General features: G+C 45.7%; 2 protein-coding genes across 4 annotated transcripts; both read right to left on the bottom strand.

Moving 5' to 3' along the window:
* Positions 1-1,956: 1,956 nt before the first annotated feature.
* Positions 1,957-13,079, bottom strand: yars1 (tyrosyl-tRNA synthetase 1). Of its 3 annotated transcripts, none has more exons than XM_071369028.1 (14): positions 12,466-13,079; positions 11,783-11,851; positions 11,354-11,500; positions 10,803-10,978; positions 10,332-10,461; positions 9,264-9,344; positions 8,574-8,666; positions 8,170-8,305; positions 7,576-7,661; positions 7,362-7,497; positions 7,061-7,158; positions 6,607-6,800; positions 5,678-5,819; positions 1,957-2,712 (listed from the first exon to the last, which is right to left on the bottom strand). In XM_071369028.1, exons 2-14 carry the CDS (start codon positions 11,837-11,839, stop codon positions 2,602-2,604), a joined length of 1,587 nt encoding a protein of 528 aa, XP_071225129.1. In that variant the 5' UTR covers positions 11,840-11,851; positions 12,466-13,079; the 3' UTR covers positions 1,957-2,601. The 3 variants fall into 3 exon arrangements, with proteins under 3 accessions (XP_071225129.1, XP_071225131.1, XP_071225130.1); XM_071369030.1 differs by lacking the exon at positions 1,957-2,712 and adding an exon at positions 5,070-5,111 and having other exon boundaries at positions 12,466-12,586; XM_071369029.1 differs by lacking the exon at positions 1,957-2,712 and adding an exon at positions 5,330-5,440 and having other exon boundaries at positions 12,466-12,586.
* A 4,567-nt stretch (positions 13,080-17,646) lies between these two features.
* Positions 17,647-63,497, bottom strand: mfsd2ab (MFSD2 lysolipid transporter A, lysophospholipid b). Its single transcript, XM_071369027.1, has 14 exons — positions 63,292-63,497; positions 58,586-58,711; positions 55,061-55,185; positions 44,079-44,202; positions 43,836-43,914; positions 41,236-41,423; positions 38,982-39,072; positions 37,117-37,235; positions 36,321-36,404; positions 32,379-32,462; positions 27,029-27,141; positions 25,746-25,889; positions 25,288-25,464; positions 17,647-23,277 (listed from the first exon to the last, which is right to left on the bottom strand). Exons 1-14 carry the CDS (start codon positions 63,382-63,384, stop codon positions 23,223-23,225), a joined length of 1,602 nt encoding a protein of 533 aa, XP_071225128.1. The 5' UTR covers positions 63,385-63,497; the 3' UTR covers positions 17,647-23,222.
* Between the last annotated feature and the right edge of the window lie 8,592 nt (positions 63,498-72,089).

The following is a 72,089-nucleotide window of genomic DNA, read 5'->3' as shown; positions in this document are numbered from 1 at the left end:
AAACGTGAATCCCACTGGAACTCATATTCAACGAAATTAAACTGCTTTCAAATTCTAGCATTACAAATGGCAACCTATTGCCTGCATAGTGCACTCCTATTGACCAGAGAATAATGGTTCCGTTTGGGAGGAATCCCCGGGAAGAGAGCACACTATGTCCATTCCTTATAGTTACTCACACTAGACACCATTCCCATGCATTCAAAGACTATATGTATGGGTTTTCTGACTGTTACCATGTATTTATGGTTGTTTTTTTTGTTTTTGTTTTTTAAATGTGTGTCTTTAAGTTGCTTTAAACAATGTTCCTTATTAATACTGTATCAGCATCATTAACATCGACACGTTACCAACCAAATATTCAACCTTGGTTTGAGTTCAACTGTTTCGTGAAAATGGTTTGTTTATATGAACGGTCTATTTTTAATAAGACTTTACAGAGTCACTTTTATTCAATCAAATCCACAAGCCTGTACTAAATATGTCTCCTGATAGTACTACAGATACAGGGCACCTTATTCCCTACATAGTGCACTACTTTGGACCAGAGCGCCTATGGGAAGGATCTGGTCAAATGTAGCACTATATAGGTAACGGGTGCCCTATGAGACTGAGTACTACTAGAGATAAATGGCCAATAGTAACACTAAAGAGAGAGGGTTGTGTGTCTTTCGCTGACTAAGGCCTGTCTCTATCCACTCTGAAGTTCAGCGTTACAGCGGGATCTAAATGTCAAGGTAAGGTTAGCGGCATTAGTGGCGATTGCGTTCACAGTAAACGCTGCATGTTATCGGCCGTATCGGAAATGACCTTTTACATTTTTTATCACGCAATCTGTTACGCTTCGGCTTTAGACACTGAAAATAGCCTTTAGTTCACAAGTGTTTGTTTCTTCATAAAAATACATTGTATTTTAAACATTTACTGTATATTCCTACTTTCACGTTGTTTGAAGCAGCCTAAGGATCTGTCCCGAATGGAACCCTAGTCCCTATATAGTGCTATACTTTTGACCAGGGCTCATAGGGCGCAATTTGGGAGACTGCCTCAGTCTTCCCACAGTGGACAAGACATCTTGGTAATCATCGGCTCAACAAAACGCCCCTTGTCCAGCAAATGGTTTTAACATGGAACTAATTATTCTCTTTTGACTCTCTGCACATGACACGTCTTATTGTCATGGAAACGGCTAACATTTTGTTGATTCAAATAAATAAAGAAAAAAAGTGATTTACTTTGTTATGAAAAGATTATAAAATTGTATTCCAAATCACATATTAGTTTGTGTTTTTGCAGTTGGGTGACTGTGTGGAAATGCCAAACCACTTGTAGTCTGTTTTAAATTATATAGAACTGATTTAAATTATATACAACTGGTATAAATGATACAGAACTGGTTAAAATGATATAGAACTGGTTTAAATGATTTAAGTGATATAGAACTAGTGTAAATGATACAGAACTGGTTTAAATTATATAGAACTGGTGTAAATGATACAGAACTGGTTTAAATGATATAGAACTGGTGTAAATGATATAGAACTGGTTTAAATTATTTAAATTATATAGAACTGGTGTAAATGATACAGAACTGGTTTAAATTATTTAAATGATATAGAACTGGTTTAAATGATATAGAACTGGTTTAAATTATTTAAATGATATAGAACTGGTTTAAATGATATAGAACTGTTTTTTTGTGTTTATTTTAGATATACCTATCATCATTCAGGCAGGATGTAAATGACCAAGAGGTCACTCCCTATATTCATACTAAGCAACCCTCCCTTATACAGTTGGTTTAAGCCTTCACTGTCAATACAACAAACAAAAAAGGTGTTCACAGCATCAGATTTCAAACACAGCTCACGGTGACAGGCAGATCTTTCGTACGGTCTAGCCATTACCGGAGATGACGTGTCAAACCAGAGGACGCTGCAGACGGAAGACAACCACTGAATTCAACCGGTTTATTTCATTTCCAGATGATGACATGAGAGTAAATGGCAGCGTTTCCACAGGTACCTGCCGATACAACCGTTATCATTCTCATAGCAACACAAATAGATTTCTGTTTTAATGTATACGTCCCTAGGTGACTGGCGTGGATGATTTAACACATGGTAGACAGTAGAGACTGTTGATGACCAGCTAAGCTAACGTGTCTCTAGGTTAATTGGTCACGACAAAACGTCTTTTCCATATTTTCCTCAAAGGATTTCCCCAGACCACATGAAACAATGTGTTTAAAAACAAAAAACAGGGCAACCGGCGGTGTTATCGCCATTACTTCTCAAGAATTACAGAGCCGGACCATTACTTAAACATCAGGAGGGAAAAATACAGCACTGATATCGATAGTTTATTTAAACCCAGATCGCTGTGTTAGATCGATCACGGTATTATTAATATGAATGATTATTTCTCTGGTCAAGAAGAGAGAGAGAGATGTTGCCGTGGTGATGTGTGCGGAGTTCTCTGAGGAAGGTAAGCTGGACAAGTAGAGAGAGAGATGTTGCCGTGGTGATGTGTGTTTAGTTCTCTGGGGAAGGTAAGATGGACAAGTAGACAGAGCATCAAGCGATTGGCAGTGTGTCTCTCTTAGCTGATGTTGCCTCCCTTCAGTGTTTTACAGGTGATGTGTCCCAGTTTTGTCATCAGGTGTTTGTCCTGCCACTGGGCGACACACTGTCCTGACACCTTCAGGTCCACCTGGAGAGAGAGAGACAGAAACCCTCAGTATCCTGACACCTTCAGGTCCACCTGGAGAGAGAGAGACACCCTCAGTATCCTGACACCTTCAGGTCCACCTGGAGAGAGACAGAAACCCTCAGTATACTGACACCTTCAGGTCCACCTGGAGAGAGACAGAAACCCTCAGTATCCTGACACCTTCAGGTCCACCTGGAGAGAGAGACAGAAACCCTCAGTATACTGACACCTTCAGGTCCACCTGGAGAGAGACAGAAACCCTCAGTATACTGACACCTTCAGGTCCACCTGGAGAGAGAGACAGAAACCCTCAGTATCCTGACACCTTCAGGTCCACCTGGAGAGAGAGACAGACACCCTCAGTATCCTGATACCTTCAGGTCCACCTGGAGAGAGAGAGACAGAAACCCTCAGTATCCTGACACCTTCAGGTCCACCTGGAGAGAGAGACAGAAACCCTCAGTATCCTGACACCTTCAGGTCCACCTGGAGACAGAAACCCTCAGTATCCTGACACCTTCAGGTCCACCTGGAGAGAGACAGAAACCATCAGTATCCTGACACCTTCAGGTCCACCTGGAGACAGAAACCCTCAGTATCCTGACACCTTCAGGTCCACCTGGAGACAGAAACCCTCAGTATCCTGACACCTTCAGGTCCACCTGGAGAGAGACAGAAACCCTCAGTATCCTGATACCTTCAGGTCCACCTGGAGAGAGACAGAAACCCTCAGTATCCTGACACCTTCAGGTCCACCTGGAGAGAGACAGAAACCCTCAGTATCCTGATACCTTCAGGTCCACCTGGAGAGAGAGAAACCCTCAGTATCCTGACACCTTCAGGTCCACCTGGAGAGAGAGAAACCCTCAGTATCCTGACACCTTCAGGTCCACCTGGAGAGAGACAGAAACCCTCAGTATCCTGACACCTTCAGGTCCACCTGGAGAGAGACAGAAACCCTCAGTATCCTGATACCTTCAGGTCCACCTGGAGAGAGAGAGACAGAAACCCTCAGTATCCTGACACCTTCAGGTCCACCTGGAGAGAGAGAGACAGAAACCCTCAGTATCCTGACACCTTCAGGTCCACCTGGGGAGACAGACACCCTCAGTATCCTGACACCTTCAGGTCCACCTGGAGAGAGAGAAACCCTCAGTATCCTGACACCTTCAGGTCCACCTGGAGAGAGAGAGACAGAAACCCTCAGTATCCTGACACCTTCAGGTCCACCTGGGGAGACAGACACCCTCAGTATCCTGACACCTTCAGGTCCACCTGGAGAGAGAGAAACCCTCAGTATCCTGACACCTTCAGGTCCACCTGGAGAGAGAGAGACACCATCAGTATCCTGACACCTTCAGGTCCACCTGGAGAGAGAGAGACACCCTCAGTATCCTGACACCTTCAGGTCCACCTGGAGAGAGAGAGACACCCTCAGTATCCTGACACCTTCAGGTCCACCTGGAGAGAGAGAGACACCCTCAGTATCCTGACACCTTCAGGTCCACCTGGAGAGAGAGAGACAGAAGCCCTCAGTATCCTGACACCTTCAGGTCCACCTGGAGAGAGAGAGACAGAAGCCCTCAGTATCCTGACACCTTCAGGTCCACCTGGAGAGAGAGAGACAGAAACCCTCAGTATCCTGACACCTTCAGGTCCACCTGGAGAGAGAGAGACACCCTCAGTATCCTGACACCTTCAGGTCCACCTGGAGAGAGAGACACCCTCAGTATCCTGACACCTTCAGGTCCACCTGGAGAGAGAGAGACACCCTCAGTATCCTGACACCTTCAGGTCCACCTGGAGAGAGACAGAAACCCTCAGTATCCTGACACCTTCAGGTCCACCTGGAGAGACAGACAGAAACCCTCAGTATCCTGATACCTTCAGGTCCACCTGGAGAGAGACAGAAACCCTCAGTATCCTGACACCTTCAGGTCCACCTGGAGAGAGAGACACCCTCAGTATCCTGACACCTTCAGGTCCACCTGGAGAGAGAGACACCCTCAGTATCCTGACACCTTCAGGTCCACCTGGAGAGAGACAGAAACCCTCAGTATCCTGACACCTTCAGGTCCACCTGGAGAGAGACAGAAACCCTCAGTATCCTGACACCTTCAGGTCCACCTGGAGACAGAAACCCTCAGTATCCTGACACCTTCAGGTCCACCTGGAGAGAGACAGAAACCCTCAGTATCCTGACACCTTCAGGTCCACCTGGAGAGACAGACAGAAACCCTCAGTATCCTGATACCTTCAGGTTCACCTGGAGAGAGACAGAAACCCTCAGTATCCTGACACCTTCAGGTCCACCTGGAGACAGAAACCCTCAGTATCCTGACATCTTCAGGTCCACCTGGAGACAGAAACCCTCAGTATCCTGATACCTTCAGGTCCACCTGGAGAGAGAGAAACCCTCAGTATCCTGACACCTTCAGGTCCACCTGGAGAGAGAGAAACCCTCAGTATCCTGACACCTTCAGGTCCACCTGGAGAGAGACAGAAACCCTCAGTATCCTGACACCTTCAGGTCCACCTGGAGAGAGACAGAAACCCTCAGTATCCTGACACCTTCAGGTCCACCTGGAGAGAGAGAGACACCCTCAGTATCCTGACACCTTCAGGTCCACCTGGAGAGAGAGAGACAGAAACCCTCAGTATCCTGACACCTTCAGGTCCACCTGGAGAGAGAGAGACACCCTCAGTATCCTGACACCTTCAGGTCCACCTGTAGAGAGAGAGAGACACCCTCAGTATCCTGACACCTTCAGGTCAGCAGCGTGAGGCGTTGGAAACAAGTGGAACAGATCAGCGAAATGAACTGCAATTCTCTCCAACGAGCTGAAACAACAGTCACTAATTTATTGATCTCTCTAAGCTGTTCACGGCTCTTTCTCTCATCGTAAGAGAAAACAGGCTTTGTGAAACAGTTGATTAAACAGGCTAGGGGTCATTTCAAACATACCTGTAGTTTCTCCCACAGCTTTTTCTTTGGGTTTAGTTTGTCGTCTGGCTTGCCCGTCTCGTACCCCTCAACGAACACCCGTTCCCCGGGTGACGACCCCTCAGGGGGGTCAAGAGGCTCCACTCTCCTGGTCTCCCCCTCACTGAGACAACAGCCAATCAGAGAGAAGAGAGTCAGAAGTGATGGATGAGGAAATGGGTGGGTTGTGTCCGGTGACAGAGGAAAGGGATAGCGATATAGAACAAAGAGAGAGAGAGAGAGAAGCAGGGGGGGACAGGAGAAAAGACAAAGGAAGGAGTACGTAGGAAGGCAGTAAGAGAGGAGGAGGAGAAGGGGTAAGAGAGGAGGAGGAGAAGGGGTAAGAGAGGAGAGAGGAGGAGAAGGGGTAAGAGAGGAGAGAGGAGGAGGGGTAAGAGAGGAGAGAGGAGGAGGGGTAAGAGAGGAGAGAGGAGAAGGGGTAAGAGAGGAGAGAGGAGAAGGGGTAAGAGAGGAGAGAGGAGAAGGGGTAAGAGAGGAGAGAGGAGAAGGGGTAAGAGAGGAGAGAGGAGAAGGGGTAAGAGAGGAGAGAGGAGAAGGGGTAAGAGAGGAGAGAGGAGAAGGGGTAAGAGAGGAGAGAGGAGAAGGGGTAAGAGAGGAGAGAGGAGAAGGGGTAAGAGAGGAGAGAGGAGAAGGGGTAAGAGAGGAGAGAGGAGAAGGGGTAAGAGAGGAGAGAGGAGGAGGAGAAGGGGTAAGAGGAGAGAGGAGGAGGAGAAGGGGTAAGAGAGGAGAGAGGAGAAGGGGTAAGAGAGGAGAGAGGAGGAGGAGAAGGGGTAAGAGGAGAGAGGAGGAGGAGAAGGGGTAAGAGAGGAGAGAGGAGGAGGAGAAGGGGTAAGAGAGGAGAGAGGAGGAGGAGAAGGGGTAAGAGAGGAGAGGAGGAGGAGAAGACTCACATGGAGGCACAGAGCAGCATGGCTTGGGACTCCACCCCCCTCATCTTCTGGGGCTTCAGGTTGCATAGCAACACCACCAGCCGGTCCTGCAAGGCCTCCTGGGAAACGTAGGCCACCAGGCCACTCACCACCGTCCTTGGCTCCGCCTCTCCGACGTCTATCTTCTCCAGGTACAGCGAATCAGCATCCGGATGCTGAGGGAGGCGAGGACAGACAGAGAGAAAGACCAATTAGTGAAGAGAAGGAAAGGAAAATGGAGATGATTTGCTGAATCCCAAATCCACCGAGCGTTTTCTGAAAGATCAGATCTAAATCAGTTATTGCTCCTCATCTTGCTCTCTGATAGGCTGGGGGGGGGATTTCCACCATTTGGAATTCAGCATTTCTCTCAAAAAAAAAGGGTCTTCCAAGTTTAGATAAGGATAAATAAACTAATGAATGAATGAATGAGTACCTTCTCCACGCTGATGACCTTGCCCACCCTGATGTCCAGTCTGGAGGGAACCAGTTCATCCTCTTCTGCCACTTTAGGGTTCCCCTTCCCTGCTGCCTCTGACAGGGGGACACAGAGACACACAGGGTCAAGGGTCAGGAGAAACAGTCTCCTATAGGTCTACTTTAGAGTTCCCCTTCCCTGCTGCCTCTGACAGGGGGACATAGGGTCAAGGGTCAGGAGGAACAGCCTCCTACAGGTCTACTTGAGGAAGCCTTGAGGTATATGATGGTGAGAGTTGGTAACAGTAGGTTCCACTAACTGTTCTTTGACGGGTCTGGATAAGCCGTGTTGGAGAGTTTACGGAGCTCTGGAGATTCAAACTTCTTCCTGATTGGGTCGAGCAGCTTGTTAAGGGCCACCTCCACGCCCGCCTTCAGGTCACCAGGATGGATCAGCTAGACGGCAGAGGTTAGAGGTCAAACCAACGCACGATGGGCCAACAACAGTGGGTCATACAACACATACGAACGTACCTCTTCGCCAAACTCTTTCTCCACTTCCTCAAAGTCTGTGTAGGTTTTGTCTCCTCCGAACTTGGGGTCTCTTTTGATGGAGAACTCTGAAAGAGACGCAACACAGACACGCTGACTCTACAGTCCTCTAGCTGGTGGCCTGGCACAGGAAAACACGCTGACTCTACAGTCCTCCTGTGGAGGAAGAGGACAGAACAGGAGAGAGGAGGAAGAGGACAGAACAGGAGAGAGGAGGAAGAGGACAGAACAGGAGAGAGGAGGAAGAGGACAGAACAGGAGAGAGGAGGAAGAGGACAGAACAGGAAGAGGACAGAACAGGCGAGAGGACAGAACAGGAAGTGGACAGAACAGGACAGAACAGGACAGAGGACAGAACAGGAAGTGGACAGAACAGGCGAGAGGACAGAACAGGAAGTGGACAGAACAGGACAGAACAGGCGAGAGGACAGAACAGGAAGTGGACAGAACAGGCGAGAGGACAGAACAGGAAGTGGACAGAACAGGGGAGAGGACAGAACAGGAGAGAGGACAGAACAGGAAGTGGACAGAACAGGAAGAGGATAGGAGAGAACAGGAAGCAGGGTGATTACTCACCTCCTACGAGTGGGAAGAGGACATGTTTAACAAATGAGAGGACTCCGTTGTTCTCGATGTTGCCCGGCTCACAGAAAGCCTTCTTCAACTTCTTCTTTACATCCTCCTTCCTGTCCAGGAGGTCAATCTTAGACTCCTACAAAGGTCAACAGGAAACACACAGGGCCATGTTCATTAGGAACCAACCGGAAGAAAACGGACAAACGGGGAAAGCCCTACCTGAACTTGTCCAATAAGAATCGTTCATTTTCTGTTGCAAAATGCTTTGCTACTGTCTGTCGTAATGAATACAACCCACAGGCTGTGTTAGTTTGTGATTGGTCAAAACAATATATTACCTCCAAAAGAAGAGGAAGGGATGGATGAATTATAAATGATTAAAGGATTGTGACAGGGCCACTCACCTCCTCTGAAGAACTCATCTTCGCTCCAGTCAATCCTGGTACCATGGGGTTCATCAGATGGGACCGCTTAGCATAGCCCAGAGAGGGCAGGTACTGGAGAGAGAGAGAGAGAGAGAGAGAGAGAGAGAGAGAGAGAAGAGAGAGAGAGAAAGAGAGAGAGAGAAAGAGAGAGAGAAAGAGAGAGAGAAAGAGAGAGAGAAAGAGAGAAAGAGAGAGAGAGAGAGAGAGAGAGAGAGAGAGAGAGAGAGAGAGAGAGAGAGACAGAGAGAGAGAGACAGAGAGACAGAGAGAGAGAGAGAGAGACAGAGAGAGAGAGAGAGAGACAGAGAGAGAGAGAGAGAGAGAGAGAGAGAGAGAGAGAGAGAGAGAGAGAGAGAGAGAGAGAGAGAGAGAGAGAGAGAGAGAGAGAGAGAGAGAGAGAGAGAGAGAGAGAGAGAGAGAGAGAGAGAGAGAGAGAGAGAGAGAGAGAGAGAGAGAGAGAGAGAGAGAGAGAGAGAGAGAGAGAGAGAGAGAGAGAGAGGAGCGAAATAGGGAGGGATTTTCAGAACTCATACATTATACAAAACTTACTCATCACAATAGTTTTTGTAATTTCCCAGTTGACCAATGACTGAACTGAATCTAAAAACATCTCTCTCTACAAGAGGACAGTGGAGACAGTTCATGAACAGGTCAGAAGGTTCCGGGTACCTTCTCAGCCAGAGTGAAGATCTTCCTCTGATCGACTCCTCCAAACTGGGCATCTACTTTCAGATACTCCTCATCCAGAGCCTAGAAGACAGACGGTGCAAATGGGTTACAAACCGGTTGTATTATTAACCTGTTACCCGTTATCTTGCCTATGCCGTTCTGTTACCATCACTCATTCATATATCTTTATGTACATATTCTTTATCCCTTTACACTTGTGTGTGTGTGTAAGGTAGTAGTGTGGAATTGTTAGGTTAGATTACTGTTGGTTATTACTGCATTGTCGGAACTAGAAGCACAAGCATTTCGTTGAACTCGCATTAACATCTGCTAACCATGTGTATGTGACCAATAAAATTAGATTTGATTGGATTTGTTATAACCACATTGTTACCTGTAGTCCAGGGTAGAGCAGACCACTGAGTAGAGGGTGTTATAACCATGTTATTACCTGTAGTCCAGGGTAGAGCAGACCACTGAGTAGAGGGTGTTATAACCATGTTATTACCTGTAGTCCAGGGTAGAGCAGACCACTGAGTAGAGGGTGTTATAACCATGGTATTACCTGTAGTCCAGGGTAGAGCAGACCACGGAGTAGAGGGTGTTATAACCATGTTATTACCTGTAGTCCAGGGTAGAGCAGACCACTGAGTAGAGGGTGTTATAACCATGTTATTACCTGTAGTCCAGGGTAGAGCAGACCACTGAGTAGAGGGTGTTATAACCATGTTATTACCTGTAGTCCAGGGTAGAGCAGACCACTGAGTAGAGGGTGTTATAACCATGTTATTACCTGTAGAGCAGACCACTGAGTAGAGGGTGTTATAACCATGTTATTACCTGTAGTCCAGGGTAGAGCAGACCACTGAGTAGAGGGTGTTATAACCATGTTATTACCTGTAGTCCAGGGTAGAGCAGACCACTGAGTAGAGGGTGTTATAACCATGGTATTACCTGTAGTCCAGGGTAGAGCAGACCACTGAGTAGAGGGTGTTATAACCATGGTATTACCTGTAGTCCAGGGTAGAGCAGACCACTGAGTAGAGGGTGTTATAACCATGTTATTACCTGTAGTCCAGGGTAGAGCAGACCACTGAGTAGAGGGTGGTCCACCTGTTTAACCACCTCAGCTCCAGCCTTCTTAGCATCATGTTCTGTTACCATGGACGACAGACGGTACACATCCAGAGTGTATTCTCTATGGGAGAGAGAGAGGGCATACGTAGGTACATCAAACGAGCACCGACTTTGACATCTAAACACTATGGACTGGTTTCCCTGACAAAGATTTGAGTCTAGTCCTGAACTAAAATATAAAAATATATAATCATGATGACCATCATACAATTATGAAATATCACACAGGACAGTGAAAAACAGTGGAAATAGATGTTTGCATAACTTGTCAATGAAGCAGTCATACTCCATATTCTTCAAAGTACGTTCAAGACGATGACAACAGCTCCTATAAATCATAACGCTGCATCAACATAGCGGACCCTCTCAGGAAAAAGAGAACTACGGAGCCTCACCACTAACCTGCTGAGTTGGAAGTCTGTCCCCTTGATGAACTTGAGTTTGTCCAGCGGCACCCCGATACTCTCCAGCATGGCCTTGATCACCTGCTCGTAGTACTGCACCCTCAGCTCCAGCAACTCCCAGGGAGCCTTCATGTTGTCCAGGAACGCGTGCAGGTCTGCGAACAGGATGGTCACCTGGGGAGGGGTCGGCAGGAGAGTTAGACAGACACACACAGATCTACCAATAGTTTGGGCTGGGAATTGCTAGGGACCTTACGATACGATATTATCACGATACTTAGATGCTGATACAATATGTTGGCTAACTAGCTCTAGCTAACGCTAACTAGCTCTAGCTAACGCTAACTAGCTAATGCAACATATTAAAAAAAGAATCACTGTTTTATTTGAAAATGTTATATGTATTTATTTTTTACAAATCGATACTTGGAGTCAAAGTATCGATATAATATCGTCCAAAATAATAAGTAACTAGTGATTCCCTCTCCCCCATCACTACAAAATAGGCTGGACAATAGTGAAGGAATCAAACACACGCGCAGATCTCACCTCACACCCTGCCTTGAGGAAGTCTGCGATCTTGGACATGGGGACGAAGTAGGCAACATGGGGTTTTCCTGTGGTGGCGGTTCCCCAGTACACCTTCAGTTCCCTCTCTGCCAGGACCTGCTTTATCTTCTCTTCTCCAAGCACCTCCTGAAATACCACACAACAACCATTAGAGAGAGAGAGAGAGAGAGAGAGAGAGAGAGAGAGAGAGAGAGAGAGAGAGAGAGAGAAAGAAAGAGAGAGAAAGAGAGAGAGAGAGAGAGAGAGAGAGAGAGAGAGAAAGAGAGCGAGAGAGAGAGAAAAAGAGAACGAGAGAGCGAAAGAGAAAGAAAGAGCGAGAGAGCGAAAGAGAGAGAGAGAGAGAGAGAGAGAGAGAGAGAGAGAGAGAGAGAGAAAGAAAGAAAGAAAGAAAGAAAGGAGAAGACTAACCTGAAGGTTCCTAGTGATGAGGTGAAGCTTCTCATCTGGGCTCAGCTGTTCTCCCATGGTGCCTAGCTCCTACACGGAGGGGAGTTAAATAACAGGAGGTGGGTGGCACAGTTATTGAGTATATGAGTCAGGGTGTATATCCAAAATGGCGCTCCATTCCCTATATAGTGCACTCCTTCTGACCATGGCCCATAGGGAATATGGTGATGTTTGGGACGCAAACCTGTGACTGCTTATGAGCTATCTAACGTTAGCTAGACGACAAATATTTGACAGGTTGATAGCTAGCTATCAAGTTAGCAAAGTAAACAGTAATTTTGCAGGCTAGACATCTAACGTTAGCTAGGCATCCATCGTCTCTATCTAGCTAGCTAGCTAAGTATGTTTTAGAGTAGTTTTGTATCAAGCAGAATTCAGTCACTGGTAGTGCTCGCCTGGCTAAATAACTAGTTATTTAGCAACTTCAGTTACTGTTGCCAGTGACAACTGAGCTGGCTATTACTGACACGTTGAGAGTGAATGAACCACCCATGCTAAGCGCTAACTTAGCATTTGGCTAACCATTTGTACCGAACTGGCTGTCTAAAACACAATCTAGACAACACTTGAGTTGTTGAAACTTTGAAATCATACATAAACCGTCGTCTGGAAAAGCATACTAGCTATAGACAATTCAATTTTACCTTAGAGTTAATGTCTTAACACTTGAGGTCGATGTTTAGATGTAGAAACCGGGTGGACCTGTCAATGTGTTGCATCAGCGGTGAGTGGATTTCTGGGATCAACTCCACCAGACAGCAAGGAGAGCAATCGAATTCAGAGACATAGATCGACGCATCAGCGCTATTCCATCGCCACCAGATGGCGTGTGTGTCGTGTAAAATGGTGCGTAAACAGAGCTCTGTTATATGGAACTAGTACATCTTCTTAAATAACCTGTCCTTATCTCCTCTACTCTAAAAACACAAGTCATATGGAGGATGTCAGCAAATGCCATGCTCGGCTATGGAGTGATGCACCGTTACCACAGATAGGAGACAGATATTTCACTGGACGTATAAAGGCGTATTCATGCTTCCCAGCCGAAACAGTTCGTTAGAGTTTGTGCATATATTATGGTGACATCTTGTGATGTTTTTGTTCGTTTTGGACTTCGGTCGTGATTGGGAGTCCCATAAGGTGCCGCACAACTGGCCCAGCGTCGTCCGGGTTTGGCCGTTATTTTAAATAGGAATTTGTTCTTAACTGACTTGCCTAGTTAAATAAAGGTTACACATAGCTCCTACATGGCTCTGCCCCCCTCCTTGCTATTTCTGCCCTCTATGACTCATTTATTCCCATTCTGGCCACACCCCTCTCCAGAGGTGGGACCAAGTCATTGTTTTACAGGTCACAAGAAGGTCTCAAGTCTTAGCACTCAAGTCCCAAGTCAAGACAGCCCAGTTCAAGTAAGTCTCAAGTCTTAGCACTCAAGTCCCAAGTCAAGACAGCCCAGTCCAAGTAAGTCTCAAGTCTTAGCACTCAAGTCCCAAGTCAAGACAGGCAAGTCCCAAGTCAAGTCCCAAGTCAAGACAGCCCAGTCCAAGTAAGTCTCAAGTCTTAGCACTGAAGTCCCAAGTTAAGTCCCAAGTCAAGACAGGCAAGTCTCAAGTCAAGACCATCAAGTCAAGTCTCAAGTCCTAAACAAGTCATAATGTGCTCTTCACCAAATGTAATACCATTTCATATTTTTAACAAGAGTAATAGTATAATACATTTACGCAAATCATGAATGCTTTTAAAAATATCTATATATTTATTACTTTCCAAATAAACGTTATATTTCCATGTAAATACATGGGTAGCCATGAGAAAGACCCCCCCCCCAAATAGTGATCGACTATCGAGGATCGCTATGGGGCGCAATCGGGCGATGTAGGCTTGTACACAATCGCCCAACCTTAACACACACACACACACTACTGTGTGGTTACAGTAGGCTAACGTATGTCAATGGTTTTAGGAACAGCAGTAACATCAGGCAGGATTTAGGCAACCAACTGCCTAGCCAGTTGTAGCTCAATCTGGGGTGCAATGATCACGTTCACGCACTGACTGACTGTGTGGAGGCTCATTGATTTAACGTGACGTTAGCCTACGTGATACACTAGTAAAGTAATCAAATATATAGCTGTCGGCTATATTAGCCACGACTTACCGTTGTTTGTGCAGCTTCAAATGTCGAACAAAGTTGGAAATTGTTGCGCCTCCGTCTGTAATTTTCTTCCCGCATGTTTTGCAAGTTGCAATCCGTTTTTTGTTGATACAGCGTCGTCTTTATATCCGAAAATAATAATTTTGGGGTATCATCTTTCCAAGGGCTCCGTCTGAATTCGCCCGCCGACATTCCTCTGCACTGCCAGGAACAACTTTTTCTGATTCAAACTGTAAATCCATTAAATGAAGAGTTGATGCGCTGCACACTTTTTTAAACAGCATCATTTTTTAAATTTGGGCTTGGAGAGGGTATCAAGTCAGGTTGGGGAGGGTATCAAGTCAGGTCGGGGAGGGTATCAAGTCAGGTTGGGGAGGGTATCAAGTCAGGTTGGGGAGGGTATCAAGTCAGGTTGGGGAGGGTATCAAGTCAGGTTGGGGAGGGTATCAAGTCAGGTTGGGGAGGGTATCAAGTCAGGTTGGGGAGGGTATCAAGTCAGGTTGGGGAGGGTATCAAGTCAGGTCGGGGAGGGTGTCAGGTCGGGGAGGGTATCAAGTCAGGTTGGGGAGGGTATCAAGTCAGGTCGGGGAGGGTGTCAAGTCAGGTTGGGGAGGGTATCAAGTCAGGTCGGGGAGGGTATCAAGTCAGGTTGGGGAGGGTATCAAGTCAGGTTGGGGAGGGTATCAAGTCAGGTCGGGGAGGGTGTCAGGTCGGGGAGGGTATCAAGTCAGGTTGGGGAGGGTATCAAGTCAGGTCGGGGAGGGTGTCAGGTCGGGGAGGGTATCAAGTCAGGTCGGGGAGGGTATCAAGTCAGGTTGGGGAGGGTATCAAGTCAGGTTGGGGAGGGTATCAAGTCAGGTCGAGTCATAAGGCTCAAGTCCAAGTCAAGTCACGAGTCATTGGTGTTAAAGTCAAAGTCGAGTTGCAAGTCATATTTGTGACTCGAGTCACCTCTGCCCCTCTCTACTCTGACCACTCCCCTCCCTTGCCCTGTCCCTACTCTGACCACCCCCCTCTCTTGCCCTGCCCCTGTCTCTAATCTGACCACTCCCCTCCCTTGCCCTGCCCCTGTCCCTACTCTGACCACCCCCCTCTCTTGCCCTGCCCCTGTCCCTACTCTGACCACCCCCCTCCCTTGCCCTGCCCCTGTCCCTACTCTGACCACCCCCCTCCCTTGCCCTGCCCCTGTCCCTACTCTGACCACCCCCCTCTCTTGCCCTGCCCCTGTCCCTACTCTGACCACCCCCCTCCCTTGCCCTGCCCCTGCCCCTGTCCCTACTCTGACCACACCCCTCCCTTGCCCTGCCCCTGTCCCTACTCTGACCACTCCCCTCCCTTGCCCTGCCCCTGTCTACTCTGACCACTCCCCTCCCTTGCCCTGCCCCTGTCCCTACTCTGACCACCCTCCTCCCTTGCCCTGCCCCTGTCCCTACTCTGCTCATTAGCAGAGTAGGGACAGTCTTCCTTACAGTCTTCCTTATGTCTGATGGTGATTGCATGGGGTGGCTAACTTATGTTTCCTTTCCATGTTGTGCGTGACTGTCGAGTACTTTTCATGATTGTAGTAAATGTATAAAATGATAGTATTAAAATAACCATTGTATGTGCTGCTGCCATATTTAGTGCAGTATCCCGCCAGTCCAGTATGTAAGATATATCCACAGTTGGTTTTTGATTCTACATTTATTTTTTTGCATTCGTCAGTCATGCTTGTATGTTAATAACATGTTTAACTTCCTCCTTGTATTCCCCCCCCCCCTAGTAAAACACAACCTTGTTCCTGTATTTTGTGTAATAAAAAAAAAAACAACTGTGGATTTCCTGCTTCATCTCATTTCATCTGTTTTCTTATTCATGCATCATGTTGTCACTTTGAACTGTGAACCCATCAACATCCTTATGCAGTCCACTTGTTCTAATAGTTACACAGCATCGCACACTCAATTTGGCCATTTAGGCCCCTTTCAAAAATCAAATCAAATCAAATTTTATTTGTCACATACACATGGTTAGCAGATGTTAATGCGAGTGTAGCGAAATGCTTGTGCTTCTAGTTCCCGCCAATGCAGTAATAACCAACGAGTAATCTAACCAAACAATTCCACAACTACTACCTTATACACACAAGTGTAAAGGGATAAAGAATATGTACATAAAGATATATGAATGAGTGATGGTACAGAACGGCATAGGCAAGATGCAGTAGATGGTATAGAGTACAGTATATACATGTGAGATGAGTAATGTAGGGTATGTAAACATAAAGTGGCATAGTTTAAAGTGGCTAGTGATGCATGTATTACATAAAGATGGCAAGATGCAGTAGATGGTATAGAGTACAGTATATACATGTGAGATGAGTAATGTAGGGTATGTAAACATAAAGTGGCATAGTTTAAAGTGGCTAGTGATGCATGTATTACATAAAGATGTAATAAATGTAAATAAATGTTGCCCTGTATAATCTGCAATATGCCGCTGGTATGGGCTCGAGACATCCAATCTCTCCCACTGATTTGTGGAGCCTCTCATAAAGGCAGCAGTAAGTCTACAAGTACATTTCCTAGCTGGTAGTCTTTCATTACTCTAGGGATGACTGGTTAGCTGTATGGTAGTCTTTCATTACTCTAGGGATGACTGGTCAGCTGTATGGTAGTTTCATTACTCTAGGGATGACTGGTTAGCTGTATGGTAGTCTTTCATTACTCTAGGGATGACTGGTCAGCTGTATGGTAGTTTCATTACTCTAGGGATGACTGGTTAGCTGTATGGTAGTCTTTCATTAGTCTAGGGATGACTGGTCAGCTGTATGGTAGTCTTTCATTACTCTAGGGATGACTGGTTAGCTGTATGGTAGTCTTTCATTACTCTAGGGATGACTGGTCAGCTGTATGGTAGTCTTTCATTAGTCTAGGGATGACTGGTCAGCTGTATGGTAGTCTTTCATTACTCTAGGGATGACTGGTTAGCTGTATGGTAGTCTTTCATTAGTCTAGGGATGACTGGTCAGCTGTATGGTAGTCTTTCATTACTCTAGGGATGACTGGTTAGCTGTATGGTAGTCTTTCATTACTCTAGGGATGACTGGTCAGCTGTATGGTAGTCTTTCATTACTCTAGGGATGACTGGTTAGCTGTATGGTAGTCTTTCATTACTCTAGGGATGACTGGTCAGCTGTATGGTAGTCTTTCATTAGTCTAGGGATGACTGGTTAGCTGTATGGTAGTCTTTCATTAGTCTAGGGATGACTGGTCAGCTGTATGGTAGTCTTTCATTACTCTAGGGATGACTGGTTAGCTGTATGGTAGTCTTTCATTACTCTAGGGATGACTGGTCAGCTGTATGGTAGTCTTTCATTAGTCTAGGGATGACTGGTCAGCTGTATGGTAGTCTTTCATTACTCTAGGGATGACTGGTTAGCTGTATGGTAGTCTTTCATTACTCTAGGGCAGAGAGGGCTGGCTGTATGGTAGTCTCTCATTACTCTAGGGCAGAGAGGACTGGCTGTATGGTAGTCTCATTACTCTAGGGCAGAGGACTGGCTGTATGGTAGTCTCTCATTACTCTAGGGCAGAGGGGGGATGACCCTTTCATTACATCAGCTGTACATCACGTTGATAGGACATGTATTTCCTTAATGAATTCTGACAGACAAAAGCACAACACTGCATCAATTAGTATAACATTTATTAAATAACTACTTCGAACACCCGTTCAGATCACTTTCTGGCACGGATATCAAAAGATATACAACTTTTACCTACATCCACACAGCTCTGTGTGGAAGTAAGATATATTAAAACAATTCAAACATTCATCAAAACAAAAAACAACAACAAGAAAAATAAACAAGACAACAGTAAACATGAATGATGCGGCGCCACTCCCCCTTGAGCCAATAGGGACGCCGCGTGTGACTAACAACATCTCAGTTAATTACCATAGCTCCTGTCTTGAGCCAATCAGTGTAAATTTTTGTAAAATGTCAGATCTCTATGGCAAGAGGCATCATTCACCCAAGTTCAATCCACAAATTGTCCCAGTGTGCTGTCAGATAGCGTGTGAGAAATGGACGGAGACAGATCCACACTCCCCTCACGGATTTCATTGTGTGGGACAATGACAAGTTTTCCCCATTGTATGAGACTGATCAGGTAGAAATGGAGAAAATCTGGTAATCGAAGTTGGATTAGCCTTCTCTCTCCCACTTTTTGGCACACAAGATGTCCACTAGCTCTGGTCCAGGGCACTAGACCGTTCCTCTAACTAGGACTAGAGCTAGGTGACCACTAGAGAGACTTTAAACATTTAGTTCATTATGAAGGCACTGATCAACAGGTATTATAATTGTCTGTAAATATATAACCGTATCTATAACATAACTTTGTGAAAATACTGAACAAAAATATAATTGCAACATGTAAAATGTTGATCCCATGTTTCATGAGCTGAAATTGAAGATCCCACAAACTTTCCATTTGCACAAAAAGCTTTTTTTCCCCTCATTGTGCACAAATGTGTTTACATCCTTGTTAGTGAGCATTTCTCCTCTGACAATACAATCCATCCACCTGACAGGTGTGGCATATCAAGAAACTGATTAAACAGCATGATCGCTACACAGGTGCACCTTGTGCTGGAGACAATAAAATGTGCAGTTTTGTCACAACACAATGCCACAGATGTCTCAAGTTGAGGTAGCGTGCAATTGGCATGTTGACTGCAGGAATGTCCACCAGAGCTGTTGCCAGATAATTTAAAATGTTAATTTCTCTACCATAAGCTTTAGAGAATTTGGCAGTACGTCCAACCGGCCTCACAACCGCAGACCAAGCAGGCCCAGGACCTCTACATCCGTCTTCTTCACCTGCAGGATTGTCTGAGACCAACCATCTGGACAGTTGATGAAACTGTGGATTTGCACAACCAAATAATTTCGGCGCAAACTGTCAGAAACCATCTCAGGGTAGCTCATCTGCGTGCTCGTCATCCTCACCAGGGTCTTGGCCCTGACTGCAGTTCGGCGTCGTAACCGACTTCAGTGGGAAAATGCTCACTTTCGATGGCCACTGGCACGCTGGAGAAGTGTGCTCTTCACGGATGAATCCAGGTTTCAACTGCAGATGGCAGACAGCGTGAATGGCGTTATGTGGGCGAGCGGTTTGCTGATGTCAACGTTGTAAACAGAGTGCCCCATGGTGGCGGTGGGGTTATGGTATGGGCAGGCATAAACTAGGGACAACAAACACAATTGCATTTTAATCGATGACAAATCTGAATGCACAGAGATACCGTGACGAGATCCTGAGGTCCATTGACGTGTCATTCATCCACCTCCATCACTTCATGTTTCAGCATGATAATGCACGGCCCCGTGTCGCAAGGATCTGAACACAATTCCTGGAAGTTGAAAATGTCCCAGTTCTTCCATGGGCTGCATACACACCAGACATGTCACCCATTGATCATGTTTGGGATGCTCTGGATAGACGTGTTCCAGTTCCCGCCAATATCCAGAAACTTCGGACAGCCATTGAAGAGGAAGTGGGACAACATTCCACAGGCCACAATCAACAGCCTGATCAACTCTATGTGAAGGAGATGTGTCACGCTGCATGAAGCAAATGGTGGTCACACCGAATACTGACTGGTTTCCTGATCCACGCCTCTACCTTTTTTGTTGTTGTTGATATGTGACCAACAGATGCATATCTGTATATGCAGTCATGTGAAATCCATAGATTAGGGCCTAATACATTTATTTCACTTGACTTGATTTCCTTACAGTTCATATAACTCAGTAAAATCGTTGAAAAAGTTTTTTTTTCTGTGTATATTTCAATGTAAGATGATATTGTCCATGGGACTGATGTATAAGGCCTAGCCCAGTGTTTTTCGTCTGTAAATCAATTTCAACTGACATCCTGTGGACTCTTTCAATACAATAACACACAAACTTCTCCCCCCCCCATTTTCCAATACTTTGACTTGCTTGCCTTTTCGCCCCCCCCCCCCCCCAAAAAAAAAACACAGCTACACAAAAAGATAAGACTGAGGATTTACCATTAAAAAAATAAAATTAAAAAATAAATAAAAATTGTTAACTTTCCAAATAAAAAGGTTTTGAGCCCAATACACATGGAAGTGAGAACTTTGTCATACGCATTCAGAACTAATTTCAGTTGCAACAGCAGCCTTAAAAAATATATTATATTTTAAAAAAAATACGATAAATCTAGAATATAAAGCAGGATATTTTTCAAAAGTCCACGCTGCAGATGTCACTCAAATACTTCAAAATGTACTCTTTCTAGATTAGTACGAGCTGTCATTATGGTTTTGCCCAACACTACGTCGTTACTAGTTATAGTAGAGATACTATAGATTGTATAGGCTGTGTAAAATAGCTTGGTTCACAGTTGTGCTATAGTGGTTCTGGTTTAATGGTGAGGAAAGTGCTGTGAAGAGCACAGCTTTTACCTCCAGTCTATAGAGTTATAAAGTTGGACACAAATCTCTTCTGGGCCACAACTGGGGTGTATTCATTTGTGCGCTATGAACGTTTATATTGCACGAATTCAGGTAGGTTCCTCCCTGTTTGCTTTCCTAGTGAATACACCCCTGTTGAATATGCTTATGGTCAAGTTTGTTTTGAATGGCCCGGTGCCCTGGGTAGGCAGTGTTTGTACATTTTAGAGCATTGCATTGGTCCTTAAAGTGAAATCTCCACCCACCAGGGGCACTGGACCATACAAAACAAACCCGCCCATAGAAAAGTGCGGAAGGAAACATTTGAGTTGGTTTCAAACTGTATGAAACACACGACTTGTAAAACAATAATCGATAAGATATCTCACTTCCTTGTAAAGTGTGTCAAATAGTAGACAAGGTCTTAAAAAAAGGAACTAAATGATACAAATCTAACTTATTCCAGACATGGCTAAATATGTACATAAACACAACAAACAAAGGAGGGGGGAAAAGTGTTGAATTAACAGTATGCAGATACTGGGACTAACAGGTCGACAATATATTACACATCAGAAGCAGCTGATGCTGGATTAAGACAGTACAGTAGTCAGAGTCCTACCAGTCAAGACAGTAAAGTAGTCAGAGTCCTACCAGTCAAGACAGTAAAGTAGTCAGAGTCCTACCAGTCAAGACAGTACAGTAGCCCTACCAGTCAAGACAGTACAGTAGCCCTACAAGTCAAGACAGTACAGTAGCCCTACCAGTCAAGACAGTACTGTAGTCCTACCAGTCAAGACAGTACAGTAGTCCTACCAGTCAAGACAGTACAGTAGTCCTACCAGTCAAGACAGTACAGTAGCCCTACCAATCAAGACAGTACAGTAGCCCTACCAATCAAGACAGTACAGTAGCCCTACCAGTCAAGACAGTACAGTAGTCCTACCAGTCAAGACAGTACAGTAGCCCTACCAATCAAGACAGTACTGTAGCCCTACCAGTCAAGACAGTACAGTAGGTCTACCAGTCAAGACAGTACAGTAGCCCTACCAGTCAAGACAGAACAGTAGCCCTACCAATCAAGACAGTACAGTAGCCCTACCAGTCAAGACAGTACAGTAGCCCTACCAGTCAAGACAGTACAGTAGCCCTACCAGTCAAGACAGTACTGTAGTCCTACCAGTCAAGACAGTACAGTAGCCCTACCAGTCAAGACAGTACAGTAGCCCTACCAGTCAAGACAGTACAGTAGCCCTACCAGTCAAGACAGTACAGTAGCCCTACCAGTCAAGACAGTACAGTAGCCCTACCAGTCAAGACAGTAGAGTAGCCCTACCAGTCAAGACAGTACAGTAGCCCTACCAGTCAAGACAGTACAGTAGTCCTACCAGTCAAGACAGTACAGTAGCCCTACCAGTCAAGACAGTACAGTAGCCCTACCAGTCAAGACAGTACAGTAGCCCTACCAGTCAAGACAGTAGAGTAGCCCTACCAGTCAAGACAGTACAGTAGCCCTACCAGTCAAGACAGTACAGTAGCCCTACCAGTCAAGACAGTACAGTAGCCCTACCAGTCAAGACAGTACTGTAGTCCTACCAGTCAAGACAGTACTGTAGTCCTACCAGTCAAGACAGTACAGTAGCCCTACCAGTCAAGACAGTACAGTAGCCCTACCAGTCAAGACAGTACAGTAGCCCTACCAGTCAAGACAGTACAGTAGTCCTACCAGTCAAGACAGTACAGTAGCCCTACCAGTCAAGACAGTACAGTAGCCCTACCAGTCAAGACAGTACTGTAGTCCTACCAGTCAAAACAGTACAGTAGCCCTACCAGTCAAGACAGTACAGTAGCCCTACCAGTCAAGACAGTACAGTAGCCCTACCAGTCAAGACAGTACAGTAGCCCTACCAGTCAAGACAGTACAGTAGCCCTACCAGTCAAGACAGTACAGTAGCCCTACCAGTCAAGACAGTAGAGTAGCCCTACCAGTCAAGATAGTACCAAACTGAAGTCTATATACACTTAGTAGCAACATTTGATATTCAAAGTTGTTGTAGAAATATTCTATCAAAAATGTAAAAGTCTGACTTTTGTAATCGATACCAGTAAAAAATAAATAAAAAATAAATAAAAAAGGCTCTTATTTAGCTTTGGACAGTCTTCTTCACCCTAGAAAAAGAGGGTTGTAATAAATTGTTCTAGTGTCTAAAGTCATTAGAGATGTTCAAGTTATACCTACAATAGATAAAGTTATGGCAATATACATAAAACAAATGGTACACGACAGTACTACGCATTGTACCCATAACATCAAGGTTCTGTGCAACATTAATTTGACATCAAAAAAAGGGTCTCAAATGACACCGTAAAGAGTCCCCATTACGCCGTCACATCCCCACATAGTGCACTAGTAAATGGGTTGCCATTTTAGATTTGACCCCAAAAACAACACTGACGACAGAGCGGGTGACGTCTGTTGGGAAAATGTGTCATAGCTGAAGTGGGCGGGACTTAAACCAGGAAGGCCGTCAGTCATATCATGGAGGGGGGGGGGGGGGGGGGGTAAGATATGTTGTCCTTCCTTGCCATACGGAGCTGCAGTTTTTAGAAACATTTTCTGGTTTTGGCCTTATGTTAGTTTGAAGTTCAGAGACTTGAAGCAGCAGTGTGATTGGATGGAAGCAGTATCTCCTTCGTGATAGGTCCAGCCCCCTCATTAGCCCCACCTTAGTGCAAGCAACAATCAGTCACCCCATTGATCCATGAGTTTTCTAGAACCTACACCATGTTGGTCAGTTCTGTGGAGTCGGTTTTGGAGTCTGCCTCATTTTCCCTGTGAGAACAGAACAGAGAGACCTGGGGGTTACACACGACAGACAAGCAGTCCATTATACCTGAACAGTTCACAACAAATGTACTTGATGAATAGCCTGGGTACCAGGTATGGCAAGGAGTGGCAAGTAGTGGAATATTAGCACAAACAGACTGGCACCCAGGCTCCTTTAAGAGTGAAGGGTTCGTACAGACAGTGGCAAGTCCAATTCAAGGTCTTTCCAAGCACTAATATTTATATTCAAGGACCATCAATTTGTAAATAGTTCCTATTATGCAATTGTTTGTAGTCGCCACCAGATGGCAGTATATCCCCACAACCTCAAAACAACTAACTTACTATTCATCACTACCTCACAAGTTCTACTCAATAATACATTTATTTCCTACTTATTTCCTACATACATGAGTGGTAAGTCAGTAGTGATGGTGTAATTTGAGTAGTGATGAGCAGAGTTAGGGGACACACCTACTGGTGAACATCTATTCATATTACTACACAATTCTAGCTTAATGCCTGTATTGTATTTTTTATTGGGCATTTTGGGAATTTACTACTTAATAGCTACAAAAAAAAGCATCTTGCTTCCGACTGGCAGCTTTAGGGTGAGTTCGTAAATTGCCTCCAGCGTGTCAGAGTACACTCTGGGTCCTTAGTAAATTCAGAGCGTTTCGCTCTCAGAGTGTTCGGCGTGAGCTTTGACCGAGGAATAAGGTTGTTCTGACGCGTTCTGACTAAAGGCAGTCAAGCACCCAAGCTAACTGGCTAATGTTGGCTAGGTTGTTAGCTACTTCCAGACACATAATGAGAGAACACCCCACTCTGACCATTTTACTCCCCCTAGCAGAGCTGGTTAGGCTGTTTTTCATGTTATCCAGAGCGTTGGTGACTGTAACTGTGCTGCTGGCAACAATTTAATAACGCTTTTTTTGCCGACGTTTACTGACACCGACCATATTCAATGGGTGTTGAGCGTTCGTAAATTTGTCAGTTATTCTGCGCTCTGACGAGAGTGCTCTGAAATCGGAGTAGATAGCCAGAAGTGAATTTACGAACGCACCCTTAGTGATGCCGGGTCGGGAGAATGGCGGGTGGGCTGTGTGAGTAACGGGCCAACAGAACGGCAGGAGCACGGCTGAAGCAGGTGTAACCGATGTGAAATGGCTAACTAGTTAGCGGTGGTGCGCGCTAATAGCGTTTCAAATCGGTGACGTCACTCGCTCTGAGACCTTGAAGTAGGGTCCCTGGTTCGAGAGGGACGGAAGCTTTACTGTTACACAGGCACCACGTGAATGAGGAGATTGGCGGGGGGAAAGTTACATTATTTCGAACGGGCGCTATCGCAGGATTCAGCGTTGTGTCTTACCCCCTCCCCCCTTCATGCGGCTCTTCAGGGCTGATTCATCCATGGTCTAATGTATTTTTTTGCACCTTAAACGGTCCAGTCATATAGCGGTAAATAAAAGGTGGGTAAACTATAAAGAATAAAAATCTAAAGTGTTGGTCCCCATGTTTCATGAGCTGAAATAAAAAGATTGCAGAAATGTTCCCTAGGCGCAAAAAGGCAGGATGGAATCTACATTGGCCCGGCATTTTAGCTATCGATGTGACGTTTGGCGGCGCCTAATCAGTCAGGTATGTACCAGCCTGTCTGAGTAGTAGAGTGGGTGGAATGAGAGAGCTCACCTGGCACCCAGAGCACAAAACACTGGAAATAAAGGAAATAAAACTTGTATGCCTGGAAATTTACAAGACCAATAAATTGTTCTTATATATTCCATAAACATATTTGATAATTGATATTCATTAAGTATTTTTCAGGTACCAACTTGAGAAAATGTCAGATTTTCAAGGTATTCCAGTACTTGAATTTTAGAGTGCCAAATATGAGTACTTCTGAAAGCAATAAGTGATCTTATAAATGGTAAACAATTTGGCAATATTTCCATATACAAAGGAAATGCTTGGTGTACGAGGCCCGAGTTCCCCAGTCAGACATGCAAGTCTTACCGTTGCTCCTGCAGCAGCTTCCTGTTGCCCTGCCTCCTCTCTTCGTCGATTGGATAAGAGCGGAATATGACCAGGCCAATCAGAATGAGTCCTATGGGCGCCGCGGAGACCAGAACCTTCAGGGTCATATCCACGTTCTCAGGCTGGGTGCAACCTCGAGTCATATACCCTGCAAAACTACAGATGGAGGGAAGGAGAACAAGGAAATCATGAGAAAGGAATTTAACCACAGGACTTTGATCAAAGAAGTTCATGTGACACACATTACTAATTCAGATGGAGAAACAATCCTGTGCTTTGAAGTGGGATTTGGCTTATCCTCGTGTTTTTTTTTTTTTACTTGGCCAGACTGGGAAAGTAAGACTTCCTGACTGATGATGTCTAAATGAATATGTACAGCACGAAGGGGCCGCAAGAGGCCAAGGGCCAAAGTGTCCATCTGTGAAGGGTAAACTTACTCCAAGCTGAGAGTGGAGATCCCCAGGGAGATTCCAGAGGCAAACTTGGTGAAGAAGACATAGAAGGAATAAAAGATGGCTTCGTGACCCTGAGAGTCTGGGTTCTGGACCTGGAAGTCATCCACCACGTCTGGCAACATGGACCTAGAGACAGAGACAGAGAGTCAGTAACATCCACCACGTCTGGCAACATGGACCTAGAGACAGAGACAGAGAGTCAGTGACATCCACCACGTCTGGCAACATGGACCTAGAGACAGAGACAGAGAGTCAGAGACATCCACCACGTCTGGCAACATGGACCTAGAGACAGAGAGTCAGTAACATCCACCACGTCTGGCAACATGGACCTAGAGACAGAGAGTCAGTAACATCCACCACGTCTGGCAACATGGACCTAGAGACAGAGACAGAGAGTCAGTAACATCCACCACGTCTGGCAACATGGACCTAGAGACAGAGACAGAGAGTCAGAGACATCCACCACGTCTGGCAACATGGACCTAGAGACAGAGACAGTAACATCTACCACGTCTGGCAACATGGACCTAGAGACAGAGAGTCAGTAACATCCACCACGTCTGGCAACATGGACCTAGAGACAGAGACAGAGAGTCAGTAACATCCACCACGTCTGGCAACATGGACCTAGAGACAGAGACAGAGAGTCAGAGACATCCACCACGTCTGGCAACATGGACCTAGAGACAGAGACAGTAACATCTACCACGTCTGGCAACATGGACCTAGAGACAGAGACAGAGAGTCAGAGACATCCACCACGTCTGGCAACATGGACCTAGAGACAGAGACATCCACCACGTCTGGCAACATGGACCTAGAGACAGAGACAGAGAGTCAGTAACATCCACCACGTCTGGCAACATGGACCTAGAGACAAAGAGTCAGTAACATCCACCACGTCTGGCAACATGGACCTAGAGACAGAGACAGAGACAGTAACATCCACCACGTCTGGCAACATGGACCTAGAGACAGAGAGAGAGAGTCAGTGACATCCACCACGTCTGGCAACATGGACCTAGAGACAGAGAGTCAGTAACATCCACCACGTCTGGCAACATGGACCTAGAGACAGAGAGTCAGTAACATCCACCACGTCTGGCAACATGGACCTAGAGACAGAGACAGAGACAGTAACATCCACCACGTCTGGCAACATGGACCTAGAGACAGAGAGAGAGAAACCAGTCAGTGATATAAAAAGAGAGGGAAAACAGTGAAACAGAAAAGATGAGGGACAGACAGCTACTTCAACTCACCATGGCAATAGGAAGGCAGCAGCAACTCCGATCCCGGCAGCGAACGACACGATGTAGGTAATTATGAGATTACTCTTCACACACACCACCAGGATCATGAAGGGGATCACAGACTGCAGAGAGGAGAGAAACACTGTATTATAAACACCGACGTTATCACACACCACCAGGATCATGAAGGGGATCACAGACTGCAGAGAGGAGAGAAACACTGTATTATAAACACCGACGTTATCACACACCACCAGGATCATGAAGGGGATCACAGACTGCAGAGAGGAGAGAAACACTGTATTATAAACACCGACGTTATCACACACCACCAGGATCATGAAGGGGATCACAGACTGCAGAGAGGAGAGAAACACTGTATTATAAACACCGACGTTATCACACACCACCAGGATCATGAAGGGGATCACAGACTGCAGAGAGGAGAGAAACACTGTATTATAAACACCGACGTTATCACACACCAACAGGATCATGAAGGGGATCACAGACTGCAGAGAGGAGAGAAACACTGTATTATAAACACCGACGTTATCACACACCACCAGGATCATGAAGGGGATCACAGACTGCAGAGAGGAGAGAAACACTGTATTATAAACACCGACGTTATCACACACCACCAGGATCATGAAGGGGATCACAGACTGCAGAGAGGAGAGAAACACTGTATTATAAACACCGACGTTATCACACACCACCAGGATCATGAAGGGGATCACAGACTGCAGAGAGGAGAGAAACACTGTATTATAAACACCGACGTTATCACACACCACCAGGATCATGAAGGGGATCACAGACTGCAGAGAGGAGAGAAACACTGTATTATAAACACCGACGTTATCACACACCACCAGGATCATGAAGGGGATCACAGACTGCAGAGAGGAGAGAAACACTGTATTATAAACACCGACGTTATCACACACCACCAGGATCATGAAGGGGATCACAGACTGCAGAGAGGAGAGAAACACTGTATTATAAACACCGACGTTATCACACACCACCAGGATCATGAAGGGGATCACAGACTGCAGAGAGGAGAGAAACACTGTATTATAAACACCGACGTTATCACACACCACCAGGATCATGAAGGGGATCACAGACTGCAGAGAGGAGAGAAACACTGTATTATAAACACCGACGTTATCACACACCACCAGGATCATGAAGGGGATCACAGACTGCAGAGAGGAGAGAAACACTGTATTATAAACACCGACGTTATCACACACCACCAGGATCATGAAGGGGATCACAGACTGCAGAGAGGAGAGAAACACTGTATTATAAACACCGACGTTATCACACACCACCAGGATCATGAAGGGGATCACAGACTGCAGAGAGGAGAGAAACACTGTATTATAAACACCGACGTTATCACACACCACCAGGATCATGAAGGGGATCACAGACTGCAGAGAGGAGAGAAACACTGTATTATAAACACCGACGTTATCACACACCACCAGGATCATGAAGGGGATCACAGACTGCAGAGAGGAGAGAAAACACTGTATTATAAACACCGACGTTATCACACACCACCAGGATCATGAAGGGGATCACAGACTGCAGAGAGGAGAGAAACACTGTATTATAAACACCGACGTTATCACACACCACCAGGATCATGAAGGGGATCACAGACTGCAGAGAGGAGAGAAACACTGTATTATAAACACCGACGTTATCACACACCACCAGGATCATGAAGGGGATCACAGACTGCAGAGAGGAGAGAAAACACTGTATTATAAACACCGACGTTATCACACACCACCAGGATCATGAAGGGGATCACAGACTGCAGAGAGGAGAGAAAACACTGTATTATAAACACCGACGTTATCACACACCACCAGGATCATGAAGGGGATCACAGACTGCAGAGAGGAGAGAAAACACTGTATTATAAACACCGACGTTATCACACACCACCAGGATCATGAAGGGGATCACAGACTGCAGAGAGGAGAGAAAACACTGTATTATAAACACCGACGTTATCACACACCACCAGGATCATGAAGGGGATCACAGACTGCAGAGAGAAGAGAAAACACTGTATTATAAACACCGACGTTATCACACACCACCAGGATCATGAAGGGGATCACAGACTGCAGAGAGAAGAGAAAACACTGTATTATAAACACCGACGTTATCACACACCACCAGGATCATGAAGGGGATCACAGACTGCAGAGAGGAGAGAAACACTGTATTATAAACACCGACGTTATCACACACCACCAGGATCATGAAGGGGATCACAGACTGCAGAGAGGAGAGAAACACTGTATTATAAACACCGACGTTATCACACACCACCAGGATCATGAAGGGGATCACAGACTGCAGAGAGGAGAGAAACACTGTATTATAAACACCGACGTTATCACACACCACCAGGATCATGAAGGGGATCACAGACTGCAGAGAGAAAACATTTATCACCAATGATGTACACATGATGTTACGTTACAGCCTTACTCTATAATGGATTCGTTTTTCTCTTCTCCTTCATCAATCTACACACAATACCCCATAATGACAAAGCAAAAACAGGTTTTTAGTTTTTTTTTTTTTGCAAATGTATATTTAAAAATAACAGAAATCACATTTACATAAGTATCCAGGCTGTATCCCAACCGGTCGTGATTGGGAGTCCCATCGGGCGGCTCACCATTGGCCCAGCGTCGTCCGGCTTTGGCCGGTATAGGCCGTCATTGTAAATTAAAAATGTCTTCTTAACTTCCCTAGTTAAATAAAGGTTCAATAAAAAGTATTCAGAACCTTTACGCAGTACTTTGTTGAAGCACCTTTGGCGGCGATTACAGCCTCGTGTCTTCTTGGGTATGAAGTTACAAGCTTGGCACATCTGTATTTGGGGAGTTTCTCCCATTCTTCTCTGCCTCGATCTGCCAACTTTGCCTCGATCCTGGCTAGTCTCCCAGTCCCTGCCGCTGAAAAACATCCACACAGCATGATGCTGCCACCACCACGCTTCACCGTAGGGATGGTGCCAGGTTTACTCCAGACGTGACGCTTGGTATTCAGGCCAAATAGTTCAATCTTGGTTTCATCAGACCAGAGATTCTTGTTTCTCATGGTCTGAGTCCTTTAGGTGCCTTTTGGCAAACTCCAAGCGGGCTGTCATGTGCCTTTTACTGAGGAGTGGCTTCCGTCAGGCCATTCTACCATAACGGCCTGATTGGTGGAGTGCTGCAGAGATGGTTGTCCTTCTGGAAGGTTCTCCCATCTTCACAGAGCAACTCTGGAGCTCTGTCAGTGTCCATAGAGTTCTTGGTCACCTCCCTGACCAAGGCCGTCCTCCCCCAATTGCTCAGTTTGGCCAGGCAGCCAGCTCTAGGAAGAGTCTTGGTGGTTCCAAACTTCTTCCATTTAAGAATGATGGAGGCCATTGTTTTCTTGAGGACCTTCAATGCTGCAGACATTTTTTCGTACCCTTCCCTAGATCTTTTCCTCTACACAATCCTGTCTTGCAGCTCCACGGACAATTCCTTTGACCTCATGGCTTTAAGTGGGGTACGCTACTAGGGTCCAGGTGTACCAGTTTGAGTGCGTCAAAAACAGCAACGCTACTGTGTTTTTCCACGCTCAACGGTTTCCCCGTGTGTATCAAGAACGATCCACCACCCCAAAGGACATCCTGTGGGAAGCATTGGAGTCAATATGGACCAGCATCCGTGTGGAACGCTTGACATCTTGTAGAGTACATGCCCCGACACATTGAGGCTGTTCTGAGGGCAAAGGGGGTGCAACTCAATATTAGGAAGGTTTTCCAGAGTCAGATGAACTTGTGGATACTATTAGGTCTCTGCATCCAGTATGAAGGAAGTTAGAGGTAGTTTTTGCGAGCCAATGCTAACTAGTGTTACCATAGATGTCCAGTCATTATGCTATCTACTAGCATGCTAGCAGTTACCATACTTCCAGTCATTGTGCTATCTACTAGCATGCTAGCAGTTACCATACTTCCAGTCATTGTGCTATCTACTAGCATGCTAGCAGTTACCATACTTCCAGTCATTGTGCTATCTACTAGCATGCTAGCAGTTACCATACTTCCAGTCATTGTGCTATCTACTAGCATGCTAGCAGTTACCATACTTCCAGTCATTGTGCTATCTACTAGCATGCTAGCAGTTACCATACTTCCAGTCAATGCTCTAATGCTAGTTAGCAACCTTCCTTCAAACTGCACATAGCGACATAAAACTGTTATTCACGAGTTCATCTGACTATGGGAAAGTAGATAAAGGGCTTCATTGGGCTCCCGAGTGGCACAGCAGTCTAAGGCACTGCATCTCAGTGCTAGAGGCATTACTACAGACCCTGGTTCGATTCCAGGCTGTATCACAACCGGCCGTGATTGGAGTCCCATAGGGCGGCGCACAATTGACCCAGCGTCATTCGGGTTAAGGTTTGGCCGGGGTAGGCCTTCATTGCAAATAAGAATTTGTTCTTAATTGACTTGTCTAGTTAAATAAAAATGTTTTTTTTTAAATCGCCAATATCCTGAAGTATCCATTTAACGTGGTCCTTGAGATACAAATGACCTGGAGATGCTTGGTCTTCATTGAGTAAGAAAGGCATCCGCATGCTTCCCAGCCAGAAACGGGTTTGTGTATTTATTATGATAACATTTTGTGACGGTTTTGGACTTGGATTTTTCAGAGCCCAAGTATACGCCACTTCGTCTGTGATTGGTGAAACAGTAGGGATTCTTCAGTTGTCATTTAACAAGAGACGACTCGTTTAGATAGATGTAAAAATTGCACGATTAAGATCTCGGGCAAAGAAACTTACAAATTAATGTCAGATTTCTTGAGTTAGATTCATTCTGACAATTATTTAGGAAGTGTATACTGGCTACTGTGTCTCAAAAGGGACAAAGAGTACCATTGCCGCTTTTTTCTCATTTTTCAAGCAAAGGTCTTTTAAGGGAGTATGCAAGCACACTCGTTCGGATCGGCTAGCTGAGATCGGCTAGCTGAGATCGGCTAGCTGAGATCGGCTAGCTGAGATCGGCTAGCTGAGTTCGGCTAGCTGAGATCGGCTAGCTGAGTTCGGCTAGCTGAGATCGGCTAGCTGAGTTCGGCTAGCTGAGTTCGGCTAGCCGACAGCCAATCTGAAGCATGTTGACACCTTAAGGCATGGTGCCTTTCCACTGTCAGGCTTTGCATGAAAGAAGTTGCCTTCAGTGTCTCCTCATCCAAGGCCCTGGCCCAAAAAAAGCATGCCTCCATGGACTAAGGCATTTTGTGTGTGATCATTCTGAGGGTATGCTAAGTCTTACAGAGGTGCCGATGTACACAGCTGTCTTCTTGCCAAACTTGGTGAGGAACCACTGCCAGAAGGGGATGGTGAGCGTCGCAGCGAGCTGGAGAGAAAACAAGACAAAAAAAAAATGGGGTTTACTCAAGACTTAATATAGAAATGGTTGTGTTTGTTCTAGTTTAGTTAGCATGTTTCTGTTGCCATATTTTTTGCAATGACCTGGCTAGAGTTCCAGTCCGTTTCTACTTTAGCCAACGTGCCAAGAGAAGGACCGAGTCTCAAATGGAACCCTATTCGCTAGATGGGGCACAACTTTCGACCAGTGAGCATAAAAGGAATAGGGTGCCATTTTGAGAAGCCGCCGTCTTCCGTCTCTGGAACATGTTATGTGGCAGACTACAAAAACCCCCTCCAAAAAACAGCAGTGCTGTCTGGTTTGTGTTTTTGGATTTACCATGAAGACATTCTCAACCTCTCTAATCCACCTATCACATGCCTGACGACTCAATCGGAATTTTTCCGCCATCGTTATTAAAGTTGTTTATGTTGACGTCAAAATGTGTGTTGTTGTAGCTACAAAACAAAGTCATCAGCGATTGGATCATCTGTAACCAAATCAGCATCAAAGTCAATAACACATTTTCTAAAAATGCCCCTTTACCCACATTCTGGCTCTGACCCAACCCACCAGTTTAGTTCATGGGACAAATCCGAACGATTAGAATGGGTTTGCAGTCTTGAAATCAGCGGGGAGGTACTCAGATCCAGCCACATAGCGGAAAATAAACTAACATCTGTGGGCGTGGAGTAGCGTTCGGGCCGGGTAGCCAGGCAACCCATCACAACACAGCAGCGGGAATACGGCAGGAATTGCAGGATGCTTCACAACACATTACAGTGGACATTATTATTATAGGGACATTCCTGCATTCCACAAGGGTCACCATCTGACCCTAGACAGGGTGTGGCCTGGGACAGATCAGATTGACCTCTGACTTTATGGTTTAGTCAATAAGAGGTCAAACGTTGACCCTTATGGGCGCCACTGGGACGCCAGTAGTTTTCCCTTCTTTTTGGATGTGTTTGTATAAGAATAAACTAACATTGTGTGTGTGTTGTACTGCAAAGAAAGTACTAAGCATAGAGGTACATTTCCCCTCAACCTGCTCTAGTAAATCCAGCAATCTCAAGAGTAACTTCACTTTGTCTGTGTCCTCTTTCTCGTGCATCATCTGTGTGTGTGTGTGTGTGTGTGTGTGTGTGTGTGTGTGTGTGTGTGTGTGTGTGTGTGTGTGTGTGTGTGTGTGTGTGTGGACTGTATCTGCTAAACATCTTCACAATGCTTGTTCTGCTTCCTGGCAATACCACATCAAGGTCATCTGCATCTGCTAAACGTCCTCACAATGCTTGTTCTGCTTCCTGGCAATACCACATCAAGGTCATCTTTCCCCTGAACTGTCTGCACCTCACTCTGCCTGTCAAATCTCTCTCCTTCCAGCATCACAAACATTTGCATAGTCTACAAAAAACTGTGTGAATAGATCACGTTCTGAACACAACAGCAGGGTTCGTACAGACAGTGGCAAGTAGTGGAATAATAGCACAAACAGACTGGCACCCAGGCTCCTTTAAGAGTAAAGGGTTCGTACAGACAGTGGCAAGTCCAATTCAAGGTCTTTCCAAGTACTTTTTCAAGCACTAATATTTATGTTCAAGGACCATCAATTTGTAAATAGTTCCTATTATGCAATTGTTTGTAGTCGCCACCAGATGGCAGTATATCGCCACAACCTCAAAACGACTAACTTACTATTCATTACAACCTCACAAGTTCTACTCAATAATTTGTTGATTCACTACTTATTTCCTACATACGTGAGTGGTAAGTCAGTAGTGATGGTGTAATTTGAGTAGTGATGAGCAGAGTTAGGGGACACACCTACTGGTGAACATCTATTCACATTACTATACAATTCCAGCTTAATGCCTGTATTGTATTTTTTATTGGGCATTTTGGGAATTTACTACTTAATAGCTACGAAAAAAAACATCTTACTTCAGACTGGCAGCTTTAATGTTGCCAGTCGGGAGAAGGACGGGTGGGCTGTGTGAGGAAAACGGCCACTAGAACGGCAGGAACACGGCGGAATATCGCGGCCGCCCCGTTAAATGAGGCGATTGGCAAAAAAAGCTCTGCAGGTTGTTACAGAGAAAATGTCTGAACTAGCACCAGCGTAGGATGCAGCGTTGTGTGTCTTGTGTCCCTGAAGAGCCACATGAGGGGTCATTCTCCCACGCTGCAATGTCAAAGTCTGATGCATTTTTGTACCTTACATGGTATGGGTCGGTTGGGCAGTTATAAATAAAAAGGTGGGTAAAACTAAACTGAACAAAAATATAAAAACGCAACTTGTAAAGTTTTAGTCCCATGTTTCATGAGCTGAAATAAAATAAAATAAACATTTTCCATATGCACAAAAGGCAAGATTGAATCTACATTTGCCCGGCATTTTCAATGTGACGTTGGTCAGATCTGCCTGCTTGGCTGAGTGGCAGTGTGGGTGGAATGAGCGAGCTCGCCTGGCAACCACAGTGCGAAGCATGTGAGGAAATGAAACTAGGAAATGAATTTGCAACATTTCCTTTTTCCAACTTGAGAAAATGTGATTTTCAAGGTATTCCACTACTTGAATTTCAGAGTGACAAATTCTTTAAGCAACTGGTGCGAACCCTGCAACAGGTTACTGTTGTCCTGTCTGTGTTCACCACTCGATTAGCAACACAATCACCACCCACGTACAACATGGACAACTACTGGCTAGTCTCACTCCACAACGTGCTGCTTGACAAGAACAAAAATAGCACCCTATTCCCTATATAGTGCACTACTTTAGACCAGAGCCCTATGGAACCCTATTCCCTATATAGTGCACTACTTTAGACCAGAGCCCTACAAGGTCTTTTGTCTTGTTGCCTACTGATGAAATACACTCTTCCCCCCCCCCCCTCGGGGTCAAGGTCTCGTTTGCCACCCCCACCCCCTCCCCCTGCCTTGGGGATCAACGTCTCGTTTGCCCCCCCTCCCTCTGCCTTGGGGGTCAAGGTCTCGTTTGCCCCCCCCTCCCTCTGCCTTGGGGGTCAAGGTCTCGTTTTCCCCCCCCCGGGTCAAGGTCTTGTTTTCCCCCCCTCCCTCTGCCTTGGGGGTCAAGGTCTCGTTTGCCTTCATTAACTGTAACTCCTAACAGTAATTCTACAAGGACCAGGACTAATATGGTACATAAAGGATATTAAGACAGTCATCTTTTCCCCCTTTTAATTGATTGAATTAGCACTAAGCTTTTCAAACTCTCTGACCAGTGGGTGAGTTTCCCCCATTGTTCATATGCCTACTGCACTGTACAGCAGTAAGTTACATTCCTGTTAGGATTTAAATAGTTCATTAAGTAATTTTAAAATCATATGACTGAGAAGAGAGGGATAAAAGCATGTCAGCAAAGCTAATTTCCCGCGTTACTGTATATTTCTAAGAGAGAGAGAGAGAAGAGAGGGATAAAAGCATGTCAGCAAAGCTAATTTCCCGCGTTACTGTATATTTCTAAGAGAGAGAGAGAGAGAGGGAGAGAGAGAGAGGTCTTTACAGCAGTGGTAAATGGTCTGTGGGAGGGGAACAGGTTGGTATTCAAACCAGGTCAGTGAATGTGATCACACGTCAAAGTAATGAGCAGCTACAAGTCACTGGCTACCATAGAGACCTCCTGACTGTCTCTCTAGCGGTTGTCAAGGTTACACTATCCAATGAAAAGGTCAGTAAGTGACGTAGGAAGAGAGTCTCAATCTGGCTGTATCATCTATAAAGAACAAGGCCATTCACACTAGGAGTCAATAGGCAGTGTGTGTGTGTGTGTGTGTGTGTGTGTGTGTGTGTGTGTGTGTGTGTGTGTGTGTGTGTGTGTCTCCTCACCATGATGACCAGTAGAATGTTCTGGAAGTCGTTCCTTAAGCCCAGAGTGTAGCAGCAGAACAGAGCAAAGTTCCCTTCCAGGAGCTGAGAGAGAGAGAGAAACACGCTCAGTTAGACCCTACACACACACACACACACACACACACACACACACACACACACACACACACACACACACACACACACACACACACACACACACACACACACACACACACCTCAGACCGAGAGAGAGAGACACGCTCAGTTAGACCCTACACACACACACACACATACACACACCTCAGACCGAGAGAGAGAGAGACACGCACAGTTAGACCCTACACACACACACACACACACACACCGAGAGACTGAGACACGCTCAGTTAGACCCTACACACACACACACCTCAGACCGAGAGAGAGAGACACGCTCAGTTAGACCCTACACACACACACACACACACACACCTCAGACCGCGCGTACAGGCTCGCTGGCTGAAGACTCTAAAACTTTAACACGAGGAGCGGCGTACCCCAGAGACCATATAAATAAACACACACACAGAGCTGAATGGTGGCAGACAGCCTTTCCAAGCATTAGAGTATATTGAATGTTAGCTTTATGGTTGGGCTAACTTTACGGGTAGAAGACATTATGGTCACAGACTAGGATATTATTAAACACCAGATGATATTTAAAAACAAGACACGAGTGGATCTGGCTACTTCGGCCACACCCGTTGCTGACAGGTGTAAATCAGCCTTGCAATCTATATAAATAAATAAGAGACGGCGATATAAATATAGTCACCATGAAAGCCAGTGAAGTGAAGAGGAAGCCCATAACCAGCTTGACGTAAGGTCCATGGCCCATCACCAGCCTGATACCCTGCCAGAACGACATGGGCTCTGACCGAGGCCGAGACGACTCTGGGGGGGGGGGGGAGAGAGAGAGAGAGACAGAGAGAGAGAGATTATGTTGTAAGAAAAAAATTAAGTTTACCTATACGTGTCAAATGTGTTTAAACTTCAGGATTAACCCTCCATCTCATGAGAGAAGGTGAGAGTTGAATTTAATGACGATGATAATATAAATCTCTAAAAATAATTTCAACAAATGTTAGGAGAATCAGATGAAGGAGGATGAATGACACACACACACACACACACACACACACACACACACACACACACACAACAGATTCAGTTGATTCAACTTCTCATAACGGAGGTCAAATCAGCAGTTGACAAGTATGTTTCCTACTAGCCCATCTGTTAGAGCATCAAGTCACCGTGGACACAGCCCATCTGTTACAGCATCAAGTCACCGTGGACACAGCCCATCTGTTAGAGCATCAAGTCACCATGGACACAGCCCATCTGTTAGAGCATCAATCCACCGTGGACACAGCCCATCTGTTAGAGCATCAATCCACCGTGGACACAGCCCATCAGTTAGAGCATCAATCCACCATGGACACAGCCCATCTGTTAGAGCATCAAGCCACCGTGGACACAGCCTATCTGTTAGAGCATCAAGCCACCGTGGACACAGCTCATCTGTTAGAGCATCAATCCACCATGGACACAGCCCATCTGTTAGAGCATCAAGCCACCGTGGACACAGCTCATCTGTTAGAGCATCAAGTCACCATGGACACAGCCCATCTGTTACAGCATCAATCCACCATGGACACAGCCCATCTGTTAGAGCATCAAGTCACCGTGGACACAGCCTATCTGTTAGAGCATCAAGTCACCATGGACACAGCCCATCTGTTACAGCATCAAGTCACCATGGACACAGCCCATCTGTTAGAGCATCAAGTCACCATGGACACAGCTCATCTGTTAGAGCATCAAGTAACCATGGACACAGCCCATCTGTTACAGCATCAAGTCACCATGGACACAGCCCATCTGTTACAGCATCAAGTCACCATGGACACAGCCTATCTGTTAGAGCATCAAGTCACCATGGACACAGCCCATCTGTTACAGCATCAAGTCACCGTGGACACAGCCCATCTGTTAGAGCATCAAACCACCGTGGACACAGCCCATCTGTTAGAGCATCAAGTCACCGTGGACACAGCCCATCTGTTAGAGCATCAAGCCACCGTGGACACAGCCCATCTGTTACAGCATCAAGTCACCGTGGACACAGCTCATCTGTTACAGCATCAAGTCACCATGGACACAGCCCATCTGTTAGAGCATCAAGTCACCATGGACACAGCCCATCTGTTAGAGCATCAAACCACCGTGGACACAGCCCATCTGTTAGAGCATCAAGTCACCGTGGACACAGCCCATCTGTTAGAGCATCAAGCCACCGTGGACACAGCCCATCTGTTACAGCATCAAGCCACCGTGGACACAGCCCATCTGTTACAGCATCAACCCACCGTGGACACAGCCCATCGGGCCATAGTCACGTGAGACAGATAAACGGTGTACTGCGTCATCACACCACACTGTCAATCTCAATAACATCCACATAAAGAGAGTGGGCTTGTTTAGAAGGACGTCAGGCCATTTGGGGAATTCCCCACGAGCTCATCGTTTTATAATAGCAACAGGGAAAGTTAATGACACAAAGTTAACACATTAAATATCAAAAGGGGTTTGTTGATTTGAGGGCTGGAGAGACAAAATGGTCCCCCCTGCCTTTACCTTTCTTCTCCTTGACTCCGAAGAACAGCACCAGAGCACAGAGCACGTAGATGGAACAGATGGCGCCGGAGGCGATGTTGTAGGCCGTTTTCTGTGACAGTAGAGAGGGACAGCAGCTTAGTGGACTGTAGTAACCGTAGTAGTAAAAACAACAAACAAAACAATATGCAAAAGACTAGCTTTGTGGTAAACATTTCCTGGAGAGACAGCAGGTCAGTAGACTATAGGACATTAAACAGCCAATAGGAGGGAGGGACAGCAGGTCAGTAGACTATAGAACAGTAAACACAGAGAACAGCCAATAGGAGGGAGGGACAGCAGGTCAGTAGACTATAGAACAGTAAACACAGAGAATAGCCAATAGGAGGGAGGGACAGCAGGTCAGTAGACTATAGGACATTAAACAGCCAATAGGAGGGAGGGACAGCAGGTCAGTAGACTATAGAACAGTAAACAACCAATAGGAGGGAGGGACAGCAGGTCAGTAGACTATAGGACAGTAAACAACCAATAGGAGGGAGGGACAGCAGGTCAGTAGACTATAGGACAGTAAACACAGAGAACAGCCAATAGGAGGGAGGGACAGCAGGTCAGTAGACTATAGAACAGTAAACACAGAGAACAGCCAATAGGAGGGAGGGACAGCAGGTCAGTAGACTATAGGACAGTAAACACAGAGAATAGCCAATAGGAGGGAGGGACAGCAGGTCAGTAGACTATAGGACAGTAAACAACCAATAGGAGGGAGGGACAGCAGGTCAGTAGACTATAGAACAGTAAACACAGAGAATAGCCAATAGGAGGGAGGGACAGCAGGTCAGTAGACTATAGGACAGTAAACAACCAATAGGAGGGAGGGACAGCAGGTCAGTAGACTATAGGACAGTAAACAACCAATAGGAGGGAGGGACAGCAGGTCAGTAGACTATAGGACAGTAAACACAGAGAACAGCCAATAGGAGGGAGGGACAGCAGGTCAGTAGACTATAGGACAGTAAACACAGAGAATAGCCAATAGGAGGGAGGGACAGCAGGTCAGTAGACTATAGGACAGTAAACAACCAATAGGAGGGAGGGACAGCAGGTCAGTAGACTATAGGACAGTAAACACAGAGAACAGCCAATAGGAGGGAGGGACAGCAGGTCAGTAGACTATAGGACAGTAAACACAGAGAATAGCCAATAGGAGGGAGGGACAGCAGGTCAGTAGACTATAGGACAGTAAACAACCAATAGGAGGGAGGGACAGCAGGTCAGTAGACTATAGAACAGTAAACACAGAGAACAGCCAATAGGAGGGAGGGACAGCAGGTCAGTAGACTATAGGACAGTAAACACAGAGAATAGCCAATAGGAGGGAGGGACAGCAGGTCAGTAGACTATAGAACAGTAAACACAGAGAACAGCCAATAGGAGGTCAGTAGACTACAGTAACCTGATAGGCCTAGTATTAGTCACATATATTAGCTTTAACACATGTTCTACTACATCTGGTATTTCCGGATGGTTTTTAGACTCTCAGGCTGATACAGAGAGACTCATTCATGCTTTTATTACAAGCAGGCTTGACTACTGTAATGCTCTCCTGTCTGGTCAACCCAAGAAAGACATTGGTCAACAGCAAAACATACAGAATGCAGAAGACCAGATGGAGAACACATTACACCGGTTTTAAGGTCTCTGTACTGTAAAACATACAGCATGCTGCAGGGTACTGACCAAGACCAGACAGAGAACACATTACACCGGTTTTAAGGTCTCTGTACTGTAAAACATACAGCATGCTGCAGGGTGGGTACTGACCAAGACCAGACAGAGAACACATTACACTGGTTTTAAGGTCTCTGTACTGGCTGCCTGTGAGTTTTAGAATTAATTTAAACTACCTCAAATCCTAGGGACCAAGAGCCCTGGAGAGGCAGCCTTTAGTTACTATGCCCCCAGCCTTTAGTTACTATGCCCCCAGCCTCTGGAATAGCCTGCCAGAGAACCTGAGGGGGGGCCAAAACTGTGGACATATTTAAAATGTTGAGTAGTGAATATTTCATCTTATTTTCATATCATTTTATTCGTTTTTTCCCTGTAAAGCACATTGTGTTGCATTCCACGTCTGAAATGGGCTGTATAAATAAAGTTAGATTTGATAGGATACGGTGTGTGTGTGTGTGTGTGTGTGTGTGTGTGTGTATGTGTGTGTGTGTGTGTGTGTGTGTATATATCGGTGTAATGCGAGTGCGTCTGGGTGGGCGCGTACCGTTTGGTCCAGGGTGATGACAGTGGTGATCGTGGCGTTGACTTCCTGTCCCAGCAGCAGGGAGGAGTTTAACCCGTCGGCCGTGACATTATCACCGGGCGTCGGGATACAGGGGGCGTTGGCCATGCCCACAATCTGACCCTGGACGGCTGTGCCAATCACAGTACCCAGAACCTCTACCGTCATTCCTGATTGGACGAGAGAAGCATACAGATGAGACAAACCGACCAATGATCATCTTTCCATTCGGTCTGAAAAAAACAAAAAAAACAATGATCCTCTTGGTGGTCCTCTGTAGCTCAGTTGATAGAGTGTGGCGTTTGGAAACCCCAGGATAGTCGGTTCGATTCCCGGGACCACCCATAAGTAAAACATACCCACGCAGGACTAATTAGTTTTGGATAAAACCGTCTGCTAAAATGGCTTATATTATTATTAATATATAAATGATTATTAATGTATATATAATTATATAATTATTTATATATTATTGATTGAGGTGCCTGTGGCTGCGTCACATCTGACCGTGATTGGGAGCCCCAAAGGGCGGCGCACAATTGGCCAAGCGTCGTCCGGGTTTGGCCGTCATTGTAAATAAGAATTTGTTCTTAACTGACACGTTTAGTTAAATAAAAGGTTATTTATTGTGTCCTAATATCCAAACGTGTAGACTATTAGTAGTAGGCACCATTATCAATAACTTAATGTGAAATCGATATTGTTTCAAATTGATATGAGTAAGACATTATATCGGTTTATCCTCGAGGTTAACCTACACTAGACACTCAGTGGCCAGTTTATTAGGTACACCCATCTAGTACTTGGTCAGACCCTTTGCCTCCAGAACAGCCTGTATTCTTCGTGGTGTGGGTTGTACAAGGTGTGGCGTTCAAACGTTGCTCAATTGCTATCACAAGACCTAACGTGTGCCAGGAAAACATTCTCCACGCCATTACACCACCAGCCTGTACCGTTGACACCAGGCAGGATGGGGCCATGGACTCATGCTGCTTACGCCAAATCATGACTCTGCCATCAGCATGGCGCAACATGAATCGGCATGTCAGACCAAGCAATGTTTTTACCACTCAATTCTCCAGTGTTGGTGATGGCCTGCCCACTGGAGCTGCTTCTTCTTCTTCTTGTTTTTATCTGATAGGAGTGGAACCCCGGGGTGGTCGTCTGCTGCAAATAGCCCGTCTGTGACGAGGATCGACGAGTTGTGCGTTCCGAGATGCCGTTCTGCGCCGTTATTTGTCTGTTTGTGGCCCTTCTGTTAGCTTGTACGACTCTTGCCATTCTCCTTTGACCTCTGTCATCAACGCCCTCTGTTAACTTTGACCTCTGTCATCAACGCCCTCTGTTAGCGTTGACCTCTGTCATCAACGCCCTCTGTTACCTTTTTTTAAATTTATTTTCTCCCCAATTTTCGTGGTATCCAATCGCTAGTAATTACTATCTTGTCTCATCGCTACAACTCCCGTACGGGCTCGGGAGAGACGAAGGTCGAAAGCCATGCGTCCTCCGAAGCACAACCCAACCAAGCCGCACTGCTTCTTAACACAGCGCGCCTCCAACCCGGAAGCCAGCCGCACCAATGTGTCGGAGGAAACACCGTGTACCTGGCCCCCTTGGTTAGCGCGCACTGCGCCCGGCCCGCCACAGGAGTCGCTGGAGCGCGATGAGACAAGGATATCCCTACCGGCCAAACCCTCCCTAACCCGAACGACGCTATGCCAATTGTGCGTCGCCCCACGGACCTCCCGGTCGCGGCCGGCTGCGACAGAGCCTGGGCGCGAACCCAGAGACTCTGGTGGCGCAGCTAGCACTGTGATGCAGTGCCCTAGACCACTGCGCCACCCGGGAGGCCCCTGCCCTCTGTTACCTTTGACCTCAGTCATCAACGCCCTCTGTTAGCGTTGACCTCTGTCATCAACGCCCTCTGTTACCTTTGACCTCTGTCATCAACGCCCTCTGTTACCTTTGACCTCTGTCATCAACGCCCACAGGACTGGATGTTTTGTTTTGATTGTCCCACCATTCTTGGGAAAAAAAACCTTGACACTGTCGTCCGTGAAAAACCCCAGGAGGCTGGCCGTTTCTAAGATACTGACGTGCCCGGTACCAACGATCTCACCACACTCAGTCTCTGAGGTCACTCTGAGGTCACCCCCCCCCCCCCCTTCATTCTAAAACGTTCAAAATGAACAGTAACTGAATTCCTGGATGCCTGTCTGCTTTAAATAACAAGCCACGACCACGTGACTCACGTGTCTGTAGGAGCGAAGCATTTTGGTGAACGGGGTGGTGTACCTAATAAGCTGTCCACTGAGTGTATATGACACGTTCCTGTAGTTATCCTTAATTGCCCGCTGATAGGTCAACGCTTCTCATTGTGTTCAAACTGGTTAGGTAGGTTAAGACCCCGAGACCATTCACCCCTTGGCCCAATGGACAATCGACAACCAGTTGTCTGGACTTCACAAAGCCTTGGAAATTAACAGAAAAACAAACACAGTTGCAATGTTATTGCCCGACGTAGTAGTGACGTCGGGCAGTGACGTCGGGTAGTGGCGTAGGAGTCCAGGTATAAGACGTACTGTAAGCAGTGGCAGAGTCCCTCTCCTTCTGGTCTTCACTGATGAACATGGTGAGAGCCGAGTAGGGCACATGGAAACACTGGAGAGAGAGAGAGAGAGAGAGACAGAGAGAGACAGAGAGAGAGAGAGAGAGAGAGACAGAGAGACAGAGAGAGACAGAGAGAGAGAGATATTGAAATGATTGGATTGCACCGGGTTCGTGTTTCTTTATACATGTGGACGTGTAGGATTCCTTTAACTCACCGTCTGAAGGGTCTGGAAGAGGCAGTAGAAGACCAGGTACCAGATGACCCTCCCATCCTCAAACACAGGAACGTACCAGATGAGGAAGTAACTGACCACGGCTAGAGGAGTAGAGAACAGGATCCTAAACCGAGACAGAGAGACAGACAGAGAGAGACAGAGAGAGAGAGAGAGAGAGAGAGAGAGAGAGAGAGAGAGAGAGAGAGAGAGACAGAAAAACAGTAAATCAAGCATCCTACATTGTCACATAATGTAAATGTCCTCTTCACAGACACTGTGGTTATCTAATGAAGTCGCTGTAGCCAAGCTGTCAAATGACTGAGTGAACAGCCTCTTACTAAATAAACAGCTATTTCCACTGCATGACATTTCACTTGGGGAGTCTGTAATGACAGGCTAAGGCCAAGTGATGACTGGAGAGTCAAAAGGCCCAAGTAGTCAAGAGGACACTAATAACTTTCTGTAGGCAAAAAAAAATAAAAAAATAAAATAGACCTTGATAGCTGTGACACATTCAAAAATAAACAATTTTATTTCTTCTTCGTAAAAGTAAAGATAACCTTGGTGAGATTGGCCTTGTGAGAATGGGTGCGTTTCAATAGTCTAAAAAGAGGCGTCCTCATCTCCTCTCCTTCATTATCACCCATCTGATAAAAGGAGAAAAAGGACAGGAAGCCATGACTACTGAGCTGTCACTCAACTCTGTCTGTTATTCCCCGCCAGTACAGAGAAAGGCAGTTCTACCGGTTCCTTAGCAACAATCAGCTGTCACTCAACTCTGTCTGTTATTCCCCGCCAGTACAGAGAAAGGCAGTTCTACCGGTTCCTTAGCAACAATCAGCTGTCACTCAACTCTGTCTGTTATTCCCCGCCAGTACAGAGAAAGGCAGTTCTACCGGTTCCTTAGCAACAATCAGCTGTCACTCAACTCTGTTTTTTCCAGCACTGCCAGTAAGAAATTATGTTACTGTAAATGTCATGTGTTATGTAGAGACTGTGTGAGAACAGTGGGTCAGACAGAATGTATATGGTCACTCCCTGTCCCAGTTACGGACTTCCTGTTGCCTGATCGACGCGCTTCAACAGAGGAGAGGGCCCGTGGATCCGCATCAAGGAGAAAAAGAGTTAGGTTTCCTCAGCAGGAAGTGGCCACATCACATCCGGTCATTGATTGGCTAAGGAGGATATGGTGCAAGCCAGCCACATCATCATCAGGTGAGCCACTAGATTATCGCACAAGGACAGGAAATGTCATATCGGACCACAAGACGCCATCATGTGCAACCTGATCTCCCCAGTGTTTATGACAACGGTTCAGTCGTGAGTTTGACACGGTGGAGTAGAACACTCCAAAATAAAAGATTAAGACCTTCCTTCAGAACTTGATTATTTGCTACTTCAGGATCAGCCTGTTGGTGGAGATGCCCTAAAAAAGGGGTTTATCAAAAGTGCAAAAACGTTTCCTTGTCTTGTCTCCTTTGTTTCATCAGCACTAATAAAAACAAATTAAACCTGTTTTGGGACCTACTTCCACTTCAAACAATAGCTTTGTCTCCTTGTTTTGGTAAAAGCTATGGGCAGGTGGAAGCTGAATTTGGTAATAGGAGTTACTTTTCACCACATCAGTGTGTTCTCAGATCAGTATTGACCTGGGAATGGAAGAAATACCCAAAGAGAGGAAGTCACTTTGGACAATTGAGATGCAGCCGCCCATACCGGGTACAGTGAGAGTGAGAGTGAGAGTGAGAGTGAGAGTGAGAGAGAGAGAGAGAGAGAGAGAGAGAGAGAGAGAGAGAGAGAGAGAGAGAGAGAGAGAGAGAGAGAGAGAGAGAGAGAGAGAGAGAGAGAGAGAGAGAAAATGTTGTGTTACATATAGGGAGAGGTGTGACCGACCCATCAGGAATGTTACATCATGTCGGGAGCCTGGCTCAGCCTTTCGTTCACTCTCGGTGCAACGTCAAAGATCACTTGGCTCTGCCACGTCCCAAAACGAAGGTCCTGAGCTGTCTGGGTGGTGTCAGTCCAATGTTCATTGTAGCAAAGGTCCTGTTTAATATCTGCCTGTATGCGTTTATTGTCGTTTATTGACTAATACTGCATTTTTATTATCCAAATGACCTGAATGATTTTTTTAAATACAATTCTAAAAACATAGTATATAATTTCACACAGATGTCATCAAAATGGGACATTTGGGTGGTTCTGAACTGCTGTTAACAGACTTCACTTTTTTTTTTTTTAAAGAACTGTTCTTTTATCCAAATTTGTCTCCAATCTCTTGTCGGTTTGCCTGTTTGACGTGAATATAAAAGCAGCTCAAAAAAAAGGTCCTGTGTGGGAGTGCCTGGCTGTACCCCATGCCTAACCTAACGTCTGCCAGATGGAGCGAAACCCATCTGATGTGGACATTTTAAAGTCTGGTTGCTGTGCCAACTACCAAGCCTGACTAGAATAGTCTAGTGTGCATGTGGTGAGTCTTTGCCAGTATAGCCTAGCCCTGACCTGCCCAACCTTTTAGCCTGCGAGCTACCGTCCTGTAGGTTTTTTTTGCTCCAACCCTAACATACCCGATTCTAACAGTTACCTGGTGGATAAGCTGAATCAGGTTAGTTACAACTGGGTGTTGGAGTAAAACCCTACAGCTCCAGGAAAAGAGTTGGAGCCTTGGGCTAGGTCATAACCAGAGGCATAGGATAGGATAGCATAGGATCCTAGGCATCTACCTAGGACAGGCACCTACCTAGGACAGGCACCTACCTAGGACAGGCACCTAGCTAGGACAGGCACCTACCTCGGACAGGCACCTACCTAGGACAGGCACCTACCTAGGACAGGCACCTACCTAGGACAGGCACCTACCTAGGACAGGCATCTACCTAGGACAGGCACCTACCTAGGACAGGCACCTACCTAGGACAGGCACCTACCTCGGGAGTCATTACTTCCTCAATCCGCTAAAACAGCAGACTGAGGGGAGGGTTAGAGTGAAGTTTATTTAAAGGGGAGGGTTAGAGTGAAGTTTATTTAAAGGGGAGGGTTAGAGTGAAGTTTATTTAAAGGGGAGGGTTAGAGTGAAGTTTATTTAAAGGGGAGGGTTAGAGTGAAGTTTATTTAAAGGGGAGGGTTAGAGTGAAGTTTATTTAAAGGGGAGGGTTAGAGTGAAGTTTATTTAAAGGGGAGGGTTAGAGTGAAGTTTATTTAAAGGGGAGGGTTAGAGTGAAGTTTATTTAAAGGGGAGGGTTAGAGTGAAGTTTATTTAAAGTCAAACAACTATTAGGAGTTGGCTTAGCAAACATCTTAATAAAAGGGAAGGTTGTTCACCTTGTTGAGAGAGAGAGAGAGAGAGAGAGAGAGAGAGAGAGACAGAGAGAGAGAGAGAGAGAGACAGAGAGACAGAGAGACAGAGAGACAGAGAGACAGAGAGACAGAGAGACAGAGAGAGACAGAGAGAGACAGAGAGACAGAGAGACAGAGAGACAGAGAGAGAGAGAGACACAGAGAGAGAGAGAGAGACAGAGAGACAGAGAGACAGAGAGAGAGAGAGAGAGATAGAGAGAGAGAGAGAGAGAGAGAGAGAGAGAGAGAGAGAGAGAGAGAGAGAGAGAGAGAGAGAAGAGAGATTCTACAGACATTTATGACCTCCGGTAATTATGATAACAGAGCAGTATAAGTATGGTGTGTCATGTGGGTGACGAGCTGTATGCAAACACAGTAGTAGGAAACCCCAAGCCAACGTAGTTTTCAAGTAATTCTTCCTTCCTATTCAGTGACTATCTCATTATGGCATTATATACAGTTATTGGATCAGTTAAAATTACAAATTACATTTATTTATTTATTTTTTAAATCATAGCTGGCAAGAGAAGTGGAAACATGGCTTATCTTAAAAAGTAACGTTGACGGTCAAGATGTTGAAATAACCAACTTATGAAACCAGTGACGGTAAACAGTGAGAAAACTAGATAAGAGCACGCAAAACAAAAAGAAAAAAAACTAGGACTTCTAGTAATTATATTTTACACAGCAGTGAAGGCCGAGTTATTAAAAGCTATTAGGTGTTATGAAACATCAGAACTGAAACGGTATAATCCTGCGGGCCACTCGGATGGGTCAAGCTAAAAGTAAAATCTAAGATGTGGAGCCCTCTGGGAAGCGTTGCTCGACCCTGGTCCCGTACTCGCAGTTACACTGGAAGTCATTGACACGGTGCCTCCAACTCTCCATTTCCTCTCTAGCTTCTCCACGTCTGTTGAACTGCAGTAACCCCTTCAGATTCCTCAGCCACCCGTTAAAAATTATATACATACCTCTCTTATTGGTCCAGCCCACAACACACCACCAGTTTCAGCCAATCAGAGCTCTCCTACCATCCCAAACACTATGAAGAGACTGAAGTGTTCTGCCCCCTCCCCCCCTCCTCCCTCTCGGTCGCTCTTCCTCCCAGCCCCTAGGCACCAATTAAGCATGTCACCTCAAGATTCATGCTTGTTCTGAACCAAAGACTCGTTTGACTACAGTAGTACTCCTCTACCCTCAAACATATCCTGTTTCTCCTCTCAGTCAAAGTGTAAGGGACGGATTCTCTCAACACCTAGGGGCAAAACACATCTTGACTGACTGAACGTGAATCTTAATCCTACATTCTTCCTCCCGCTCCTCTCAGAATACTTTAGAAGTAAGAAATAGATTATCAAGCTGCAGCCTGCTAAATTCCATTGCATCGTTTAAAATCTACAGGACCAGTCAAACGTTTGGACACACCTACTCATTCAAGGGGTTTTTATTTTTACTATTTTCTACATCGTAGAATAATAGTGAAGATATCGAAACTATGAAATAGCTGTGAGACACAGAGTTGGTGAACGTCTCACAAAGCAGCAAAAAAAGTGCTCAGCATATGTGGTATCTCCTTCAAGACTGTCGGAAAAGCATTCCAGGTGAAGCTGGTTGAGAGAATGCAAAGAGTGTTCAAAGCTGTCATCAAGTTAAAGGGTGGCTATTTAAAGAATCTCAAATATATTTTCATTTGTTTAATACTTTTTGGTTACTACATGATTCCACATGTGTTATTTCATAGTTTTGATGTATTCGCTATTATTCTACGATGTAGAAAATAGTACATATAAAGAAACCCTGGAATGAGTAGGTGTCAAACGTTTGACTGGTACTGTCGGTTTGCATGACTGAGGCAATAGATGGGCTCAGCTTCTTGAACATTTTTCACACTGGCTTTGTTGTTCCCTTCAATGGGGACTGTCGGGATCCCTGTGCGCTTCAATGGGGACTGTCGGGATCCCTGTGCGCTTCAATGGGGACTGTCGGGATCCCTGTGCCCTTCAATGGGGACTGTCGGGATCCCTGTGCGCTTCAATGGGGACTGTCGGGATCCCTGTGCCCTTCAATGGGGACTGTCGGGATCCCTGTGCCCTTCAATGGGGACTGTCGGGGTCCCTGTGCCCTTCAATGGGGACTGTCGGGATCCCTGTGCCCTTCAATGGGGACTGTCGGGATCCCTGTGCGCTTCAATGGGGACTGTCGGGATCCCTGTGCCCTTCAATGGGGACTGTCGGGATCCCTGTGCCCTTCAATGGGGACTGTCGGAATCCCTGTGCCCTTCAATGGGGACTGTCGGGATCCCTGTGCCCTTCAATGGGGACTGTCGGGATCCCTGTGCCCTTCAATGGGGACTGTCGGGATCCCTGTGCCCTTCAATGGGGACTGTCGGGATCCCTGTGCCCTTCAATGGGGACTGTCGGGATCCCTGTGCCCTTCAATAGGGGACTGTCGGGGTCCCTGTGCCCTTCAATAGGGGACTGTCGGGGTCCCTGTGCCCTTCAATGGGGACTGTTGATTTCACGTTTTTCCACACTGGTTTTGTGTGTTTGACTTATCTCAGTCTGACATTTCCACTTCTGATTTGTTGACAGAAAAAAATTGGTTCCTTTGACTATTTTAGTTGAGATACATGTCAGATAGTCTATGTCAATACACTAGTACTTTGTCTGAGAGCCCATTGATAACCACTATAGACATTACCAACACACGTCATCGTTACAGACCTAGCTACCACAGACAATGACTGGAAAGGAAACCACAAACATCGGTTAAAACCATTTCCATGAACAACTTCGCTATGACAAATGGAATAAAAGGCGGACAGGGAAACCAATATTATTCAGGGGTGCACAACACTTAATTGTCCCCCCCCCAGGGGAAACGAGCGCAGGAACTCATTCCTTTACCAGCTGGGACCTCCATGTCAGGTGGTGTCACTTCTCACCCTTCCCCTAGAGTTGAGTTATTATTATTTGACCATGCTGGTCATTTATGAACATTTGAACATCTTGGCCATGTTCTGTTATAATCTCCACCCGGCACAGCCAGAAGAGGACTGGCCACCCCTCATAGCCTGGTTCCTCTCTAGGTTTCTTCTTAGGTTTTTGGCCTTTCTAGGGCGTTTTTCCTAGCCACCGTGCTTCTACACCTGCATTGCTTGCTGTTTGGGGTTTTAGGCTGGGTTTCTGTACAGCACTTTGTGACATCAGCTGATGTAAGAAGGGCTATATAAATTTATTTGATTGATTTAAATTTTATTGAGACAGACACGGCAGACATTCCTACAGTGTACTTGGTTCCATGAGGACAGTACCAGACGGAAACACCTTTAACCACACGGGGTTAAATATAAAGTTGACAAACAAATGAAGTACTCCTGTCCCCTGCCCTCTCGGTGTACATGTGTGTTTATGAGGGGGACTCGGATACTAAAAGGCGGGATGCTACGGCGCTAGGAGGGACGCTACGGCGCTAGGAGGGGCGCTACGGCGCTAGGAGGGACGCTACGGCGCTAGGAGGGACGCTACGGCGCTAGGAGGGACGCTACGGCGCTAGGTGGGACGCTACGGCGCTAGGAGGGACGCTACGGCGCTAGGAGGGACGCTACGGCGCTAGGAGGGACGCTACGGCGCTAGGAGGGAAGCTACGGCGCTAGGTAGGACTCTACGGCGCTAGGAGGGGCGCTACGAGGGACGCTACGAGGGAAGCTACGGCGCTAGGAGCGGCGCTACGGCGCTAGGAGGGGCGCTACGGCGCTAGGAGGGGCGCTACGGCGCTAGGAGGGACGCTACGGCGCTAGGAGGGACGCTACGGCGCTAGGAGGGACGTTACGGCGCTAGGAGGGGCGCTACGGCGCTAGGTGGGACGCTACGGCGCTAGGTAGGACGCTACGGCGTTAGGTGGGACGCTACGGCGCTAGGAGGGACGCTACGGTGCTAGGTAGGACGCTACGGTGCTAAGTAGGACGCTACGGTGCTAGGAGTGACGCTACGGCGCTAGGAGGGGCGCTACGGTGCTAGGTAGGACGCTACGGCGCTAGGAGGGGCGCTAGGAGGGACGCTACGGCGCTAGGAGGGACGCTACGGTGCTAGGAGGGGTGCTACGGCGCTAGGAGGGAAGCTACGGCGCTAGGAGGGACGCTACGGCGCTAGGTAGGATGGGCTGAGGGGTGGGATTAAGGACACCCGGTCGGGGGGGGGTGACATGATTCAACGAGGCAGAGGTGGAGGTGAATTTTTGTATGCACAAAAATATATACACGTCTATAGGCCTACCAGCCTAGATATGAATGAAATCATTAATGATAGATGGCCAAGGTATCAACTAACATTAGTAAGTTGATTTATACTAACATTTGTTTTGTTTTTAACTGAAGGTAAATTCCAAAAGACGGATCCACAACGCTCGCTCCTTTTAAAAAAGGTGAGACATGTATGACGACTGTAAAGTAGGTAACCTAGGAGTTCTAGGTAACCTAGCAGCAAGGAATCCGATTCACCAAGACCATGTCAGGGACTCTCTCTGGAAAACTGCAAGTCAAGCAGGAAACCTCTATTCTCTTTATTAACAAACTAAGACTCAAAAGAAAAGGCCTGATTGTTTTCATATTTTTTTTGCCCTGCAGGTAATTCGTGGCTTATGTTTTAAGAGAATGTTTGATTGAAGAAATCTTTACGACTTCTTACGGAAAGCAGCAATAAAATCTTCAGTGGGGTGGTATCCGAGTGAGTGAGTGTGATGAAGTACTCTTGAGCCGGAACTGCATCAGCATGAACTGCAGTAACCCTTTCAGAGCCTGCAGCTTAAATTTGAATGACAATTTATGCAGTCGCACCACGAGACCGCTGCCCCATTTGTGGTCAGTCCAATGGGGAAATGTCTTACATTTTTCTTTATTTAACTAGGTAAGTCAGAAAAAACAGTGGGTTAATTGCCTTATTCAGGGGGCTGAACGACAGATTTTGACCTTGTTGCTAGATTGAATCCCCGAGCTGTCCTTTCGGTTACTGGCCCAACGCTCTAACCACTAGGCTACCTGCCGCCCCAATGACTAGGGACCCATGTCTAAAGCCATATCAGCCCTGTAATCTGGGGGGGGGTTGTACTAAGCTATATGGAATGGTTTTAAGGTCATACCAAGGATCATTTTGCTATTTGATTTTGAGGAACCCTTGAAGTATAAAAATTATATATAAAAACATGATGTTTGGCCTTACTGTTACTAGCCCATACAAACACATTGAATAACAGATTAACTACATGGAACAACTGATAGTCCCCCCCCCCAAAAAAAAAATTATAACCTAAAGTCAGTTTGTATCTAAGAGATAAAAGATCAGGAAACTGTTTTTTTTTATTTTATTTTTTTACATGCATTTAACCTCTTATTTTTGGCACTAAACAGTCTCCATATTCAGTACATTTGGAAAGTACTCAGAACCCTTTACTTTTCCCACATTGTTACGTTAAGACCTTATTCTAAAATGTATTAAATTGTTAGTTTTTTTTTTTCACCCCTCAATCTTCACACAATACCCCATAATGACAAAGAAAAAACTGGTTTTTAGACATTTTGGGAAATGTAAACTGAAATATCACATTTATATAAGTATTCAGACCCTTTACTCAGTACTTTGTTGAAGCACCTTTGGCAGCGATTACAGCCTCGAGTCTTCTTGGGTATGACGCTACAAGCTTGGCACACCTGTATTTGGGGAGTTTCTCACATTCTTCTCTGCAGATCCTCTTAATCTCTGTCAGGTTGGATAGGAAGCGTCACTGCACAGCTATTTTCAGGTCTCTCCAAAGATGTTCGATTGGGTTCAAGTCCGGCCTCTGGTTGGGCCACTCAAGGACATTGAGACTTATCCCGAACCCACTCCTGCGTTGTCTTGGCTGTGTGCTTAGGGTCATGGTCCTGTTGGAAGGTGAACCTTCACCCTAGTCGGAGGACCTGAGCAGGATTTCATCAAGGATCTCTGTACTTTGCTCCATTCATCTTTGCCTCGATCCTGACTAGTCTCCCAACAATCCCTTTACAGAGGAACTCTGTCAGAGTGACCATCGGGTTCTTGGTCACCTCCCTGTGGGACCTTATATAGACAGACGTGTGCCTTTCCAAATCATATCCAATCAATTGAATTCACCACAGGTGGACTCCAATCAATTTGGAGAAACATCTCAAGGATGATCAATGGAAACAGGATACACCTGAGCTCATTTTCAAGTCTCATAACAAAGGGTCCGAATACTTACGTAAATAAGGTGTTTTTTAGTTTTAATACATTTTCAAAAAATTATACAAAACTGTTTTTGCTTTGTCATTATGGGTATTGTGTGTAGATTGCTGAGGAAAAAATAAATATTTTATACATTTTAGAATAAGGCTGTGACATAACAAAATGTGGAAAAAGTCAATGGGTCTGAATACTTTCCGAATGCGCTCTAACTTTCCTTTCACATTTTCAACCTTCAGATGTGTCTTGTGAGGCCTGGGGCGTCCTAGAGCAAAACAACCGACATGTACAGGTTTATGATAGTCTCACCTTTACACAGAGGGGTCATGTTACGGTGTTGCCCAAACTGTTGGGCTGCTACAGACAGACGTTGGCAGATCGACTGTACCGACTTCAGACGAGTTCCAAAACGCTTGTGTGGGTCGTAGAGCATCACGGAGAACACCATCGTGTTCGTGAGAGTTATCTTTCCATAGAGGGGGTCATAATAGTTTGAAGGCCAAACCGTTCGGACGATACTGCGACAAGACTGATTCTCGGGGAGGTCTCATGGTCCGTCAAAACACCGGTCTAACACTCTCACCTTTTCACCTCAGATGTGGAAGTGTGACATCGGAGAATGCGGTGGATTGAGATGCATCCAATGCAACAAAAAACGATTTAAAAACAGATCCCTCTTAAACGGACTGACAATTTCTATTATTTTGCTAATTCGATTTCCGAGGGACCACGGACATCGACTCTAGGGGGTTTTCTGTGACTGGGGACCAATGGGGAAATGTTTAACACAGAGACATTCCCGCAAGATATATTGCTAAACTATTTTGGTAAGGACAGACAGTGAACCTTTCGGATGTCACCCCTGATGCCTTGCCCTTTAAAAAGAACCTCCTGAAGACACAGATACCATAAATGTCAGGTCACATCCTAACAGGAAAAGAACAAGCGGGGATTGTTGAATATTTGAATTCCCTATATATTTATATGCATTTTTTTCAGTGCCAATTCAAGGTACCATTTAGTTAACGCAACAGAAGAGAAGGAATTCTAAACCAACTACCCCTGAATCTCCCCGTTCCTTGTCCATCCCCATTCTGTGTTCAACTACCCCTGAATCTCCCCGTTCCTTGTCCATCCCCATTCTGTGTTCAACTACCCCTGAATCTCCCCGTTCCTTGTCCATCCCCATTCTGTGTTCAACTACCCCTGAATCTCCCCGTTCCTTGTCCATCCCCATTCTGTGTTCAACTACCCCTGAATCTCCCTTTCCTTGTTCTTATCTTCAGGACCATTGTTCTGATCACTTTTAGATAAGCAGTCGAAAAGGACGAGAAAAATACCCGTTTGTAAACAGCTCTATACACCTACAATTTTGATTGACAGATATGGGAACCAATAAAGTGGCCGTACCATGGCAACATGCGTCCGAAGCGTGTCCAGGGAGAGCGCGAGACCAGGAAGCCTATGGTGGGATCCGTTATAGCGTCCCAGGCCCTCCCCACAAACAGGATGATCGACGCATAGAACGGGTCCAACTAGAGAGAAGAGGAGACAGAAGAGAGAGAGAAGAGTTTAGAGATATAGATGGGTGGATGTATGAAAATGGAGAAAAACAGCTAGATATATATTCCCCATTTAGTGCACTACTCCGGACCAGAGTCCTATGGTTCTCCCTATGGGTCCTGGTCAAAAGTAGTGCACTACTCCGGACCAGAGTCCTATGGTTCTCCCTATGGGTCCTGGTCAAAAGTAGTGCACTACTCCGGACCAGAGTCCTATGGTTCTCCCTATGGGTCCTGGTCAAAAGTAGTGCACTACTCCGGACCAGAGTCCTATGGTTCTCCCTATGGGTCCTGGTCAAAAGTAGTGCACTACTCCGGACCAGAGTCCTATGGTTCTCCCTATGGGTCCTGGTCAAAAGTAGTGCACTACTCCGGACCAGAGTCCTATGGTTCTCCCTATGGGTCCTGGTCAAAAGTAGTGCACTACTCCGGACCAGAGTCCTATGGTTCTCCCTATGGGTCCTGGTCAAAAGTAGTGCACTACTCCGGACCAGAGTCCTATGGTTCTCCCTATGGGTCCTGGTCAAAAGTAGTGCACTAGAAAGGGGAATAAAGTGGCATTGGAGACGCAAACTTCATCCACCTCTTCAGTCAGTCAGAGTCAATGTCTCCATTGTTGGCTAGCGGCCCTGGCGAGCGGCCCTGGCGAGCGGCCCTGGCGAGCGGCCCTGGCGAGCGGCCCTGGCTAGCGGCCCTGGCGAGCGGCCCTGGCGAGCGGCCCTGGCTAGCGGTCACAGGTTAGCGGCCCTGGCTAGCGGCCCTGGCTAGCGGCCCTGGCGAGCGGCCCTGGCGAGCGGCCCTGGCGAGCGGCCCTGGATAGCGGCCCTGGATAGCGGCCCTGGCTAGCGGTCACAGGTTAGCGTTTCATTATGGATGTTGTTCTGGAGGTAGCTCTGCAGTGGTCACTAGTTGGCACAGCCACAAACCTTTAAAAAAAACACATTGCTAACGACCTAACCTAAAATTAAGACCAAAAAGCTAATTTTTTGGGTTTCATGAACTTTCACAATATAGCCAAGTTTGAATTTGCAGCTGGCCTATCAAAAAAGGGGGGGGGAGAAGAAAAAAAAATCACTCAGTTCTGCCTCCAGGACAAGACTCAATGGCAATCTGCCTAGCGGTCAGACCGTCCTGTGAGGGAGGAAGGGGGGTCTAATGTACAGCCGCGTGTCTGAAGTACCACAGATGTCAGCCTACATACTGCAGGTCAAGCTAGAAGGACATGCAGCACTGTGTTCTCCATACATCTTTTGACAAGTAGGTCTACTTTCAGATCTGTGAATTATTGAGGGGTGGTAGGCTAGGATGAAGGATCAATGTTTTTTGGGGGGGTTTTTTATGACGTGCGCCCCATAAAAAGGCCGGTAGCCTTCACGTACGTAGCTTGTTGTTTATGTTGACCAATCAAAGTAGCAGAGAGGTTCAATGTGGTAGCAAATGGAATGAGAGTTCACTAAAGCAATGATAGATGGAATTTTTAAAAAATCACTGAATTTAAAATTTAGCGAAATGAGAAGGAGTAAGCTACAACGAACACCCAAACAGGGTAGACGGTTGTTTTATCTGAATGGGGTTCGGGAGAAAGCACAGCATGTCGCCTCATTTACCTTAGCTTAGCTAGCTTCTCTAGGCTACTCCAGTCAAGACGGGGAACTTTAATATGAGATGATGAATAACATCGTGGCTGAAAACAAGTTAGCTAGTCTTGGCTGTAGCCGAGTTGCCTCAGTTTATGAATCTCTCTCCCCGGTCCATCTTTTATGGTTTTATTTAACCTTTATTTCAGAACAAATTCTAAAATTGACAATGACAGCCTACCCCGGCCAAACCCTAACCGACCCCGGCCAAACCCTAACCGACCCCGGCCAAACCCTAACCTACCCCGGCCAAACCCTAACCTACCCCGGCCAAACCCTAACCTACCCCGGCCAAACCCTAACCGACCCCGGCCAAACCCTAACCGACCCCGGCCAAACCCTAACCGACCCCGGCCAAACCCTAACCTACCCCGGCCAAACCCTAACCGACCCCGGCCAAACCCTAACCGACCCCGGCCAAACCCTAACCGACCCCGGCCAAACCATAACCTACCCCGGCCAAACCCTAACCTACCCCGGCCAAACCCTAACCTACCCCGGCCAAACCCTAACCTACCCCGGCCAAACCCTAACCGACCCCGGCCAAACCCTAACGATGCTGGGTCAATTGTGCGCCGCCTTATTGGACTTCCAATCACGGCCGGTTGTGATACAGCCTGGAATCGAACCAGGGTCTGTAATGACACCTCTAGCACTGAGATGCAGTGCTATAAACGCCACTCGGGAGTGAATCATCGGCATCATCTGTTCACTCCCATCTCACCAGCACCCTCCCTCACTCACTAGAGCACCCTCACTCACTCACTAGAGCACCCTCACTCACTCACTAGAGCACCCTCACTCACTCACTAGAGCACCCTCACTCACTCACTAGAGCACCCTCACTCACTCACTAGAGCACCCTCACTCACTCACTAGAGCACCCTCACTCACTCACTAGAGCACCCTCACTCACTCACTAGAGCACCCTCACTCACTCACTAGAGCACCCTCACTTACTCACTAGAGCACCCTCACTTACTCACTAGAACACCCTCACTCACTAGAACACCCTCACTCACTAGAGTACCCTCACTCACTAGAACACCCTCACTTACTCACTAGAACACCCTCACTTACTCACTAGAACACCCTCACTTACTCACTAGAACACCCTCACTCACTAGAGCACTAGAGCACCCTCACTCACTAGAACACCCTCACTTACTCACTAGAACACCCTCACTTACTCACTAGAACACCCTCACTCACTAGAGCACTAGAGCACCCTCACTCACTAGAGCACTAGAGCACCCTCACTAGAGCACACTCACTCACTAGATCACCCTCACTAGAGCACCCTCACTCACTAGAGCACTAGAGTACACTCACTAGAGCACCCTCTCTCACTAGAGCACCCTCACTCACTAGAGCACTAGATCACCCTCACTAGATCACCCTCACTCACTAGAGCACACTCACTCACTAGAGCACTAGAGCACCCTCACTCACTAGAGTACCCTCACTCACTAGAGCACTAGAGCTCCCTCACTAGAGCACCCTCACTCACTAGAGCACCCTCACTCACTAGAGCACTAGAGCTCCCTCACTAGAGCACACTCACTCACTAGAGCACTAGAGCACACTCACTCACGCAGCGCTCAGGTTAAAAAACATAAGTAAAAAAAACAACAACATCAACTTGTATTTAGAATATCCAACAAAAATGTCTGATACTATTCGAATAGTGAAAGTCCCCCCAGGGACTGGGGCGGGGCCTCGGACTGATCAATCACCTGGGCCACATCCAGTAGGTATATCTGAAGGAAGAAGCCCAGAGCACATCCTGTGATCTGATAGGGCGCTCCTCCCACCGCGTAGCACAGCTTGTTGCATATGGACAACCTGGTCTTCTGTTCACGCTGAGAAAGAGAGACAAAAGAAGGGGTTCATTCATTAAAATGAGCAGTTTACTCTTTTTTTAAATTAACCAACTTTGAATAACCAACTTTGTTGCAGTCTGACCTACAGAAGTGTCACAAATGAACTGAGAAAGTAAAAAAAACTGACAGGAAAGTGTAACACCGCTTAATAAACAAACGGAGTGAGAGGGACATCAACAAAGTGATCCAATATATATATAAGCTAGTCTACAAAAGATATCTAAACAACTGGACAATGTGCAACCTGAAAAATGTAGCGCGAGGTGAAACGGATTAACCTCTCTCTCTCTCACTCTCTCTCTCTAGTCTCGCTCTCTCTCTCTCTCTAGTCTCTCTCTCTCTCTCTCTCTAGTCTCTCTCTCTCTCTCTCTCTCTCCAGTCTCTCTCTCTCTCTCTCCAGTCTCTCTCTCTCTCTCTCCAGTCTCTCACAGCTCTCCAGTCTCTCACAGCTCTCCAGTCTCTCACAGCTCTCCTCTTTCCTCTCAAGGACCAAAGAACAATCGGATGATACAAAGTTATGTTTGGCTGATCAGCAGTCCGACTGAGAGGACCAGTGTGTATGTCTCTAAACTCAGCTGGGAGGAGAGGTATCTGTCTACGGAATCCACCCACAGTAATGTGAGCACCAGTGCTGGGAGTCTGGGACAGAAGAGGCGTTTTTGTCATGACAGACCGACTCACTTCAACAGTGTGAACAGAACCTGGGACATTTCCCACCCCGATACCAATCACCCACGCTACTTCCCAAATGGTACCCTATCCCCTGTGTAGTGCACTACTTTAGACCAGGGTCTATAGGGTAGTAGTGCACTACTTTAGACCAGGTTATATAGGGTAGTAGTGCACTACTTTAGACCAGGTTATATAGGGTAGTAGTGCACTACTTTAGACCAGGCTCTATAGCGTAGTAGTGCACTACTTTAGACCAGGGTCTATAGGGTAGTAGTGCACTACTTTAGACCAGGGTCTATAGGGTAGTAGTGCACTACTTTAGACCAGGGTCTATAGGGTAGTAGTGTACTACTTTAGACCAGGTTCTATAGGATAGTAGTGTACTACTTTAGACCAGGGTCTATATGGTAGTAGTGCACTACTTTAGACCAGGGTCTATAGGGTAGTAGTGTACTACTTTAGACCAGGTTCTATAGGATAGTAGTGTACTACTTTAGACCAGGGTCTATAGGGTAGTAGTGCACTACTTTAGACCAGGGTCTATAGGGTAGTAGTGCACTACTTTAGACCAGGGTCTATAGGGTAGTAGTGTACTACTTTAGACCAGGGCCTATAGGGTAGTAGTGTACTACTTTAGACCAGGGCCTATAGGGTAGTAGTGCACTACTTTAGACCAGGGTCTATAGGATAGTAGTGTACTACTTTAGACCAGGGTCTATAGGGTAGTAGTGCACTACTTTAGACCAGGGTCTATAGGATAGTAGTGCACTACTTTAGACCAGGGTCTATAGGGTAGTAGTGCACTACTTTAGACCAGGGTCTATAGGGTAGTAGTACACTACTTTAGACCAGGGTCTATAGGATAGTAGTGCACTACTTTAGACCAGGGTCTATAGGGTAGTAGTGCACTACTTTAGACCAGGGTCTATAGGGTAGTAGTACACTACTTTAGACCAGGGTCTATAGGGTAGTAGTGCACTACTTTAGACCAGGGTCTATAGGGTAGTAGTGCACTACTTTAGACCAGGGTCTATAGGGTAGTAGTGCACTACTTTAGACCAGGGTCTATAGGGTAGTAGTGTACTACTTTAGACCAGGTTCTATAGGATAGTAGTGTACTACTTTAGACCAGGGTCTATATGGTAGTAGTGCACTACTTTAGACCAGGGTCTATAGGGTAGTAGTGTACTACTTTAGACCAGGTTATATAGGATAGTAGTGTACTACTTTAGACCAGGGTCTATAGGGTAGTAGTGCACTACTTTAGACCAGGGTCTATAGGGTAGTAGTGCACTACTTTAGACCAGGGTCTATAGGGTAGTAGTGTACTACTTTAGACCAGGGCCTATAGGGTAGTAGTGTACTACTTTAGACCAGGGCCTATAGGGTAGTAGTGCACTACTTTAGACCAGGGTCTATAGGATAGTAGTGTACTACTTTAGACCAGGGTCTATAGGGTAGTAGTGCACTACTTTAGACCAGGGTCTATAGGGTAGTAGTACACTACTTTAGACCAGGGTCTATAGGGTAGTAGTGCACTACTTTAGACCAGGTTCTATAGGATAGTAGTGTACTACTTTAGACCAGGGTCTATAGGGTAGTAGTGCACTACTTTAGACCAGGGTCTATAGGGTAGTAGTGCACTACTTTAGACCAGGGTCTATAGGGTAGTAGTACACTACTTTAGACCAGGGTCTATAGGGTAGTGCTGTAGGGAATAGGGTGCCATCAGGGAAGCAGTCTGTCAGGTCACTCGTGCCAGGGAAACATTACGCAGCCAAGGCCCACAGACCGGTCAGTGTGACCCTTCACAGGGTTGTCACAATCCATTTGGCGAGGATGAGGGCCGTCCCCCGTCATGGAACTTGGCCATATAACGGGCAGTCAGGGACACACCCTCTGCCTAAGCCAATGAAAAGGGCTCTCTGTGGCTGCCACCCAGGTTTAGGAGAACCCTAAATGGTGGGATCTCCGAGACATCACCTCATTCACACATACGTGTCCTGGTACTTCGTACCCAGTGTTCATCTAAGAGTTTGTGCCCAGTCCCAAATCAATACTTATCAAAGACATCTAAACCTGACAGATTTACAGGCCAAGTTCCCAGGCCATAAAACATGTGCCATCTAAATCAACTCTACACTAAATATAATCGTCACCTGCCTTGAGAACCTGTGTCTATTATTGTTTTGTACTTTAGATCTAGTGAAACAGATGATCCCCCACCGTGTGAACATACATGTCTGAGTCATTTAAGACTGTTGATGCACCAACACATTCTTTGTTTCACACATCAAGTTACTCTGACTGAAACATGACTCTCTCTTAAGCCTGATATAACCATGGGGGATATAAGACATCTTTCAGCGAGTGGTCGACTGACTCAACTGGCAAAATACAACACGAACACAGTTATTTTTATTCATGTCAAACACCTGTGGTATTGGACAGGGTTGAATTTTTTTTTCTTCAACCAAAACCGTGCTCCTATGAGCTGCTTTCCCCAACATAGGCTTATCGGGGATACATATTGGGGCGGCAGGTAGCCTAGAGCGTTGGGCCAGTAACTGAAAGGTTGCTGGATCGAATCCCTAAGCTGACGAGGTAAAAAAATCTGTCGTTCTGCCCCTGTATAAGGCAGTTAACCCACCGTTTCCCTGGTAAGCCGTCACTGTAAATAAGAGTTTGTTCTTAACTAACTTGCCTGATTAAATTCATAAAATACTATCAAAGTTGTCTGTCTGGCATGTGGGCCTACACTTGAAGAGGGAGTGAAATTTATTGGAAACTGCTAAGATAATTATCTTAATTATGTTCAATATCCCCTTGTATATTATTAGAACCCCCCCTTCAGTTAGCCAGGACAGGATGGAACACGAGCCAACCCACTGTCCCCATCCAAAAATACACCAAAGTCCCACACATAGCCACATTACATCCCCCACTACACAGTTAGTTCAATAGTCCATCTAGTGACATCATATAGGTCTACGTCCGTTTATTATTGAAAACACTTAGGCGAATAACAATTAGCACCAAATAAGGTGCAGTTTATGTTGTCTGTCTGAGGCATCACAGGAAGACTATCGGCATTTTACGTTCCTCTCTTTACTATGGTGGAAGTGAGATCATGTCAAAAGGGACAATGAAACTGATCACTAAAAATTGCCAACAATAAGCATATAAATGATCGATTATTAGAGATAAAATATCGGGAATGGCTTTCGGTGAACACCTAAATTGTTGATGACTAGGTATAGTAAAGTATTTAAAACGTATACACAGATCAAGCATGCGTGGAAGGGGTCATTCCAATTTCAGAAGAGATCACAGCTCCAGCCCCGGTGAAATGACACGTCGCCTTGCTGCGAGTTACGTAGAGAGACGCTCCTCTGGCACCGTGTATTCATTCGTATTATTCCAACCCCACAAAAAGCGCCATAATATAATATATATATATATTTAAAAATGGCCTCAAACGCATAGTTATTTCTAATCACTTCGTATATACATTATTCTTAAAATAGGTCTATCAAAACAAAGGGCTAGCACCGCTACGGGAAGAGCATTAGTTACGAACCGGATAATAATTTGAAAATGAATAAAGGAAAGGAGAAAAAAAAACGAATTACCTGTTCACTTTACGCCAAGCAAAAAAAAATGTAATTGAAACGTGATGGTTGCTGTCATAACAGCCCGTGGAAATCAAAAACTGATGATAGGCCATATAATTGATCATCAATACAAAAAGTATTATATAGACTTGTTCCAATAAATAACTAGGCTAATCTATTTAATCGAAGCTGTCTTCCTCTCCGGTTTAGTTCAGAACGTATACACCTTTTCTGCTAATATTGTTGATAAAAGTATACATTAATCAAACTTACCTTCACAGCTAATTTGACCGCATCTGGGTTCACCGGTTTATTCGTTAATAAATTATTGTTGGAATATTGTTCGGTTCCTTCTCCTTTTGCCATCACTTTATGAATAAATAACCTTTGGAAAAACAATAAATATTATATAAACAAATCTGTTCGTAAACCGGCGTAACCTTTAGAGTTGAGTTCAGACTACACACAATTTAAAAGTGACGACGAAGAACCTGTCATTCATCATGTAGTAGTAAGATCCCGCCCCTTTTCAACAGGCCACCATTCACTATCAGTCAACCCCGCCCACAAAGCGACGAGCTGACCGGCTTCCAAACAAAACATTACAGGCTATTAGAGGCCAACAACTTGACAATATTATGGCCTATTTCAGAATAACAATATCCACAAATGAGTTCCATAGAAGTGTATTGCTAAAATAGGATTAGTCATTTTACATTGCAGATGTTTAGTCGTGCCAAAACTACCATAGTGGTTTATTCTCGATTTTTGCAATAATGTCAATATAAGCATTTTCATTTCAATTGTCCAATTTCATATTTATTCTGGTTATGTAAAACATGTACACGATAGAAGATATAGAAATATGCAATCTCAAAAGATCACTACACACAACTACACTATGAACCAGAGATGCTATATACCCTGGTCTGACCTATACAGACCAAACTCTAAGCTATACAGCTCTACACTACAACTACACTATGTACAACTACACTACAACTACACTATGTACCAGAGATGCTACGTACCCTGATCTGACCTATAGAGACCAACCAGTAAGCTACAGTACACAACACAATGGACGTTGTCATGGAAGTTCCACATCTGCAGAAGACGAAATAGAGGTGGGATGTATACAGCCTTGTGATATTTTGTATGCAGGTAAACCTTCTATTTGCTAACGGGCACACACACACACACACACACACACACACACACACACACACACACACACACACACACACACACACACACACACACACACACACACACACACACACACACACACACACACACACACACACACACACACACACACACACACACACACACACACACATACACACACACACACAGCCTTGTTCTATTAAACCACTTTTCACTGAACTCCGACTCTACAGTCAAGTTCAGACAGATTCAGACCATATCAGGCCATGGGTTCAAATACTATTTGAAATCTTTGAAATACTTTTGAGCATTTGCTCTGGCCTGACTGGAATTACAAACGGATGAGGTTGACAGTGTTGGGACTATTCTATTGGTCCGCTAAACCAGGCAAGCTCGATCAAGCACAGATGAAGTATTTGAAATGATTTCAAATATGATTTGAACCCAGGTCTGGGTACTAGAGTCAGACTGGACACACAGATCAATGTGTGTCAACAGAAGAGAAGATAAGTTGGCTGGCTGTGGTGTCAGTAAATGGAGATGACAGTAACATTATGTAACAGTGTTAACACACTCTCTCTCTCTCTCTCTCTCTCCCTCGCTCCCTCCCTCTCTCTCACAAACACACACACACACACAGACTCTCTCTCTTTCTCTCTCTCACACACACACACACACACACACACACACACACACACACACACACACACACACACACACACACACACACACACACACACACACACACACACACACACACACACACACACACACACACACACACTCTCTGGTCTAAAGTAGTGCACCCTATTCCCATAGGTCTCTGGTCTAAATAGTGCACCCTATTCCCATAGGTCTCCGGTCGAACGTTCACTTTATAGGGAGCCATTTGGGACTCAGCCCAACAATCAGTGAGGTCCTCTGGGAGCTGGACCAATCAGTGAGGTCCTCTAGGAGCTGGAACAATCAGTGAGGTCCTCTAGGAGCTGGAACAATCAGTGAGGTCCTCTAGGAGCTGGACCAATCAGTGAGGTCCTCTGGGAGCTGGACCAATCAGTGAGGTCCTCTGGGAGCTGGAACAATCAGTGAGGTCCTCTAGGAGCTGGACCAATCAGTGAGGTCCTCTGGGAGCTGGAACAATCAGTGAGGTCCTCTGGGAGCTGGACCAATCAGTGAGGTCCTCTGGGAGCTGGAACAATCAGTGAGGTCCTCTAGGAGCTGGACCAATCAGTGAGGTCCTCTAGGAGCTGGAACAATCAGTGAGGTCCTCTAGGAGCTGGTCCAATCTGTGAGGTCCTCTAGGAGCTGGACCAATCAGTGAGGTCCTCTAGGAGCTGGAACAATCAGTGAGGTCCTCTAGGAGCTGGAACAATCAGTGAGGTCCTCTAGGAGCTGGACCAATCAGTGAGGTCCTCTAGGAGCTGGAACAATCAGTGAGGTCCTCTAGGAGCTGGTCCAATCTGTGAGGTCCTCTAGGAGCTGGACCAATCAGTGAGGTCCTCTAGGAGCTGGGTTGTATCTTGCTCACACCTAGTCTACAAAATTTTCACACAGGTTTCACAAAGCATGACTTACCTTGACCCAACAATACAGAACTTTCTCAGAGGCTCCTTTTACTCTGCCTCTCTGTGGTGGTTCTGTTTTCTGTCATATCTCTCTACCGGCATACTGTGGAGACACCAACATGACCTCTATGAACTGACAGCTATCAGGCTGGGGCAGACATGTACCTCACGCTGGCCTTATGGAAACATATACCTCACGCTGGCCTTATGGAAACATATACCTCACGCTGGCCTTATGGAAACAAATGCAATCGGTCACGATGCCGCACAGACACACACACAAACAGACAAGCTCACACACTGAGCCCACCTGAGCCATCTGGACAAGTACTGTATGTGTGGGAGGGTCTGTATTCTTGTTCTCAGTGTGTGTGTGTGTGTGTGTGTCTGTGTGTGTGTGTGTGTGTCTGTGTGTCTGTGTGTGTGTTAGCAAAGCCACATGACCTTGAGTGTTTGTTGACAAACACTGTGTGTGTGGTGGGGGGTGGGGGGGGATGCTATGCAGGGTATTCTGAGGCCATCTGATAGTTCAAGCCCTGTGTGTCATAACAGCCAAGCAGAGGGGTATGCATCGACAGGTGGGATAGAAACTCACGAGGGACACACACACACACACACACACACACACACACACACACACACACACACACACACACACACACACACACACACACACACACACACACACACACACACACACACACACACACACACACACACACACCCAGTGGCTGCTAAGCAGACACATATGCAGCGTGTTTAGTAATCTCAGCTGATGGGTGTCAAAGTCCGTCAGTCCTGTCAATGTGTCCCGGGGTCGTTGAGACACAGATCGTCCTACACTACAGGTACGGTCTGTCTGACACTGATGACATCACTGACACACAGTGACAGACACAATTACACCATCAGAGCAATGTTCAACCCCAGAAGGTGTGATTTTAGACTGCTTTAGAGGTCAAGGTTCAACCCCAGAAGGCGTGGCTTTAGACTGCTTTAGAGGTCAAGGTTCAACCCCAGAAGGCGTGGCTTTAGACTGCTTTAGAGGTCAAGGTTCAACCCCAGAAGGTGTAACTTTAGACTGCTTTGGAAGTTGATCATGATAAGAATCCTATAACTAATTGAATGTGACATTTAAGCAGGTGGTGACGTGATAGTGTGCGTACGTGAAGTGCTTGTCTTGGACTGAAACAGGTGCCGGTACTGTTTATATTGAGGAACTCCACAATATTTTACTGGAGGAACAGGAGCTGAAGCAGTGGAACAAGTCAAGCCTTGACACCGATGTCCAGTCCAGGTACAGTGTTCAGCCCGGGTCCATGGCTGGATCCACGAGCTGAGCGGGTTCTTCGCCCCGCACCAGAGCCGCCACCGACACTAGACACCCCCCCTAACCCACCTTTGGTTTCAGGTTTTGCGGCCAGAGTCCGCACCTTTGGGGGGGGGGGGGGGGTACTGTCACGCCATGACCATAGAGATTACCCAGCCAACACTCATATATAATCTGTTATCATAATGCCACATCTGTCATGTCCGTCTGAATGGGAGAAGAGTTCTTTTGGGAGGTAGGAAAGTCTGTAATATCAGTCTGAATGGGAGGGAATGGGGGGTAGGAAAGGGGAAGGTAGGTGTTTTGGGAGGTAGGAAAGGGGAAGACTAAAATATCACATAACCATCAAACACACAAGCTAACAAAACACACACACACACACACACACACACACACACACACACACACACACACACACACACACACACACACACACACACACACACACACACACACACACACACACACACACACACACACACAGTGCTGGGACTCGACTGAAGGTAACCCATACTATTATGACCACTCTATGGTGTCACGGGACTCGACTGAAGGTAACCCATACCAACGAGTGGGGTTAAAAATAAAGGGGTTAAATATGTGTCAAACTAAAAATAAATACAGTACCAGTCAACAGTTTGGACACACCTACTCATTCCAGGATTTTTTTTATTTGTACTATTTTCTACATTGTAGAATAATAGTGAAGACATCAAAACTATGAAATAACACATGTGGAATCATGTAGTAACCAAAAAAGTGTTAAACAAATCAAAATATTTTATTTTATTTTAGATTCTTCAAAGTAGCCACCCTTTGCCTTGAAGACAGCTTTGCACACTATTGGTATTCTCTCAACCAGCTTCACCTGGAATGCTTTTCCAACAGTTTTGAAGGAGTTCCCAAATCTGCTGATCGCTTGTTGGCTGCTTTTCCTTCACTCTGCAATCCAACTCATCCAAACCATCTCAATTGGGTTGAGGTCGGGTGATTGTGGAGGCCAGGTCATCTGATGCAGGACTCCATCACTCTCCTTCTTGGTCAAATAGCCCTTACACAGCCTGGAGGTGTGTTTTGGGTCATTGTCCTGTTGAAAAACAATTGATAGTCCCACTAAGCTCAAACCAAATGGGATGGCGTATTGCTGCAGAATGTTGTGGTAGCCATGCTGGTTAAGTGTGCCTTGAATTCTAAATAAATCACAGACAGTGTCACCAGCAAAGCACCCCCACACCATCACACCACCTCATCCATGCTTCACGGGGGAACCACACATGCGGAGATCATCCGTTCACCTACTCTGCGTCTCACAATGACACGGCGGTTGGAACCAAAAATCTCAAATTTGGACTCATCAGACCAAAGGACAGATTTCCAACGGTCTAATGTCCATTGCTCGTGTTTCTTGGCCCAAGCAAATCTCTTCTTCTTATTGGTGTCCTTTAGTAGTGGTTTCTTTGCAGCAATTCAACCATGAAGGCCTGATTTACGCAGTCTCCTCAGAACAGTTGATGTTGAGATGTGTCTGTTACTTGAACTCTGTGAAGCATTTATTTGGGCCGAAATCTGAGGCTGGTAACTCTAATGAACTTATCCTCTGCAGCAGAGGTAACTCTGGGTCTTCCTTTCCTGTGGCGGTCCTCATGAGAGACAGTTTCATCATAGCGCATGATGGTTTTTGCGACTGCACTTGAATAAACTTTCAAAGTTCTTGAAATTTTCCGGATTGACTGACCTTCATGTCTTAAAGTAATGATGGACTGTTGTTTCTCTTTGCTTATTTGAGCTGTTCTTGCCATAATATGAACTTGGTCTGTTACCAAATAGGGCTATCTTCTGTATACCAACCCTACCTTGTCACAACACAACTGATTGTCTCAAACACATTGAGAAGGAAAGAAATCCCACAAATGAACTTATGACAAGGCACACCTGTTAATTGAGAGAATGTCAATAGCTGTCATCAAGGCAAAGGCTACTTTGAAGAAACTAAAATATTCAAATTATTTTTATTTGCTTAAAACTTTTTTGATTACTACACGATTCCATATGTGTTATTTCATAGTGCTGATGTCTCCATTATTATTCTACAATGTAGAAAATAGTAAAAAATAAAGAAAAACCCTTGAATGAATAGATGTGTCCAAACTTTTGACTGGTGCTGAATTTCCTATAACTCCTAGATAAAGGAAATAAATGTAAATCCTTGAGATTTATTCTTTGTATTTTTTTGGCCAATAGTAAAGGCCAAATGTAATATTTTCTAAAAATAAATAAATAAATAGAAACCATACCTAAAGGGGTCCTAAAATGTAAAATCAAATAGCTAAATGATCCATGGTATGACCATCTTAAAACAATTCCATATGTCTGCTTATTACCCCACACAACGGCTTAGACTTTCAGAGGTTTAATGCCATGGCAACATTTCTGATGGCATTGTGGTCTAGACGTTCTCCCTAGAGAAGCTCTGTCCACCATCTTATCAGTTTTTGAAAATGCATTCTCTCTCTCTCTCTCTCTCTCTCTCTCTCTCTCTCTCTCTCTCTCTCTCTCTCTCTCTCTCTCTCTCTCTCTCTCTCTCTCTCTCTCTCTCTCTCTCTCTCTCTCTCTCTCTCTCTCTCTCTCTCTCTCTCTCTCTCTCTCTCTCTCTCTCTCTCTCTCTCTCTCTCTCTCTCTCTCTCTCTCTCAATTCAATTCAATTCAATTCAAGGGGCTTTATTGGCATGGGAAACATGTGTTAACATTGCCAAAGCAAGTGAGGTAGGTAATATACAAAAGTCAAATAAACAATAAAAATGAACAGTAAACATTACACATACAGAAGTTTCAAAACAATAAAGACATTACAAATGTCATATTATATATATGCAGTGTTGTAACAATGTACAAATGGTTAAAGCACACAAGTTAAAATAAATAAACATAAATATGGGTTGTATTTACAGTGGTGTTTGTTCTTCACTGGTTGCCCTTTTCTTGTGGCAACAGGTCACAAATCTTGCTGCTGTGATGGCACACTGTGGAATTTCACCCAGTAGATATGGGAGTTTATCAAAATTGGATTTGTTTTCGAATTCTTTGTGGATCTGTGTAATCTGAGGGAAATATGTCTCTCTAATATGGTCATACATTGGGCAGGAGGTTAGGAAGTGCAGCTCAGTTTCCACCTCATTTTGTGGGCAGTGTGCACATAGCCTGTCTTCTCTTGAGAGCCATGTCTGCCTACGGCGGCCTTTCTCAATAGCAAGGCTATGCTCACTGAGTCTGTACATAGTCAAAGCTTTCCTTAAGTTTGGGTCAGTCACAGTGGTCAGGTATTCTGCCACTGTGTACTCTCTGTTTAGGGCCAAATAGCATTCTAGTTTGCTCTGTTTTTTTGTTAATTCTTTCCAATGTGTCAAGTAATTATCTTTTTGTTTTCTCATGATTTGGTTGGGTCTAATTGTGCTGTTGTCCTGGGGCTCTGTGGGGTGTGTTTGTGTTTGTGAACAGAGCCCTAGGACCAGCTTGCTTAGGGGACTCTTCTCCAGGTTCATCTCTCTGTAGGTGATGGCTTTGTTATGGAAGGTTTGGGAATCGCTTCCTTTTAGGTGGTTGTAGAATTTAACGGCTCTTTTCTGGATTTTGATAATTAGTGGGTATCGGCCTAATTCTGCTCTGCATGCATTATTTGGTGTTCTACGTTGTACACGGAGGATATTTTTGCAGAATTCTGCATGCAGAGTCTCAATTTGGTGTTTGTCCCATTTTGTGAAATCTTGGTTGGTGAGCGGACCCCAGACCTCACAACCATAAAGGGCAATGGGCTCTATGACTGATTCAAGTATTTTTAGCCAGATCCTAATTGGTATGTTGAAATTTATGTTCCTTTTGATGGCATAGAAGGCCCTTCTTGCCTTGTCTCTCAGATCGTTCACAGCTTTGTGGAAGTTACCTGTGGTGCTGATGTTTAGGCCGAGGTATGTATAGTTTTTTGTGTGCTCTAGGGCAACGGTGTCTAGATGGAATTTGTGGTCCTGGTGACTGGACCTTTTTTGGAACACCATTATTTTGGTCTTACTGAGATTTACTGTCAGGGCCCAGGTCTGACAGAATCTGTGCAGAAGATCTAGGTGCTGCTGTAGGCCCTCCTTGGTTGGTGACAGAAGCACCAGATCATCAGCAAACAGTAGACATTTGACTTCGGATTCTAGTAGGGTGAGACCGGGTGCTGCAGACTGTTCTAGTGCCCGCGCCAATTCGTTGATATATATGTTGAAGAGGGTGGGGCTTAAGCTGCATCCCTGTCTCACCCCACGACCCTGTGTGAAGAAATGTGTGTGTTTTTTGCCAATTTTAACCGCACACTTGTTGTTTGTGTACATGGATTTTATAATGTCGTATGTTTTACCCCCAACACCACTTTCCATCAATTTGTATAGCAGACCCTCATGCCAAATTGAGTCGAAGGCTTTTTTGAAATCAACAAAGCATGAGAAGACTTTGCCTTTGTTTTGGTTTGTTTGGTTGTCAATTAGGGTGTGTAGGGTGAATACATGGTCTGTTGTACGGTAATTTGGTAAAAAGCCAATTTGACATTTGCTCAGTACATTGTTTTCATTGAGGAAATGTACGAGTCTGCTGTTAATGATAATGCAGAGTATTTTCCCAAGGTTACTGTTGACGCATATCTCTCTCTCTCTCTCTCTCTCTCTCTCTCTCTCTCTCTCTCTCCTTCCCTCCCTCCCTCCCTCCCTCCCTCAAGCGCTACGTCTGTGTGTCTATATGTGTGAGTCCGAGTAGGAAGAAGAGTTTATTTTCTTCTTAATGTGTTTGAGCCAATCGGTTGTGTTGTGACAAGGTAGGGTTGGTATACAGAATTAGCCCTATTTGGTAAAAGACCAAGTCCTTATTATGGCAAGAACAGCTCAAAAGGGCAAAGAGAAACGACAGTCCATCATTACTTTAAGACATGAAGGTCAGTCAATCCGGAAAATCTGAGAGTGGTTACATTTCTCCAGGCC

Source organism: Salvelinus alpinus, chromosome 26, assembly GCF_045679555.1.
Source record: "Salvelinus alpinus chromosome 26, SLU_Salpinus.1, whole genome shotgun sequence".
NCBI classification, from domain to species: Eukaryota; Metazoa; Chordata; class Actinopteri; order Salmoniformes; family Salmonidae; genus Salvelinus; species Salvelinus alpinus.
This window is presented reverse-complemented; position numbering and strand designations above follow the sequence as displayed.

What these genes read in the sequence shown, in the direction of transcription:
- mfsd2ab (XM_071369027.1), bottom strand. Translation starts at nt 63,384, where the DNA reads ATGGCAAAAGGAGAAGGAACCGAACAATATTCCAACAATAATTTATTA. An exon ending in TTCGGACGCATGTTGCCATG is followed by an intron (nt 44,203 to 55,060) that starts GTACGGCCACTT and finishes GTCTCGGTTTAG; the next exon opens with GATCCTGTTCTCTACTCCTC. An exon ending in TCATCACCCTGGACCAAACG is followed by an intron (nt 39,073 to 41,235) that starts GTACGCGCCCAC and finishes CTACTGTCACAG; the next exon opens with AAAACGGCCTACAACATCGC.
- yars1 (XM_071369028.1), bottom strand. Translation starts at nt 11,839, where the DNA reads ATGGGAGAACAGCTGAGCCCAGATGAGAAGCTTCACCTCATCACTAGG. An exon ending in ACAGACTTCCAACTCAGCAG is followed by an intron (nt 10,462 to 10,802) that starts GTTAGTGGTGAG and finishes TCTCTCCCATAG; the next exon opens with AGAATACACTCTGGATGTGT. An exon ending in AGATGAGTTCTTCAGAGGAG is followed by an intron (nt 8,306 to 8,573) that starts GTGAGTGGCCCT and finishes TGACCTTTGTAG; the next exon opens with GAGTCTAAGATTGACCTCCT.